Here is a 72,089-nt window from a genome sequence, read left to right as displayed (position 1 = left end):
ATACGATGCCAAGTCTAACCTAAAATAGGAAAAGTGCATTATTAGTTGTTTCTTCTTCAACCATTACTTACCTTTTCTAAATGTGGTACCACAGATTTAGTGGATAAGTTCTGCCCTCTAAGTCTTCTCAGAGGACTCAGGAAATTAAAATTTACAGCACACCCTGCATTAATGGTGCTCTAATGGTGCTCTCTGAGCTCATTTATTGCTAATGAATTCTTTCACAAATCATTCTTATACATATCCCTGATAATTATTACTAATAATGAAAGGAATACATTATTTTCAAACAGTGTTCTATTTCAGTTTGTAAATTTTTTATGTTTGCCCATTCTTTGCTATCAGCTACCTATTGTTCCCCGTTGACAGCTCTAATGCAAGTGGGAGCTCAACAAGGTGGTATTTATTCTAAATATTTTACATTGTGTCCAGAGAGACTCTGCTTCAGGTACTTAAACATTGAAAATGTTCACAGAGAAACAGACAGCCATAATGATCACTAGCTGCCACATGTAAAAAATAATGAATAAATAAGGGATATATCAATAAAATGCAGAGTTTAGCTCACAAGCAAGAATATATAGGAAATCAAAACTTAGCCTTGAGTTAAATTATGTAATGTATTATTTTGGTGAAAGTATCCCTTTAACAATGGTTTCAGTTTTTATTATATCTGCTCCATTTTAGTAAATTTCCTTGGTGTAGTGTGTTATTTTCAATCAGTGCAGGAAAACAGTAGCTGTCTGTGCTTTACTAATTAACTAATAGTATTAAAATGCCTGGTTATTCTGGATCTGAGCACACAGGCTGCACTGTACTGTTTTCCTGTCATGTAAAAACCCCAGAAAATTATACTTTATAAAGACAAAACAGATTTTGGTAGACATTTTCTTGGCCAATATAAATATTTATGTTTAAGCTGTTACTTTCAGTAACTTTGTTACATGGTTAGAATAGTGTTATAGTATATCATAGCTGTACCAAACTGAGAAGCACATGTATTGATGATAAAGATAATATTTTGCTGCTTGCAGAGGAAACACATGCCTCTAATGGGCTAAACTGAGGAGGTAATGGCCAAGTATTTATAATACATGAATATTTAAAAATTGATTATTTGAAGGGTGTATCATAATATTATTATTGAGGAATAGAGAGAAAGGCAACAGTCACCTGGGGTCTTTCCTCCTCCTAGCCATTCATAAATATTGATACTTGCATTGTACGCAATTCTCTTTGGTTATTTCCCAGCATTCTTTAGTGGTAATGGTAGTAGGAGTACCACTGGGAGTAGAAAGCAAATAAGATAATGTAAAGACAATGTAAAAGAATAACAATAACATTGACATCATGTGTACTATATGAAGTGCTTCCAAGTACTAGCAAAGTTTTGCAAAAATGATTCTGATAATCCATTTTTATTTTTCCAATTAAGCTAATGTACTGGGAATACAGGCAGCAGTTGAGCCTAGTAGCCAGAGCTGAGATCTACATAGGGTAGCATGTGTAGGGTGAACACATATTTTCAGAATTTAGACTGTTTTTGAAAGTCTGGCAATATCAGCTTTAGTTAGTCCCTGTGTCATTTTGCTTGCTTTCTGTGTAATAGGCTTCCAAATAGCTATTTAATTGTATACTAGCCACTAGTCTTGGAGACTGCATTATGCAGCAGCCATAAGGATTTTGATATGCATTTTGTTATGAGCTGCAACGGGTTTCTCTAGCCACTGCGACTCGCTGTTTTAGGCTTTCAGGCTCAGGCAACGGCCAGAACGCTCTGCTGCAAAATCGCTGTCATGAGAGGCAGCCAGGTGTGTGAGCAACATCTCTCAATTAATTAATCAGCCTCCTGAGGCGGATTTATCATGCTGTGCCTCTTGAGTTTTGATTGACCCCTTTATGTGTTTAAGGCAGGGAGGGCTTAGCCTCCCTGCTGGTTATAGTGTTCAGTTCCTTGTTGCTGACCTGCTGCTGTGTGCTGTGCTGATTTATGGATTGATTTACTATGTATGACCATTGGCTCATTTCCTAGACTGTGATTTATTGCTGGTGACCCTGACCTTTTGCTTATGACTTGGATATCCTTGTCTTCTGCTGGCCCTGACCCATGCCTGAACCTTATCTCACTGACTGCTTATGTCCTTTGACCCCGGATTGTTCCTGACCACTGTTAACTCCAGTCATTACCTCCTATTCCACGCTGCGGTGATATTTATAAGCTTACTCTACTCTGAGTTTAAGACATGGTGGCATCTGAGTACCTGTGAGCATAACAAGCTATACAGGAAAGACTACTACTATAGGTGAAGACCTCGACACCTAGTTCTGCGAGCTTATGATAATCAGCCATTAGCCATAACACATTTTAATAAAATTCAATGAGGGTCAGCACTGTGTACAAGTCATCAGTATTGGAGTCTGCATTACATACTAGCCATCAAAACAGAGATCTTTATTGCATTCTACTGACCAAATTGTGGCTCTCTATTGTTTACAACACCAGAATAAGGGTTTACATAGTATACCAGACATCGACATTGGCAAGAAATTCACACCATCAGAATGAGCTATGCATCATATACTAAACACAAGATTTGGGTAGGATTCTGGATTGTATTCTACCTATTATAACTGAGATCTGTATTAAATACAGATATGGCGTGCTTTATACACTTACCTCCAGAATAGGGTCTTCTTTATACACTTGCCTCAAGAATGAGCTCAGTGTTCTAGCCTGGTCACAATGCATGTAAACTAGACTTGGCTCTGCTTTCTATACTAGCCAAAAGAATATGCTCTACTTTTTATATTAGCCAATGGATTGCTTCTGTTTTTCAATCCTCACCACTGCTATCACTTTATATGCTGTTCTTAATTATCAGACTCTGTCCGTCTCGTTGTCTCTTTAATGTAAGCAACAGGAAATAGCTAAGACTGCCATGGGAAACTAACACTTCTGTATAAACATGATATATGTTCCACTTACTGACATTTACCATCCACTGAAATACATTAAATTTTGATATACAATATAACATTGTTTGGGGAAAATAACCATCTTTAATTTTTGCCCAGCACCTCATTCTTCATTTGTACACTAGGTCATATTTAGTGTAAAACATTTTTTTTTTCCTATATGGAACTCCTATGTGACTATAAAACCTTCTTTTTGAACTACACTGAGCCTACGTGAGGATATTTCATAGTCAGTTAGTGTGAAAAATGAACAAGCCACCAATGTATTCCAGATACTCCACAATCTATGTTTATTTTCGTTTGCTACAGACCTACCCATTTCCTTTCTCTGTAAAACACACTCCCAAACTGCAGCTTTATTGTTGGAGAGGAAGTACTGGTATCCTTGAAATGGTTGTTATTTTTTATGAAAGCAAGACATTAATTACTGTGAAAGAATGTGAAATCAGACTAAACACTGAAGCTGAACATGTAACCTATATACAGGTTACATGACATTTCTAATAATTCTTTCCAACTGGATTCTATTCTGTTAAAAATACAAGTAAAAAATTGCAATGGTTTGACATGCATTGATTAGTGATATGTTTTTTGAGGTAATTGGAAGTCTCATACTCATTGTCACTAATTACATGTGTTATATTAATGCTTTTACAATGCAAGTAAACAGGTCTAAAATTAGAACCCACTGTTTTTAATAACCCCATATCAACGGGCCTTTTTACTAGCATTTGTGTTGCATTTTTTGAACACATATTGTTCTTTAAATTGAGAAATTGGAACAGTTGGGAAGTATGGTTTATAGCTAGTAAATTAATTGGGGAAGCCAAGTGATATCCAATGACCTAAAAAAATTCTAATAAAAATACTAATAATACCGCTTTCATACTGCCACCCCTGCAGTTTCCCGGGTTCCTCAAGCAGGGTTTTTTGCCAAGTCTCCAGGCGTCCCAGGTCAGAGAACCCATTCACACTGCACTTTGGACCCGGGAATTTCTCGGATGGACTCCATTCATACTGAACACGGGTCTGCCCTGGCAATAAGTGTGAGTCATCAAAAGAGGAGTTTTCATTGGCTGAAATATACTGAGGTCATTTAAAGGGGACTAGTTGTTTTGCACACAAAGATGAGGTCAAAGTGGGTGGTGACTGTTCACAGCATTGCTTTAATAATGGCCGACGAGTCAATTTTTGTAGCCAAAAGTTCATGTTTTATTGCGTTTATTTGCTGTTTTATACAGTAAATGAGAGCTTGGTGCAGCTGCTAACACTGTGCTACCTTGCACAGTGTCATTTCAGCAGAAGAAAGGAGCAATTTCTGGCACAGAGGGAGAATAGTTGGCGCCTGTATATGCACAGGATGAGAGCTTTTCTCAGGGCCTGCATTTCCTCCATGCTGCGACCGACCAAACAATGTGTGCCAGAGAACAAAGCCAGGGAGAAGCTTTCTGGTCTAATGTGGAAGCTTTTGAGGGCCAGCAGTGGATGGCACACTTCCGTATGTCACGTGGGACATTTTAGTATGTGCTGGACCTTATCATCCCAGCACTTTCTAGACAGACTACTAACTTCAGAAAACCCATTGCACAAAGTAGGAGGTTAGCAATTGTGTTATAGCTACCCCTGGCAAATACAGCACAATCTCCTGCTTGTTTGGAGTGAGGATATCCACAGTTTGCACTCTATTGCATGAAGTCCCCAAGGCATGGCTGGAAGGCCTTTACCATCGCTTCCTCTCCTTACCTCGAGGACAACGATTGGAGGACACCATCACTGGATTCCTGCGATGTGGATATCCACAGTGTGCTGGAGCATTCAACGGAACACACATCCCTATTATTGCCCCTAATGACAGCCCTGCGGATTACTACAACTGCAAGTGTTGACATTCCTTCATTCTGCAGGTTGTAGTTGACCACAACTATTGGTAAGTATAATTTTTTATTGAAATGTGACTGTGTTATATGATGTATAATGTAATGCAAAGCTAAATATATTTTATTTTCAGTTTCACAGATGTCTTTATTGGCTGACCTGGACGTTCCCATGATGCCAGAGTTCTGGACACTTCTGATCTGTACCAGATTGCAGAGGACAGACAAGATGGTTGGTTGTTTCCTAGAGAGGTAAATATCTATATCTTTTTTACAGATGTTTTCCTCATCTAGCTAATACATTCATGTATTTGTGCTATTTGTTTACTGCCCCTGTCCATGTGTAGATGTTCTGCATTCCAAATGCAATTAAAACATATACCAGCAAGCAGGTTTATTGTGTTCTGTAACCAACATTTGGGTAGTGTGTATATGGTTTTTTTTTTAAGCTAGAGATTATAGATTGCAAGATCTATAGTAGTAGTGATTGTTGTCAAAGTTCCAATATTCTCTGTAAAGCGCTACAAAAATTGAATCTGTTGTATTTCTTTACAGAAATCCAAGTTCTTGAATGGTGTGGAGATCCGAGTACATCATTGGAGATGCAGCTTACCCTTTGCGCGATGGTTGATGTAGGCCTTCACACTGCAACATCAACTGTCTGCATAACAAATTTGTTTCACCTATACCCTCAGCTTAGCTCGGATGGTGGTAGAAAATGCCTTTGGGTGCTTGAAAGGACATTGGCCATGTTTATTGAAGCACAATGACATTGACACTAAACTTATGCCACATGTAGTTGCTGTTTGCTGTATTTTACACAATAATTGTTAAATACAGAAAGAGCTGTTTCTGCCAGATTGGAATGTACCAGACTCTGAACCATATGTGCTGTTTGTTGATTCTATGGCTTATGAGGGAATACGTACAAATGCCTCGGCAGAACTAATTCGTACCCCTATCCACGCCAATCTGTCATCCATTATTGAATAGAGCAGACAAACGTTTAGCTTAACAAAATATGTGTATTCAAATTGGTAATTTCTTTGTTAAACAGTAAATATTACCTCATATCTACCAATACAAATCTAATTTAAATCAAAAGTGCTTGATTTTTTTTTTATAAAATTTTATTGTCAAGCGTTATCCCTGCACATTCAGGTTGTGCCGGGGATGAGCGCCTTTCTCTTCAGAAAAATTGCGTCCAATGGGACGCAATTGTTCTGAAGGGAAAGGCATATAGTTTCCTGGCCGGCAGCCTCCGGCGCCTGCACAGTGATGCGTCTCCGTTGCTAGGCAACGGGACGCTTCTCTCTGGCTTCCTGTCGGCGGTCAGCTGACGCTGACTGCCGTTCTCCCTGCCACCAATGACAGTTTTTCTGCACTTATTTAAGGGATACTCTAGCGCCATTCTGGGCCAGAGTATCAAGGTCCACCTTGCCTCTAGCATCTGTATATCCTATCCCAACATCCTCACTACTTTTGGGTTGTGACCCGGATTGTTTGACCCTGCTTCTGGAATACCCTTTTGGCTTATATTGGATCTCCCGGCTTGACTCCTGCATTCCTGACTCTGAATTTGCCTGCTCCCTCGGTTCTGTATTTCTGCACTGTTGTGACCCGGATTGTCCGACCTCTCTGCATCATTTCATGGGTGGCTACCTTGGAGGGCCGCAACCTGTGTGTCTCTTCCGCAAAGCCCAAACCTCCTTGCGGGGGTCGCTGGCGAAGACCTGGGGCACATTAGACTGCGCGCCTTCTGGACTAGCTACGCCAATACATGCAGGAGAGCCTGATTCTCACGTCTAGCGTGACATGTCAACAGGGGGAACCTTCTGCTCGCAAATTGCTTATTCATCTGGCTCACAGAGTAGAAAAACATGAAAACAAACAGACTCAATTTCTTCAATGCATTCAGGGAGTCGCCGACAGATTAGAATAGCTTCAAACTGCTGTAACAGCATCTCAAGCGGTGGCCGTTACTAGTTCTGAGGTTGCCTTAGACTCTTCGATTTCCACTACAACCTCCACTACCTCATTATGTCTTTCACCTCCTGAAAAATTTGACGGGGATCCCAAGAAATGGCGGGGCTTTTTGAACCAATGCCTTATTCATTTTGAATGTAACTCTGGTTCGTTTCCTTCGGAACACATTAAAGTGGAATTTATCATTTCTCTCCTCTCTGGGCAGGCTATGGCAAGGGCCTCGCTCCTATGGGAATGCAATGATCCACTGTTACAGAGCTCCTCCTCTTTCTTTCATTGAGGCATATCGCAAGGTTTTCGAAGAACCGGGTCGGGTCAGCTTCTAGTCTTCTGAATCTATGCCAAGGTTTGCAAACCATGGGACAATATGCGGTGGAGTTCAGTACTTTAGCTACTAACGCGTCATTGTTCCACTTCAACTCGGAAGATATTTTCTGGCAAGGCCTGGTGGATCGGGTAAAGGATGAGTTGGCATCCCGCGAGCTTCCAGCAGATCTTGATTTCCTTATCTCTTTGTGTGTCAGAATTGATCTGCATTGTCGGGAACGCTCTCACAGACGATCTTCTGCCAGACGTTTCTCTCCTCGGCTTGCTTCTTGCTTTCTTAACCCCGGCTCCACTGAGAAGCCAATGCAAATTGGACGTTCCCGTCTCTCTTCTGAAGAGAGAGAGAGACACGTTTCAAGCAAAATCTGTGCCTCTATTTTGGTGAAACCTGTCATTTGTTCTCTACCTGTACCAAGATGCCGGGAAAAGCCTCCTAAGAGGGAGGCCGGTTTAGGAGTTAATCTTACTACTCCCTACATCTCTTCTAGTCCAGACTTTCTAATGACCATTTTGTTGGATACTCCTGCCGACCTCATGTAACATCCGCCTTTGTGAACTCTGGTTCCGCTGGTAATTTTATCTCCGCCACTCTTGCTTTGCAACTCCAAATCTCCTCTCGAGATCTGCCTCAGCCTTTCTTCCTCACAGCTGTAGAATAGAGATTCCAACTGTTCCATATCCTGAATTACGGTAGGGAAGCTTCCTACGGAAACCATTGAATTTCTGCTTCTTCCTCTATTAATTCCATTACTCTGGGTCTACCGTGGCTGAGACTTCCTGCACCCCAATTCGACTGGAATTTGGCTCAAGTTACCTCATGGGGGCCTCCATGTTTCAAGAGATGTCTTTCCAAAGTTAAACCCACTGACACCTCTGTTCCCTGTCGGGTCATTTCTTCCCAGCTTCTGCTTCCAGCTCCTTATACCTCATTTCAGAATGTCTTTTGCAAAATTGCTTCTGAGATTCTTCCTCCTCATCGCCCCTTGGGACTGCCCCATTGATTTGCTACCGGACAAACCCATTCCTAAAGGAAGAATTTATCCGCTGTTGCTGCCTGAAAATCGGGCAATGTCCCAGTACATTGCTGAAAATCTCAAACGGGGCTTTATCAGAAAATCTTCTTCTCCGGCAGGTGCTGGATTCTTTTTTGTTAAGAAGAAAGATGGAATCCTGCGTCCTGGCATTGATTATCGGCAGTTGAATGCTATAACGATTAAAACACGGTACGCCCTTCCTCTCATCACAGAATTGTGCGACCAGATTACCGGTTCCAAAGTTTTCTCCAAACTGGATCTCATAGGAGCTTATAATCTAATCCGCATCAGAGAAGGTGATGAATGGAAGACTGCCTTCAGTACTCGAGAGGGACAGTGTGAATATCTGGTTATGCCCTTTGGGCTTTGTAATGACCCAGCCGTCTTTCAGTCCTTCATTAACAAAATCATTCAAGATCTTTGCTGCCGCTCCGTGGTAATGTACTTGGATGACATCCTGATTTTCTTTCCGGAACTCAGATCCAATCGGGTCCATGTCAAGGAGGTTCTTACCCATCTGCGAGCTAACCATTTGTTCTGTAAACTCGAGAAATGTGTGTTCGAGGATTCCCAGATCCTCTTCCTGGGTTACATTGTCTCGGGTTGTTGCTTGCGGATGGTTCCTGAAAAATTGTCTGCGGTTGTCAATTGGCCCCTTCCCTGCCACTCAAGTGATCAATCCGCTTACTTACAGACTTCTCCTTCCCCCCTCTCTTAAAGTCCACAATATCTTTCACATCTCTCTGTTGAAATCTCTTCTGGTACTTAACAAATTTACCCACATCTCCTCTCAACCATCCCCCATTCCATCTATGGATGGCGATGAGTACGAGATTTTCACGGGCACCCTCAGTATCTGGTCCACTGGAAGGGATTTGGACCCGAGGAAAGTTCTTGGGTAAATGAGGAGGATTTTCACGCTCCTTGTCTCCTGGCTTCATTATTTAAAAGTTTTCCCTAGAAGGATTTCCCTTCCAGGAGAAATCCGTTCCTGGCACAGTGGCAGGAATGGGTACCTTTCTCTTCAGAACAATCGCGTCCCGTTGCCTTTCAAAGCACTTTACAAATGGGGACAAACACAGTAATAAAAAAGACTATGTAATATCAGATATAAAAGAGGTAAGAGGGCCCTGCTCACAAGCATAAAACCTATGGGAAAATAGATGTTTAATACACGAGGTTAAGTGCCACATATCATGATAATTTATTTATATAGCGTCAACATATTCCGTAGCGCTTTACAATTGGGGACAAACATAGTAAACTAATAAACAAACTGGGTTAAACAGACAAAGAAGTGAGAAGGCCCTGCTCGCAAGCTTACAATCTTACACATATTGCATATAGGTCCAGCCAGATTGCAAGGCTAAAAAGTGCATCTGTTTTTTTTATTTCAGTAAAAACTGAAGTTAGAAAGCTTGGGTGAAGACAAATATCTTTACAAAAGATTTAAAAATTCTAATGTAAATTGCACCTAGTGTGCACGAGACGAACCTTAGGCACTGGTGCAACCACTTATTGTGGCCTTTTCCCAAGGCTGTGCATACAATCAAAGGTGGTGACTACACAGACAAATAGAAAACTATTGGTACACACAGTCCCTCTACTTTTGTAACCCTCTCCCAGCTACCCGGATTACACCCAAATAGCTATTCACAGCAATAAGGGCATATAGGGGAAAAATACTAACAAATGATTGCAGTGCAGACATCAATATATGTGAGTGTAACAATTACACGGTCTTTGTTAAAAGACACTTTGCTTTACACTGCTGTTTCTCTTTGTGAATGCACTGGGATTCATAACATGATGAACTGCCATACAATCTGGGCCTGCTGATTGCATGCCCTCTGCCTTAGTCCTGGAATTCCTAGTGTTTTTGCATTGAACTCTGTGTTTGGCTATTAGACATGTTATGAATCCCAGTGCATTCACAAAGAGCAACAGAAGTGTAAAGCAAAGTGCCTTTATTCAGGTAAATACACAAACAAAGATAACTCATGTCCACTAATAAGAACATGTTCCTAAGGAGACTGTATAGTAAAAATGGTAGGAACAGGTATTATAAGTTTTACCCCAGTCCAGAAGGCATAAGGCTGTCCAGGAAAGCAGACAGAGTCCAGGGATCAAGCAGTGATCAGACAAACAAATCCAAATAGCCAGGCAGAGATCAAGCAAATTAGCGAGGTCCAGAAGTCTGTCCAAAAGGTCAGGGCAACAGGCAAAACAGCGTGGTCCAAGGTACAGGCAAACGATTCGGGGTCTCAGGCAAGCAGGCAAGGTCCAAGGTACAGGCACGGGTCATACACAGAAGTTCAATCCAGCAGGTATATACCAAACAGCACAGGAGCAGGTGAGCAGCAGCCAGGAACAAACGGATGAACTGCACAGAGCACAGCTAGAAACAGGTACTTAAAGCAGTGCAACAGGTGCAGTTCTAATCAGGCATAATGCAAGGAGATTAACTCCTTCAGGCAAGTAGAAGAGTTTAAGAACAGAACAGCAGCCCCTCTGGTGATATGAGGCACTGCTACTAGGTACAAACAACAGACAGAGTTGTAACACTTACTATTATTTTATTTTTAATTCCTGTCTGTGTTGTTCGTGAGTCTGATGTAAGTGTATTTTGCCTTTGTATAGTTAGTTTTATTTCTTTATTTGTTTTTCTGTGTTTATTATTTCTTTGGAGAAGGTTATGGAGAGAGAAACTAGAGGGGATGAGAAAGTGAGATAGGTAGAGCAGGAAGAGACAGAGAAGGCACAGGGGGAATTAGATGAGGCAAATGAGAACAGACAGGCACAGAAGACCAAGCCAAGACATAACATTCTCTTTTCAGATGATATAATCCCCTGCTACCACTAAATATTTTGAAGCCACATTGATAGGATCCTAATAAGCCGAAAATAGCAGTTATGGGCACAGTTCTGTGAAACAGTCAATGTGTGGGGGGCATTAAAGAGAACTGTCCACTGCAGGAAAAGGTTTATTGATATCTAGGCACATCAAAGAAAACATGGGGAGCAGCAAAAGGCTGCAGACAACCTCCTTCCTATTATAGATTATATACTGTAAGCTACAAGAAGAAGTTGAGGCAAATCCTGTGATGCCAACTAATTAAGGGCTCTAACGTGCAGGAAACTAATGGACTTGAGGCAGAGCAATCAGACTGGTGATAATATCAATGATCTTTTCTATATTTTGTTTTAATTATTATACAATAAAACATAATACATGTGTACAAAACAATGCAAACAGGCTGACACACATACTGTAAGTAATTGAATATGCTATGTGTATGACATGTTTATACTTCACAGCATAAACATAACAAACATCTGAAAATAATATATTGTCTTCTTTTACAATCAACAGGTTTATCATAAATTACACTACCATTTGAATAGATAGCAGGTTACCCCACCTTAAAAATTAGTAATTATTGTACTAACTTAATTTGTTCAAAAAAAACAAAAAATGTGTAGGCAAACAAGACAATATTACATCTATAGGGTCTCATGCTCAAACTGTGCTTTTCCATACTTGACACATGCAGTAAAATGGCGTAAGTCTCATTCTGTATGCAGAATTAGATATATCTGCATGTTGCACCTCTCTACGCTTAGAGAGGAAGAACATTGGAGGGAATGGGTAGGCTAGTGTAGCTCTAGTACAGCAATTGTATTCCCAACAAGTTATTATGAGCAAACTCTGCCCATGGTGTCAGAAACAATCTCTTGAGGGCACCCATGCAGTCGAAAAATCTCTTGAATGAAGTGTTGCGCCAGGATAGAGGAAGAAGGCAAGCCCACAAGTGGTACAAAATAAGCCATCTTTGAAAAGCGGTCCACCACGACCCAGACTGTATTATGACATCTACTGGTAGGGAGATCAGTTATGAAATCCATGCTGATGTGAGTCCATGGTTTGGAAGGTATAGAAAGGGGTAACAAAGGTCCCATAGGAGCCAGGCGAGAAGATTTGTGCTGTGCAAAAACATCACAGGAAGCAACAAAGTCCTTAACATCACCACAAATGAATGGCCACCAATAGGAGCGGCAAATTAACTCGTAGGTTTTCTGAAACTCTGCATGGCCAGAAAATATAGAAGCATGGTGTCACACCTTTCCCTAGGAATATCACTGACTGGTATTAGCACAACTAAACTGAGAGGCGCGGAGTCTAACACACCACCGGTGTTCGCCAGGGACCCCCGCAAGGAGGTTTGGGCTTTGCTGCGTGTGATGCGCAGGTCGCAGTTCTCCCAGATAGTTACCAGTGCAGTGAATGGAGAGTAGTCAAACAGGCCGAGTCAAAACCAGAGGAGCACAGTACAACGGAGAGAAGGAAAATCGTAGTCAGGAACAGTCCAAGGGTCAAAACCAGTGCGGGCAGCGAAGAACAAGGGATGATCCGGAAGAGAAGTCAAACAATAGCCAAGGAGTCAATACACAGGAGTAACACAGGAACAACCATGCTGGAGCTGGAAGAACCAATACTCTGGCACTAGACATGTGTCAGAGGCTGCCTTATACACCCTAATGTGCCTCCTGATTGGGTTAGGGAGATTTAGGCGGTTTAGACATGCTGGCTGCAGACAGGTGAGCAGAGATAGAGTTCTGCTGCTAGGCAACAGGACGTGGATTACGGAGAGAAGGTGTCCGTCTATGGCGCCTGTGGAGAGCGCGGTGACGGCACCTGACAATATCCTCCCCTTCTTTCTTACGGGTGGTGCAGGAATCCCGCAGAAATCTTGCCAACAGACGTGGAGCGTGAATATATTCATCATAGACCCAAGATCTCTCCTCTGGGCCGTAGCTCTTCCAATGGATGAGAATTTGGCGTCTTCCTCTAGAGATACGAGATTCCAGAATGCGTTCTACCAGAAATTCTTCACCACGAATGGTCTTGACAGGAGGAGGTGGAGAGGTTTTGCTAGAGAATTCGTTGAGAATGAGTGGTTTAAGCAGATATATGTATTATAAATCCAAAGAGAAGCTGGTAGATGAAGTCTGTAGGTGACAGGGTTGATCACATGAGAGATGGAAAAGGGTCCAATATAGCATGTAGCTAATTTCATAGTGGGAACCTTGAGTCTAAGGTTGCGGGTAGCTAACCAGACTTTGTCTCCTACCCGAAGTACAGTAAGATTCCTTCTATGCCGATCTGAAAAGTGTTTGTAACGGTCAGAAGCTTGTAATAATCTGGAACGTACTTGGGACCAAATTTGAGAAAAATTGTGTACCCTATTCTGCGCAACAGGTACTGAGGAATCAGAAAGATCAGAGAAGGTGGGTAGAATGGGATGTCTCCTGTAGATGGTAAAGAAGAGAGAGTTACCCGTGGACTCGTGTTGGTGGTTATTATGGGTAAACTCTGCCCAGGGTAAAAGTTCACTCCAAGACGACTGTTTATCCAAACAGTAGCACCTCAGAAATGCCTCCAGGTCCTGATTGGTCCGTTCAGTCTGCCCATTAGTTTGCGGGTGGTACCCGGAGGAGAATTTTAGGCTGATCCCAAGCTGTTTGCAAAAGGATCTCCAGAATTGGGAGACAAATTGGACTCCACGATCAGAAATGATGTCCCTCGGGTAGCCGTGAAGGCGAAAAATCTCTCGGATGAACAGGAGAGCCAGCTGGGAGGTAGAAGGTAATCCCTTGAGGGGAATAAAGTGGGCGAATTTCGAAAAGCGGTCCACCACCACCCAGATGGTGTTAAAGCCCTGACTGGCAGGAAGGTCTGTAATGAAATCTATGCTGATACTGAGCCATGGAAGGCCTGGAATGGGAAGAGGATGAAGGAGACCGGCAGGGGGTCTCCTAGGAATCTTATGTCAGGCGCAGACCTCACAAGAACGGATGTATTTCTGGACGTCCGAGGACAAAGAGGGCCACCAGTACAAATGAGATAGAAGGGCAACAGTCTTCTTAACCCCGGCATGACCAGCGAACTTGGCGTTATGAGCCAATCTCAGGAGTGTGGTGCGCCGATGTTCCTGTACAAACGAGCGACCAGGAGGAGGAGTCTTGAAAGGCGAATTGGTCAAGGTTACAAGCGTTAAAGAGTTGAGGATAGGTTTGGCTACCATGGGTAACGAGTCAAATGCTCTGGACAGTGCATCAGCACGCAGATTCTTGGTGCCATGGCGGAAGGTTAGAATCAAGTGGAATCTGTTAAAGAATAGCGACCAGCGGGCCTGGCGAGGATTCAAGCATTGAGCAGACTGCAAGTAGGTAAGATTCTTATGATCAGTAAACACTGTGATGGGAAATCGTGCCCCTTCCAACAGGTAGCGCCATTCCTCTAATGCGGTCTTGATGGCGAGGAGCTCTTTATCGCTAATCCCGTAGTTAGCCTCACTGGCCGAAAACTTTTTGGAGAGGAAACCGCAAGGAACGGGAAGACCTGCAGCATTCTTCTGAGACAACACCGCTCCTATCCCAACAGAGGATGTGTCGACTTCCAAGAAGAATGGTTTACTTTGGTCGGGTTGAGATAGGACCGGAGCAACCATAAAGGCCTCCTCAATGGCCAGGAATGCTTGAACTGCCTCTGGAGGCCAGGATTTAGATTGGCCACCCTTCCGAGTAAGCAGAGTAATGGGAGAGATTAGCGTGGAAAATCCCTTGATGAATTGGCGATAGTAATTTGTAAAGCCAATAAAACGCTGGGTAGCTTTGAGGCCAGAAGGCTGAGGCCCATTACGAATAGCCTCTAATTTGCTGGGATCCATCTGAAGGCCAGAACCCAAAACAATATACCCCAGGAAGGGTACTTGAGAGCAATTGAAGAGGCATTTCTCTAATTTGCAGTATAGCTGGTTGGAACATAAACGAGTGTCACGGGCACTAGGAGTCTTTACCCAGGGATCACCAGGTGATAAGCTTACCAGAGCAGTATAGGTGGTAATATGGTACTCTGGTAGCGGGGTGATCACGGAACAGGAGACAGCAGATGATAGAGATGCTCGGGAAAGTCTATGACTAGCAGCACTGGTAATATATATGTAGTAATACACGAGGAACTGAATGGACAAAGGACACGTGAGGGTAGTCAGCGGTCTGCGTTAGCAAGTTGTACCGCTGTCTGGGTGAAGGAATGGGATCCAGGTGAAGGTATCCGGGAAGTCAGTGGTCTGCGTTAGCAAGTTGTACCACTGCTATGTGAGAGGACACTGGAACAGGTGACACTGGAAACAGGAAGCAGTGGTCTGCCTCTAGCAAGTTGTACCACTGAATATATATGTGAGGAGGAGCACGGGGAGAGACTGCAATACAGAGGATACACAGGCACCTTGAACTTGATCCACAATGACATGCACAATATAGTAATGACTGAACAGCACTGCAATAATACAAAGTCATAGAAACTATCCGGGCAAAAGATAACACAGTCAATGATGGCAAAAGTCTCAGCTGATAGTAAGCTCCATAGGAGAACAACTCAGTCCAGCAAGATATGCAATACACCAGCACAGTCAATGAGAAGTATGCATACCGTGGTTCAGGAGCAGGCTGTCAGACAGGAGTGCAGAGATACCTGAACGGCTGGAGGCCGGCAGGATGCGAAGTCCCTGGAGGGTGAAGCGGTAATCAAGTAGGTGCAGCGCACAGGTAGGTAGACCAGCAGGGGATCAAATACTCAGGAAGCAGTAGTATGTAGAACTGGACTCCTGGAGGACCCTGAAGAGTAGCGATGGTCTAGACGAGATGAAAGCATTGAGGCGCAGATCCGATGCAGACTGGTGAGTAGAAACCAGCAGGAACACTGAGAAGCACGGAGAGCGGATCAGCTGCTGCAGACACGAGTAGAACTGAGGAGTAGCAGCCAGCAGGACTCTGCAGGTACACGGAGGTAGCGGATAGCAACCAGCAGGTGCAGCCACGATGAAACACGGGATAGTAGAGCTGAGCTGGAACTGTTGAGCACGGAGAGCAGCGGATAGGAATCAGTTGTAGCAGTCTCGAGGAAACACGGGAGAGTTGAGATGAGCTGAAGACTGTAGCACACGGAGGCAGCAGATAGGAATCAGCTAACAGTCACGATGAAACACAGGAGAGTTGAAGTGGTCTGAAGACTGTAGTGCACGGAGGCAGCAGATAGGAATCAGCTAACAGTCACGATGAAACACAGGAGAGTTGAAGTGGTCTGAAGACTGTAGTGCACGGAGGCAGTGGATAGGAATCAGCTAACAGTCACGATGAAACATAGGAGAGTTGAAGTGGTCTGAAGACTGTAGTGCACGGAGGCAGCGGATAGGAATCAGCTAACAGTCACAATGAAACACAGCAGAGTTGAAGTGGTCTGAAGACTGTAGTGCACGGAGGCAGCGGATAGGAATCAGCTAACAGTCACAATGAAACACAGGAGAGTTGAAGTGGTCTGGAAACCACAGGACTAGAAGTGGTCTGGAAACCACAGGAATCAGCAGCGCTGAATACACGAGGAAACACAGGAACACCTTCAGAGGCTCATGGGGAATGAGACTCCAAGATCAGGCAGCGAGGTATGGACAGCAGGTGCTTTAAATAGGGAGTGTTGTCTGATCAGCCAATTAAGTTAAAGGAACAGGTACTGAAGGTTTTGAAAGGGCTGCGCATGCGCAGACCCTCAGGATGGTGGACGGCCACGGTTCCTAAACACACGGGAAGAAGCACTCACAGTCTGGTGAGTGACAACGAGAAAGTACATCCTTGACATGCAGAATATGAGTAGACAGATCTTGAGAAAAAATTAGGATGTCATCCAAATAGATCACCACCGACTGATAGAGTAGATCCCTGAATATTTCATTAATAAAGTCCTGAAAGACAGCTGGGGCGTTACAGAGCCCAAAAGGCATTACCAGGTATTCATAGTGGACGTCTCTGGTATTGAACGCGGTTTTCCATTCGTCTACTTTACGAATTCTAATCAGATTGTAGGCACCTCTTAGGTCCAGTTTGGTAAAAATTTGTGCCCCTCGGATACGATCGAAGAGTTCCGAAATTAGGGAAAGAGGGTAGCGATTTTTAATCGTGATGGCGTTAAGTCTCCTGTAATCAATGCACGGTCTGAGAGAGCTGTCCTTCTTATTAATAAAAAAGAAGCCTGCCCCTGCAGGAGAAGATGACTTCCTAATGAATCCCCTCTCTGGGTTCTTGGAAACATACTCGGACATGGCTTGAGTCTCGGGTAAGGACAGAGGATATACCCTGCCTCTAGGAATGTTTTTTCCAGGGATGAGGTCGATAGGGCAATCCCAAGGCCGATGCGGAGGAAGGATTTCAGAAGCGGTTTTAGAGAAGACATCAGAAAAACCAGAATAAGCTTCAGGAAGACCCACCAAGATGTACAAAGGCAGGCCAACTTGGATTTCGAGGGAGAAACGGATCTCAGGCACCTCTTGTTACAGGAGGAACTCCAGCGGATGACTTGTGAGCTCGGAATGAAGCGCTCCTACTTCCATCTGGAGCCGGGAAGTAGAGAGAGAGATTGAGCCATTGGAGACTCTATTCCCATCAACTGCCGTGAACATCAAATGTTGGGTCAACGGTATCGTATGGAGACGGAGTTCGGTCACTAACCTGGAGGAAATAAAGTTCCCTGCGGTCCCCGAGTCCACAAAGGCCCAGGTGGGAAATGGGCCATTGGGGGAAGCCAAGGTGACAGGCATCAAAAACTCTGACTCTTTCCGAGAGTAGGGAGGAAGGGACTGGGGTACTAGGTTGTCCTCCCTATTATCACCTAGGAGGTGGCGTTTTCCTGGCCTCTTGGGACAAACGAAGAGGAGATGACCTGGTTCACCACAATATAAACAGAGGCGGTTCCTCATTCGTCTTTTACATTCCTCTGGAGAGAGACGGGAACGACCGATCTGCATGGGCTCCTCAAAGGGTCGGCGAGTGCGATCCCGTTCGAGAACCCGTTCCCTGTGGCGAATGTCCACTTTGATACAGAGGGATATGAGGTCGTCCAGGTTGGGAGGGAGGTCACGAGAGGCTAAATCATCCTTTATGCGATCATTAAGGCCTTGCCAGAAGGTAGCGATGAGAGTTTCAACGTTCCATCGAGTTCGGCTGCTAAAGTCCTAAATTGTACCGCATAATGTCCTGCCATAAGGGAGCCTTGGCGTAATCCTAGGAGACCGGAGGCAGCGGAAGAAACTCTTCCTGGTTCGTCGAATACTTTTCGGAACCTCTCAATGAAAACCATCGAATTTCGTAGCACAGGATCATCCCGTTCCTAAAGAGGAGAAGCCCAGGCTCATGCCTGCCCAGAGAGGAGGGAGATCAAATAAGCCACTTTAGCTCTTTCCGTGGAGAAATTTTCGGGAGCCAATTCAAATTGAATAGAACACTGGTTAAAGAAACCACAACACTTCAGTGGATCGCCATCATATTTCTCAGGAGGAGGGATGCGGAGGCTTCTGGCAGCTGCGGTGCTAGAAGAGATGATAGGAGCCGAGGCAGTGGAGGATGAAGTGGTCGTGGAAAGAGTAGGTAGTGAGGCTTGAAGAGAGTCCAGGCGGGACATCACTCCCAGAATACATTGCAGCGATTGTGCCTGATTGGATTCTTGCCTTTCCACTCTTTGACCCAGGTGCAGTAATAAGTCGTGGGCCGAAGGTTCGTCTGGTCCACTCATGGCCAGAGTATTCTGTCACGCCTTTCACTAGGAGTATCACTGACTGGTATTAGCACAACTAAACTGAGAGGCGCAGAGTCAAATGCACCACCGGTGTTCGCCAGGGACCCCCGCAAGGAGGTTTGGGCTTTGCTGCATGTGAGGTTCTCCCAGATAGTTACCAGTGCAGTGAATGGAGAGTAGTCAAACAGGCCGAGTCAAAACCAGAGGAGCACAGTACAACGGAGAGAAGGAAAATCGTAGTCAGGAACAGTCCAAGGGTCAAAACCAGTGCGGGCAGCGAAGAACAAGGGATGATCCGGAAGAGAAGTCAAACAATAGCCAAGGAGTCAATACACAGGAGTAACACAGGAACAACCATGCTGGAGCTGGAAGAACCAATACTCAGGCACTAGACATGTGTCAGAGGCTGCCTTATACACCCTAATGTGCCTCCTGATTGGGTTAGGGAGATTAAGGCGGTTTAGACATGCTGGCTGCAGACAGGTGAGCAGAGATAGAGTTCTGCTGCTAGGCAACAGGACGTGGATTACGGAGAGAAGGTGTCCGTCTACGGCGCCTGTGGAGAGCGCGGAGACGGCACCTGACACATGGTACCAACGTAATAATTTCTTCCATAGTGTTTTAGGAACGAAAGATTTACCAGGAGGAGGAGATTGAGACACAGTAGAAGCTAGCAAGCACTTAGGATCCAAGATGGGGTGATTAGTAGATGGATCTGAATCTGCTGAAGTATCAAAGGCTCAAGACAAAGTATCCGCTCTTTTATTCAAATGTCCAGATTTAAAAGTGACATGGAGATTAAAACGAGAGAAAAAGAGAGACCATCGAGCTTGCCGAGGATTGAGACATTGTGCCGTTTGTAGATATAGCAATTTTTTAATGTCAGTGAAAATCGTTACTACATGTTGAGCCCCTTCCAAGAGGTATCGCCACTCAGATAATGCCAACTTCATAGCTAGTAATTCTTTGTCGCCGATGGTGTAATTTTGTTCTGCTGGTAAAAACTTTCGAGAGAAAAAAGCACACGGCAACAAGCGGTTGGTAGATGACCGTTGGGAGAGGACTGCTCCAACACCAACTGCTGATGCATCCACTTCTAAGAAGAATGGTTGTGAAAGATTTGGTATTTAGAGAATGGGCGCTGAAGAAAAAGCCTTTTTGAGATAAAAGAAAGCCTCTAAGGCCTCCACTGCCCACTTCTTTGGGTTAGCTCCTTTTTTGGTGAGGGCTGTAATGGGAGCCACTATGCTGGAGTAATTTAAGATGAACTGTCGGTAGTAATTTGCAAAGTCTAGAAAGCGCTGAATGGCTTTGAGTGTAGCTGGCAGCGGCCAGTCTAGAATGGACTGAACCTTTTCTGGATCCATCTGTAGACCTGATCCGGAAATAATGAAACCTAGAAAAGACATAGAAGCTGCTTCAAACAAACATTTCTCCAACTTGCAGTACAGATGATTCCTGCGAAGCCTAGTTAGTACTTCGGCCACATGCTCCCTATGAGTATCCAGGGTCTTTGAAAAAATGAGAATATCATCTAGATAAGCAACAACGTAGGAGTAGAGAAGATCCTGAAATATCTCATTAATAAAACTTTTAAAAAACGGCTTGGGCATTACAAAGTCCAAATGGCATCACCAAATATTCGTAGTGGCCATCGCGGGTATTGAAAGCGGTTTTCCACTCATCTCCGGACCGAATACAAATTAGATTATAGGCGCCTCTGAGATCCAGCTTCATGAAGATCTTAGCTCCTTTAATTCGGTCGAATAGCTCGGTAATCAGAGGAATAGGATAGCGATTCTTGATGGTCACCAGATTAAGCCCGCGATAGTCAATGCAGGGACGAAGCGAGCCGTCTTTCTTTTTTACAAAAAAGAAGCCAGCCCAAGCCGGTGAGAGATAAGGTCTGATAAAGCCTCTTTGGAGGTTCACTTTGACATAAATGGACATAGCTTCAGTTTCAGGTTGAGAGAGAGGATAAACTCGACCTCTAGGTGGAACTTTGTCAGGTATTAATTCTATGGGGCAATCCCATGGACGATGGGGTGGCAGAGTCTCTAAACGAACTTTATCACAGACGTCAGCAAATGATTGATATTGAGGAGGTAACATAGAAGGATCTGACGGTGAAATGACCTTGGAGGAACGGAGTGGTCTCACTTTGGGTAAACATTCTGAATGGCACCGCCATGAATGGCACCGCGAACCCCAGGATAGGATCTCAGACGTATTCTAGTCTAGTTGTGGCGAGTGGAGTTGGAGCCATGGAAGGCCCAGGATGACTGTGGATGTGGTACAAGGCAATATTAGGAAGGAGATACTTTCAGAATGTAACGCTCCTACACCAAGGAGAAGAGGCATGGTCTGGGTACGAATTACCCCTTTGGAAAGCTGAGATCCGTCAATAGCTGTAATGACGACAGGAGTTTCTAAAGGAACAAAGGGAATGGACCATTGAGTAACTAGACCTTGCAAAATAAAGTTCCCAGCAACACCAGAATCGATTAAAGCTTGGGTAGAGTGTCTTTTAGAGTCACATAGTAGAGAAACATGAATGGTACAAGCAGCAGAAGAGGAGGTTTCTTCAAGCCCCAATCTGACCTCCCCAGAACAGATCAGGGTTTGGCGTTTCCCGGCCTCTTGTGACAAGAATTTAAGAAGTGACCCGAGTCACCACAATAGATATATAACTTGTCTCGGTGTCTGCGGTCACGTTCTTCAGGGGTCAGCCGGGATATTCCAATTTGCATGGGCTCATCAACCATAGAAGAATGTGAGACAGGATGTGGCACGGGCCCATTGACCAGGCGACAAGCCACCTCCTTCTCCACCGCTCTCTCTCTAATTCGCAGATCCACCTTATTACATAATGATATTATGGCATCCAGGGTAGTAGGAAGTTCATGGGCGGCTAATGCGTCTTTAATGCGGTCAGATAACCCCTGCCAGAAAGCAGCCACCAATGCTTCATCGTTCCAAGACAATTCAGAAGATAGAGTGCGGAATTCAATGACATATTGTGCCACTGAATGATTTCCTTGGCTTAAATGGAGTATAGCCATGGAGGCGGAGGAGAGTCGGCTGGGTTCATCGAAAATCTGATGGAACATCAACAAAAAGGATGCATAATTAGAAAGAAGCGGATCATCCCTTTCCCACAGTGGGGAAGCCCAGGCTAAGGCTTGGCCATTTAGTAGCGAGACCATATAGGCCACTGTAGCTCTATCAGTGGGAAAATTTTGCGGTTGAAGCTCAAACTGAATTGAACACTGATTGAGAAAGCCTCGACACAATTTAGGGTCCCCATCAAACTTGGCCGGAGTAGGTAACCTGAGCGTAGAGGAAGTCACAAGGGAGGCCTGATGTCCCGAAAGTTGCTCAGGAGGAGAAGCGTTGAAGCATGTCCAGACGCCCAGCAAGTGCCTGTAGACATTGTAGCAACCGACGCTGTGTGTTGTCCTGCTGTTCAACTCGAGCAACTAGATGCTGTATCATATCCTTCGCAGAAGGCTCCACTGGAGCATCAGACATTTAGGCCTGTTCTTACTGTCACAGCTCTGGGGGTTTTTTGCAGATCCATTGCCTCTACTATAGAGTATGGTGGAGGCAGAACACAATGATATTCTCAGGATAAGTTCACGGCTTACAAGCATCAATAATAACACAGGAGAAAGTAGTAGTGCTGCAACATAGTGTATTGAATGTTGGTACAACAGGAATGGAAGGAAATAAATATATATATATTGGCAGAGATGAATACACGGAAATTCGTTGTAATGCAGACACAAATCACATATGCTACTTCATAGTTGGTAACTTTTGGTAACAGCATGAGATGAGATGATATACAGTTCAATGCAGTGATGATAAACAAGAACACTAGGATCCAATAGAGAACCACACAGCAGATGAATGTGAATCACTGGTACAGCTCACAGTCCAAACAGAGTAGTAAATATAACTTAGCTGATCCGAGAGTAGAGATGACCCAACATAGCAGGTGGTACTGGAATCGCTGTGATTCTTAATAAGTAGAGCAGTAAGCATTAAACATCACCCAAGGACTTGGATGAACACTGACACGTGCAGTAGAATGTTGCCTAGAAGTAGCAGAGACGTGAGTAGTATCTGAACCATGCGTGGAACTACAGGTAGCAGGATTTGTTGTAACTGCAATGGTAAGTTCGCTGTAGTATGGAGCCACTGAACAGGGACACGTAACTTGAGCCCAAGTACTAGCCACCGGCACAACAAGTAGTTCACAATAACAGTCCAGTAAACAGGTAACAGCAGAGTAAGGATAACCCGTGTCAGACGTGGAACTACAGGTGACAGATAACTTGATAGTAGCTCTAACAGAGAGATGCAGCGATCTTAGCCAGCCAGATGTAAAGTTGAACCAATAGATAAGGTACAGGTTTAGTAACAACTTACGATACTCGTTCAGCGTGCAGATGAATAGCGGAGAGGAGTTCCAGCTTGCAGATGAACAGCGGTGAGGAGTTTGCAGCTTGCAAATGAACAGCAGTAAGGAGTTACAACTTGCAGGTGAACAGCGGTGAGGAGTTTGCAGCTTGCAGGTGAACAGCGGTGAGGAGTTTGCAGCTTGCAGATGAACAGCGGTAAGGAGTTACAGCTTGCAGGTGAACAGTGGTGAGGAGTTTGCAGCTTGCAGGTGAACAGCGATAAGGAGTATAGTCCAGCAAACAGGTAACAGACACACGGAAGGAAAAGGTATACAGCCAGATCCAAATGCAACCAGAGTAACACGAAGAACAGGCAATGAGCCCATAACCATGGGAGGTTAATATAGTGCTTCAGGACCAATGAGGTTCGGGAGGAGGTCCAGATCACAGTAGCCAGGAACACCTGTGAAAGTAATGACTCTGAGGCAGAAGCAAGCAGAATCATGGTTCTTAAAGGGAAAGTCACAGCACCGGCACCTAACTATCGGACCGGCGTGTGACACAGGCATACAGATTGGAACTTTCCCTGCAGCCAGGTCATATGCTCTGAATTTAAGATGTTGGAACGTCTCAGTCTATATAAGTTAATGTAATGCACCTTAATGGTCATTACATTCTCAACTCAGGGAGTACGGAAACCTCCCGTGGAGCAGAAGGGCAAAAGTTATTCAGAGTTTAACTGTTGACTGTCAAGGGTGTTTGCTTTCAGTAACCATTGGAATGCCTTCCATACACCCAGAGACCAACACCTCAGCGCCCTATAGTGTTACCAGCCCTGATGGAATTTTTTGGGGTACCACATGCTTTTTGTCCCCCTGATTTTGCAGATACCAGCCTACGCTGACTTAATTTTTTTTTTGAAGGGGGGCTTACGTTTTTTTCCCTTTTTTTTTTTTTAAGTACGCTACTGTAAGATATATTTAAAGCATATCATGTGCTTTTAGAATATTGCCTATTTTTAAGCGAATCTTACTAAAATGTATGTAATTTGAGTACTATGCAAACTTGCGTACTATGCAAAATGTGTACTTTTCGCAGACGTAATTCACGAAGACGTAATTTACGTACAATGAGCATTCTAGCTCTGGCTTCTGATTTCTGACACATACTACTCAGCGTTGTTTCCACTTGCCTACTGTCCCGGAATTTCGGGGAGTCCTCCTGGACTCCCGGCAGTGGCGCATGCAGGGGGGGTTTCTGAGTCTCTAGAAACCCCCCCTACGCTAACTAAGTGGCCACTGTCCTATACAGCAGCCGCGGCGCTGTCAAAGAAGCGTCCGCGGCGGTGCTGTATTGTATACAGCACAGCCGCAGACGCTTCTTAGACAGCGCAGTGGCTGCTGTTTAGGACAGTGCTGGCAAAACAGAGCTGCTGCGCAGCAGCTCTCGCTCGTTTTTTTTTTTATTGTTTTTTTTTGGGTCGGCGGGAAGAAACCCCCCCTCCGCCAATCCTCCGTGCGCCCCTGCCCGTTCTAGTAGGCATCCTCCCGGACACTTGTGGAGGTGGGGCTTAATGATGCAATTGCACAATTTAGCTACGCCCCCACTATTCAATGCAGTGATTTATATAGTAGAGGGTGGGGCTATGTCACCACACCCCCTCTACACTTGTCATATGACCTGTCCTCCGGGATCTCTTGAAGGACAGCTTTTAAAAGTTGGCAAGTATGGGGTTGTTTATGAAAACATCCTCCATTTGCTGCACGATACTCAATGATAGCTTTACTACAGTTTCATACTACGTTGTTCTTTCTGAGTGTTCAACGGTATGATGTCTCAGTAGTGCTGCTGTTCTTTCTGCATTTTGGGCTGGGTTACCCTCAGCCTGTCTGCATATCTGCCGGAAGTGAACACCATTTATACTAGAGACTGTTTACTATTGTGAATCACTGTTAAAAATACTTCTGTATTGTCAGTGACTGACTACTACTTGAGATTTTCTGCTACACAATGTATCTCCATATTATCCTGCATATCATTATTGCCAGGTCAGTAGTGTGACTCTGTCGTTCTGCTGAGTTTTAATAAGAGCAACACAACCTCATTGTTCTTGTCAGTATATTCCTAACAATCATGCATTAAACATGGCAGTATCTCTAGCTGATTTTTAGGGCACACAAGCCCAATTTCTGGAAACACAAACTCACTAGATGAGCGAATTAATTCAGCAGATGCAAAGGGGTTTACGATATCAGATAATTAGCAACACTAATCAAAATCGGATAACGAATACTATGGAGCTATTTGACGATTACAAATCACTGATGCTTTAAATGCTTTAAGAGGGTCTGTTAGGAAAAAACTTGTTTTATCAATGGCTAGCGAAATACAACATAAATTACTAACTCTGTTACCTGTTACCTCAACTTTGAAAGACTTAAATAAGACCAGTACACCTGCAACTTCAGTTTCCTTTGCTCCCCAAAGGTGCAGTTTTTAACACCAGGGATGGCGAAGGTAGGGTGCAGTGGGTGGGGGGGCTGGTGGAGAGGGAGAAAAGAAATGAAAAGCATTGGTGGCCAGTGGACAGCAACAAGCAGCCACTCGCTAGGCTGCCTGTTGCTTTATGGGGTCCCACAGTACCATGCGGCAGACAGGAAGTCTCACTTCACTTCCTGTCTGCCTGATCTGAGGAGCGACGCCAGCCAGAGCAGCAAAAGGTAAGTGAGCTGCCTAAACTATAGGGGGAGGGGCTGACTATACTAAACTATAGGGAGAGAAGCTGCCTATACTAAACTACAGGGACTGGGCTGCCTATACAAAACTATAGGGAGGGGGACTGGGCTAACTATAGGGAGGGGGAGGGGACTGCCTATGCTAAACTATAGGGAGGAGGAGGGAACTGCACAGAGAAAACTATAGGGTGGGGGGCTGCTATAATGTGTGAGGTAATGGGGGGCTGTCTTAATAGTACATGGGTGGAAGGTAGGTTATTGATTTAATGGTGGAGTTTAGGCGGGGGCTAATTATTTTAAGGATGCTGTTTTATTTGTGGGGTGATAGTGAGGCAATTTAATTAATTGGTGGGGTGTATTGAGTTTATAATTGCATGTGGGATTAAGTTTGGGGAGGAGAGGTATTTATTAAATGTAAATATTAACTATTTAATGCCGAGGATGGTCGTGGGAAATTATTATATTAAACGTAAATGCTATTAATTTATTGCTGTTTGGGGGAGGGTAATAGGTTTATTTATTAAATTGGAATACTATTTATTATAGTTGGGGTTGGTTGGAGGGAAAAAGATCTATTTATCAAATGTGAGCACTATTACTTTAATGCAGAGGCTGTAAAAAGGCCTAATTATTAAGTTTGGGTTCTGTTGACTTAATGCCGGTGATGGTTGTAGCTTTCTAAATTTCATGTATCCATTGTTTTACCAATAGAGCTTTCAAGGATCCAGACAAGCAGCAACTGATCTAAAGAAACCAGTAGCCACAGGTGGTGAAATTGATAAGACAGGTAGGAGAAAGCAGGACAGTCTGCCAACCATCCTGAATCTGCTGGGGCAGGCCCGGATTTATGTGACTGTATTGCTTAGTCAGGATTTTGTATGAATACAAAGACAATTGGGAGGTATGTCCCGCTTAACGCTGTATAGTCATGGCCAAAGGTTTTGAGAATGACACAAATATTATTTTTCACAAGTCTGCTGCCTCAGTTTTTATGATGGCAATTTGCATCTAATCCAGAATGTCATGAAGAGTGATTAGATGAATTGCAATTAATTTCAAAGTTCCTCTTTGCCATGACAATTAACTTTTTTCAAAAAACAACATTTCTATTGCATTTCAGCCCTGCCACAAAAGGACCAGCTGACATCAGGTCAAGGATTCTCTCATTAATATGGGTGAGAATGTTGATGAGGACAAGGCTAGAAATCACTCTGTCATGCTGATTGAGTTAGAATAACAGACTGGAAGCCTTAAAAGGAGGGTGGTGCTTGAAATCATTGTTGTTCCTCTGTTAACAATGGTTACCTGCAAGGAAACATGTGCAGTCATCATTGCTTTGCACAAAAAGGACTTCACAGGCAAGGATATTGCTGCTAGTAAGATTGTACCTAAATCGACCATTTATCGGATCATCAAGAACTTCAAGGAGAGAGGTTCAATAGTTGTGAAGAAGGCTTCAGGGCGCCCAAGAACATCCAGCAGGTGCCAGGACCGTCTCCTAAAGTTGATTCAGTTGCGGGATCGGGGCACCACCAGTGCAGAGCTTGCAGAAGGCAGGTGTGAGTGCATCTGCACGCACAGTGAGGTGAAGATTTTTGGCGGATGGCCTGGTGTCTAAAAGGCCAGCAAAGAAGCCACCTCTCTCCAGGATAAACATCTGTGACAGACTGATATTCTGCAAAAGGTACAGGGATTGGTCTGCTGAGGACTAGGGTAAAGTCATTTTATCTGATGAATCCCATTTCAGATTGTTTGGGGCATCTAGAAAACTGCTTGTCCGGAGAAGGAAAGGTGAGTGCTACCATCAGTTCTGTGTCATGCCAACAGTAAAGCATCCTGATATCATTCATGTGTTGGGTTGCTCTCAGCCAAGGGAGTGGGCTCACTCACAATTTTGCCTAAGAACACAGCCATGAATAAAGAATGGTACCAAAATATCCTCCAAGAGCTACTTCTCCCAACCATCCAAGAACAGTTTGGTGACGAACAATGCCATTTCCAGCATGATGGAGTACCTTGCTATAAGGCAAAAGTGATAACTAAGTGGCTCTGGGATCAAAACATCGAAATTTTGGGTCCATGGCCAAGAAACTCTCCAGACCTTAATCCTATTGAGAACTTGTGGTCAATCCTCAAGAGGAGGGTGGACAAACAAAAACCCACAAATTCTGACAAATTTCAAGCATTGATTAGGCAAGAATGGGTGACCATCAGTCAGTATGTGTCCCAGAAGTTGATTGACAACATGCCAGGGCGAATTGCAGGGGTCTTCAAAAAGAAGGGTCAACATTGCAAATATTGACTCTTTGCATAAACTTAATGTAATTGTCAATAAAAGCCTTTTAAACTTATGAAATGCTTGTAATTTTACTTCAGTATACCATAGCATCTGACTAAATGGTTTAAAAACACTGAAGCAGCAAACTTTGTGAAAACCAATACTTGTGTCATTCTCAAAACTTTTGATTATGACTGTACTGCTCGTGGAGTCCTAACTGCGTACACCTAATAGTAGTGAACACAGTTTTGCTTGTGTATTTGTCTAAAATTTGTCTAAAATGGTAACCCCCTGTCTTATGTGCACCAGGACCCCCAACAACCCTTTTGAAGTGGTACATGGTATTAGGTGGGTGCCAGTTATTGGTTTCCCCGGTGGGCCCTTCCTGCTTCAGTCCGACACTGGACATGCGTCAGGGGTCCCCCTGCCTTAACGATAAGCCAACCCTTGACTGTTCAGAACTAGGATGGGCTCTCTAGGGAGTGGGGTCGGCAAAGAAATTGTGCGTGCCCCCCCTTTAAGATTACCTAACCCAGTGCTGAAAGCACTAGCGCTCTTCCTATACCCCTGGAGTTGTGGGTGTAGGGTATAACCACACAAAACAGTTAAAGAGAGAAAGAAAACACCAATTTGTAGAATTACAAGTCCCAGCCAGCCTCTGCTTCCATTAACAGTCTGGGTATGTGGTGCTCATAGAACTGCAAGCATCAGCATACCCATGGCAGTCAGGGAATGCTGGCACTTGGAGGACCACAAGTGCCACCATGCCCTGGCACCCAGGGCTTGCTGTGACCTGTAGTACCACAAAGTAATATGTTAAAAAAAAAAAAACACCCTCTTTAATACCACATTATTTTAATAAAAAAAAAAACACAACAAACTCTTTCACACCATATATATTTATTAAAAATAACAAATCCCCAAATACTTACCATCAGGTGGTAAACTTATCAAGCTGCAGGTTTGGAAAAGTGGAGATGTTGCCTATAGCAACCAATCAGATTCTAGCTGTTTTTTTGTAGAATGTAATAAATAAATAATAGCTAGTATCTGATTGATTGCTATAGGCAACATCTCCACTTTTTCAACCTGTAGCTTCATAAATTTCCCCCCAGATATTTTCTTCATAATAGGATCCAATCTTCTAAGCTTTCAATCAAATAAGGCTTGTAATCATACCCAAATAAAACCATAATATTGTGAAAGAGTTTACTTGGTTTGTTCAGAAAAATATGGTTCGGGGTTCAGGCCTACAGCTTTGCAAGTGACAATAGGCTTTAGTTTTATTAACAAGTTTCAAGGACATGCAAGAACTGCAACTATGATTTGTAAGAGTTATGTCCAGTTTCACATGTATATCTTTCTTTGTTCTTTGTATTATTTGCTGATGTTGGATTCTGTGATTCAGGCTTCTGTAATGCTAAAATGTCTACCTGACTAAAACGTTATATATAGATTTGTTTTGATAAACTCAGATCATATGCTACACCCCACCTGTGCATGTATTTATTGTCTCTCCGGCTGCTATGATATATCTTATCTGATCAATGACCACTGCAGAAATATCGCTACCAATTGCCAGGGTAATGTAGCTGTCCAAAAAAATATATATTTTAGGTCCAGGAGTAGTCCTCAAAAAGTAAAGTCGCACAGCCATAGTTACAGCCCTGCATATAAAACAATCACTGTTGTGCATATATATATGCATAAAACATGATCATCCTATGTAAATAAAAAGATATTGCCAACTCCCACTGGAAATGCATAGAAAACACTCCACAGAAGTGCCTACACTTAAAAGGGCTTCATCCCACACAAATAAAAATTATAGAGCTGTTTTGCTAGAATAAATAAATGCATGTAATTTTATTTGCAATTATTACATTCTATGATGCTATTTTCTATCTATAGCTTTGTATATTAAATTGTAATGGACGTATTATGTATTTTTAAAATATGAAACATATTGTAGACATATAATATTACTTTATTTTAAATACATCTGCTGCAATGTGTGAGTTGCTTTATCTATACTGAATCCATTGGGTGAAAGAAAAAATTTAGTGCCATCTAATGACAGAAAAATTAATTGCAGGCAATCATCCCGATCATCCTTTTCTGTGATCATCCGTTTAGTACATCCCCTCTACACGAGACCCATTCTTTGGAAATGAAAAAAAGGACGTAAGTGCTGTTTTGGAGCCCAGGAGGAGTTCGAATCAGCTTCCTTTCTCTCATAGAGATTTTACACTGACAAAGGTAAGAAGAAGAATACATGTACTAAGCAGATGATAGCTCTGTGAAATAGTACTGAATATATTTGCACTCTAACATACAGGCTAGCTCACACAACTAATCTGATGTGCATAACAATATATATATATATATATATATATATATATATATAGTAACTATTCATTTCTATATTGTATGATAATGATATTAAGGCTACTGTAATACCATCTGCAACCTATTATAGATTCTCATCCTAATGAGTGTAGCATAGATACAGATTCAAGCTGGACTTCACTCTGGCAAATGTAACACAAACTGCATATTAAATGTATTAATAAAGAATAAACAATATGAAAAACTATCCAGAAGGTGTATTAATATAAATATAAATATATGTAATGCATAGCACTAACTTATAACAATGATAACAGTAACACATAAAATATTAACAACAATAGCATATACATAGAAATTACAGCATAAATATTTAATAACTGTTTGATTATAGCATCATAACACAGAGTGCTACATAAAAGTAACAGCATACACGACAGTACAGTAATGTGGATACCAGTGAAATAATCTTGCATAAAATGCATATCTTTACAGTAACATGTGTGATAATATTGTAGCATGAGTTTCTGTAGCATGGTAGCTCATGTTACAGTATACATTTATATATTTCTCACTTATAATGCATTGCTTTAAATAGAAATTATTCAGTAAAAATGGATAAATGAATAGCAAGGAGGATATTTGTTTTGTCAAGGTCAAGAACTATGTTACATGTATGTTACTATGCAATGTTATATAAGTTGTCACAAACTACAGAAAACATGCAGTTGATATGCAAAAAATACACAATTCAGCAAAGATATGACGAGGCACAGCAATTCTCTTTGTGTTGCCTCTGTGTTTGTGACGGAAATAATAACAGTCACAGTTGGGTGTATACTTTAGTGTAATTTTCCAACACCTAATGCATGTTTATAGTATGGTGTCTAGTAGCTAAACAGAGAACATATGCATTTTTTTTAACAAACAATGCAGAGTTCAGAAAGTCAAATTTTATAGAAATACAACTTGTTCTCCACTTTTGGTAGTAGACACTTTTTTTTTAAATTCAGTCTGCCTTTTATCCTAGCATTGGTAATTGCACAAACTTTACATGATTGTTTTTTTCATTTTCACGTAAATAAGCATAGCTTAATCTTTTTTTACATACATTCCCAAGTATTTGTTCAAAGGGGAGTTTGTGAATCCACAGAGCAGCCTTAGCTTCATAAAAACTTTTAGACATTAGCAAACTCTTGTGCAAACTGAGTTTTGTGGTGTAACAATCAGTTTTGCAGAGTTGCAAAATTTCAGCAACTATTTTGTTTTGACATTCCATTTAATATTATTCCTCACAGTATTGGTAAATTCACATTTCGCAGAACTGAGCTGGGATGGCAACAGTCAATTTATTCTGCAGAGTGGTTATGACTGGGAATACTTAATGCAATATTCCACCTGCGTAATACACTAGATTTTCTTGACCAAATGTGAAGTAAAGTAAATAATGTGTGGAACAGTTTTGGAAATTTTGCTCATCTTTATTATCTATTCTGGCCACTATTTCTTCCCTGTTTGTTTGCATTGTTAAGGGTACAGTACAGATATGTTCTAATTTTCCCATTACAAGGGACTGACTGGGCTGAGGGGTAGGGGTGCATCTGCGCCCTGGGCCAGACCCATAGAGGACTATATTGGGCTGGGCCACTGGGCCACCTGCATTTTTTTTCCTTTAAAATGTTTCTAATAGTCTGCAGTGTCGAGTCTTGCCCCTCGGGCTGACATTTGCCTGTCCTCCCCTGCCCATACATGTGTTTGTTTTGTATTTGGAATGATATATTTCAGATATATGGGAGTCTTTGACATCTAACAAAACAGAGGATATGGCCAACGCTGTTGTTTCGTTTTACATTAATGTGGGGTTTTAAAAAGATCTTGGCTTTTCAGCTGTTGGTGAATATAAAGCTGTTTTTCTACACATGGATCTGTAAGTGATAGGAATGAGACTATATGTGATGAAGCTACTTCATATGCTTGACAATTATGTCTGCTGTGTATTTTCTATGTATGCAAAAGTAATTATTTAACATGTATATTGTGCATGTTAAATATTTACTTTATCCTTATCATGTGTCATAGTATGTGCATCACACTTGGAGCCTGATGCAGAGTTGGTTGCAAATGGGATGTAAAATGTGCACACAAAAATAGCGCATTTCTACACATATGCAGAGCCGTAAACTCAAGATGTTTCCGACTCCGCATCTGCAGCATATGCACTTAGTCATCATCATTAGCGAGTGTAAGATATACCTCCTAATAGGCATATATATATGTGTTGCTGCAGGTCTGCAGGTATTTCTGAGCAGCACTATTGGCAGGTATTGGCAGAACCTATGGGCCGAGGTCTTGAATAGGTGTTAGCAGAATCTGAGAAGGATGATAGGCCACATGGTAGGAAACTTAACCAGGTTGATGGTTTATTTGTAGTACAGTATATGCAGGATACAGTATATGCTAAACTTGCAGGCACACAGGTATTCAGCAATCTGTAGTCTTGTATACAGCAGGCACAATTTTGCAATACAGGTAAACTGTCTTAGAGAGGCTCTAGTACTACACATCCGTATAGTACTTTTATCTATCAGGTTTGAGCAGGACAGACACTTGGAAGACACTACAGTTACCATTTTACCCCCTTAGAACACCAGGAGCGGATATGCAGAGAGAAAACAGAGATGCTGCACATGCGCAGTAGCACTTTGCAGCCAGAATCCGGCGATGTCCTACTACCGGTCCCTAGACCACCTTATTCAACACCACCCTCCCCCCTTCGCCAAATACAAGAAAAAACTCACATACATTACCTTTATTTATAAACATTCATGTAGTTCTCTTGTAATTGAAAACATGGGGTTAACAAACCAAATAATGTCAGAAAAACAAAGCATCAATTGTCATAACATTTCAGTGCACATTTTTCATGACATGTAATTAACACTAGTGAAGCAAGTCCCTTAGTGAGCATATCAGATGTACTCAGCTCACTTGCAAAGTAGCTCACACTAACTGATTTTTTTACTCAACAAGTTCTTGTATGAAGTGGTATGTAATTACAATATGCTTAGACCTGGCGTGATCCTTGGTACTTCACTCCTTAATCCAAATGGCTTCTTCGGCTGTTTCAGTCAAAGCCATATACTCCACTTCGGTGCTGGAAAAAACAACTGTAGGCTGCTTCCTACTTTCCCAGTTTACCAGTGCATCTGCTAACAGAAACAGGTAGCCAGTATCTGAGTGACAATCACCCTTGTCTGCTCCAGGGGCGGACCTAGACTTTATGTTTAGGGGGGGCGATTTTGCATAATCACGCCCCTGCTTTACTCTGATTGGCTGGCCCGCGTTAAACCCCCTCCTTTTGCCTGCAATTGGCCCCGCCCCCTCCCGGTTTGAGCGCCAGCTGGGACCACTCTGATTGGCTGGCACACATTTAGCACTGCCCCTGCTTAGCCCCGCCCCTCCCGTTTTGCTCGGTGGCTGGGACCTAGCTTTTTGCTGCTAGGGGGGCGAATACCCCGATCGCACCCCCCCTGGATCCGCCCCTGGTCTGCTCCCCAACTGCATCACAGAAAATCTCCAGATCTGTAGACTTGGATTTAGAGAACTTTAATTTTAATGAATTTGTACTTTCTAGGCATCTCAGGATTCTCTTAACATCTCTCCAGAGCTGTTTTCCAGGATTTATCGCAAATTGATTCATGTGACTCACCACATGTGTGATGTTAATACGAATTCAAACACTTGCACAAATTAAACTTTCAATTATATTCTGATAAGGTACGCCTTATATTACCTCTATTTCAGATTCACTTGTTGGTGACATATCTTTTGTCAATTCTGTACTTTTATCAATACGAGTATTTACTGGTTTAGCATCTGTCATCCTGTACTTTTTTTAGACTCAATGTAACCTTGTTGGTCTACGGTGACAGTTCCAGCATTCAAATTTTCCGAAATCCTTATCTGAACTTAATTTAATCTGAACTTTTCTCCCAATATGCTTTTTACGCTGTCCATGTGATTTTTCTGGCCTGCTAGCAACAAGTCATCCACATATATGACAATGATGAGCAACTTTCCAGCTATCATTTTGTTGTATAGACATTGGTCAATCTCTAAACATACAAAGTCTATGTCAATCAACATAATGTCAAGTTTGCTGTACCAACATGATGTGTCTTTAAGAAACATACTTTTCCGTCCGGAAACATGTCTTCGTTATAATTAGAGATGCTCACTGACTCCCGTGTTTTGGTTTTGGTTTTGGATCTGGATTACCGTCGTGTTTTGGTTTTGCCAAACCGCAATTGCGTGTTTTGGTTTTGGGTAAAGATGAGCGGGCTCGGATTTTGCTAATCCGAGCCCACCCGAACAGTGCGGATCCGACGGGATCTGAGCACTGTTCGGGTACTTCCGGCCACCAAAGCAATCCAAAATGGGGCTATGACATCCAAGTCTCGCGTCGGATCTCGCGAGACTCGGATGTCATAAATTCCCCGCTGGCGGCCGCCATCTTCATTCTCCCTGCGATCACTGAAGAGGGAGGTTGTTTGGGAGCCCCTGTCCTGGTTAGTTTTGTTCAGTAGTTATTTGGGAGATCCTGTGCTCTGTCCTGCTGATCAGTTTAGTCAAGTGGTGCTTTGTCCAGTGCTCTGTCCTGCTCAGTCCAGTAGTACTTTGTCCAGTGCTCTGTCCTGCTGAGTCCAGTGGTGCTGTGTCCTGTGCTCTGTCCTGCTGAGTCCAGTGGTGCTTTTGTCCTGTGCTTTGTTCTGCTAAGTCCATAGTAATTTTATAATTATTAAAAAATCATAAAAATGTAAAAAAAAAAATATACAAAAATAATTGTAAAAAAATATTAAAAAATAATTTAAAAAGTATAAAAAAAATTCTAGTGCAATATATTCTTGCAGTCCAGAAATATTAGTACTGCAATACCTACCTTCACTGTTCTTGCAGTCCAGAAATATTAGTACTGCTATATTTACCTACGTTCACTGTTCTTGCAGTCCTGAAATTACTTTATTGTGAGGCGTGAGGTGTTCAGAATAGACTGCAAAATTAAAATACGTTCACTGTTCTTGCAGTCCAGAAACATTAGTACTGCAATATTAACCTACGTTCACTGTTCTTGCAGTCCAGAAATATTAGTACTGCAAAATTAAAATACGTTCACTGTTCTTGCAGTCCAGAAATATTAGTACTGCTATATTTACCTACGTTCACTGTTCTTGCAGTCCAGAAATATTAGTACTGCTATATTTACCTACTTTCACTGTTCTTGCAGTCCATAAATATTAGTACTGCTATATTTACCTACGTTCACTGTTCTTGCAGTCCAGAAATATTAGTACTGCTATATTTACCTACGTTCACTGTTCTTGCAGTCCAGAAATATTAGTACTGCTATATTTACCTACGTTCACTGTTCTTGCAGTCCAGAAATATTAGTACTGCAAAATTAAAATATGTTTACTGTTCTTGCAGTCCAGAAATATTAGTATCAGATATTAAACTATGTTCACTCACTGTTCCTGCAGTGCAGAAATATTAGTATCAGATATTAAACTACGTTCACTGTTCCTGCTACATCAAAAAAGCATGAACCTGCCCTGCCATCAACTAAAACAAGAGGTAGTGACGTGCTTGAACTCCACCCTCTATATGCTGCAGAGGATGGAGGAGCAGCAAAAGGCCATTCAACAACATCAGGGTGGGTGGGAGGGCTCAAGGACAATTCCATCTTGCACCTCTAGCAAACTCTTGCAAACTGCCATCCTGTCTGCCACTGCACTGCCACTCCTAGTTGGGCCACGTGTTTGTGCCGCCCACTTGTGTCGCTTAGCTTAGACATCCAGCTACCTCGGTGCAACCTTTTGGACTAAAAACTATATTGTGAGGTGTGAGGTGTTCAGAATAGACTGGAAATTAGTGGAAATGAATGTTATTGAGGTTAATAATAGTGTAGGAGTGAAAAAAAAAAACCAAAATATGGATTTTAGCACTTTTTATGCTTTTTTTAAAAAAAAATCAGAACCCAAAACCCAAAATCAGAACCAAAACCTTTCGTGGGGTGTTTTGGCCAAACAAATCAGAAGCCAAAACCTCAAGCTAATCAGAACCCAAAACACCAAAAGTGGCCGGTGCACACCCTTAGTTTTTGGTTTGGTTTTGTAGTTTGTCTAGCTTCTGAAATTGTATAAATTCTACAACTTTTTTTTCGTGTCTGTTTGCCGTTTACAATGCTCTCATCACATATTAGAAACAGGGATGACCGCAATCTGAACACCCCCGAACAGTGCGGATGCGAGCCCGATCCGAGCACTGTTCGGGTATTCCCGCTGATGGCGAAAATGAAAACGAGGCTTTAAGTCATAATCCCGCCGTCGGATCTCGCGAGATCCGGATTCTTTATATTCCCTGCTTGCCGCCGCCATCTTCACTCGGGCATTGATCAGGGAAGAGGGAGGGTGTGTTAGGTGTCTAGGTGTCCACTGTCCTGCTCTTTCTCGTGGTGCTGTCCTGTGCTGTGTCCTGCTGAGTCCAGTGGTGCTGTGTCCTTTGCTCTGTCCTGCTGAGTTCAGTGGTGCTGTGTCCTGTGCTCTGTCCTGCTCAGTCCAGTGGTGCTGTGTCCTGTGCTCTGTCCTGCTGAGTCCAGTGGTGCTGTGTCCTGTGCTTTGTCCTGCTGAGTCCAGTGGTGCTGTGTCCTGTGTTCTGTCCTGCTGAGTCCAGTGGTGCTATGTCCTGTGCTCTGTCCTGCTGAGTCCTGTGGTGCTGTGTCCTGTGCTCTGTCCTGCTAAGTCCATTGGTACTGCAATATAACTACGTTCACTGTTCCTGCAGTATATAAGTCCATTGGTACTGCAATATAACTACGTTCACTGTTCCTGCAGTATATAAGTCCATTGGTACTGCAATATAACTACATTCACTGTTCCTGCAGTATATAAGTCCATTGGTACTGCTGTATAACTCCAGTCCAGTGATACTGTCCTGTGCCTCATATAATTTTTAAAGGCTTTGACGAGTGTGTGTGGTTTAGGGGTACGCTCTCTTGTGCTGCATATAATGGAGAACCAACATTTGGAGGATAAAGTAGGGAAAGATCAAGAACCACTTCCTACTAATGCTGAAGCTGCTGCCACTAGTCATGACATAGACGATGAAATGCCATCAACGTCGTCTGCCAAGGCCGATGCCCAATTTCATAGTAGAGGGCATGTAAAATCCAAAAAGCCAAAGGTCACTAAAATGATCCAAAAAAAGAAATTGAAATCATCTGAGGAGAAACATAAACTTGCCAATATGCCATTTACGACATGGAGTGGCAAGGAACGGCTTAGGCCCCGGCCTGTGTTCATGACTAGTGGTCCAGCTTCACCCAAGGATCTAAGCCCCCCCCCTCTAAAAAATTTAATAGATTTAAGCTGTCATCAAAAACACAGCAAACAACTCTGCCTTCTAAAGAGATGTCATCACAAATCCCCAAGGCGAGTCCAAGGGTGTTGGTGGTTGCGAAGCCTGACCTTCCCATCACTGTACGGGAAGAGGTGGCTCCTCCCACCATTTGCAGCACGCCCTCTGCATATGCTGGAGGGATCACCCACAGTGCAGTTACAGATTTGGATAATGAAGGTGTCAATGTTGTACACTGGGAGGAGGATATTGATGTAGCTGGCACTGAGGAGGAACTTGACGAGGAGGATGCTGATGTGGTTATCTTAAATGAGGCACCAGGGGGGGAAACAGTTGTTGTCCATAGGTTGAAAAAGCCCATCGTCATGCCTGGGCAGAAGACCAAAAAATCCACTTCTTCGGTCTGGAATTATTTTTATCCCAATCCGGACAACAATTGTATTGCCATATGTAGTTTATGTAAAGCTGCAATAAGCAGGGGTAAGGATCTTGGCCACCTAGGGACATCCTCCCTTCTACGTCACCTGAAGACCCTTCATAATTCAGTGTTTAGTTCAGGAACTGTGGCTAGGACCGTCAGCAGTCCAGGGACACCTAAATCCCTTGGTCCTGTTGTATCCACACCAGCACACCCTCCTTGTCAATTTCCTCCACTATCTCGATCAGAGATAGTCCTGCAGGCCATGTCACCGGCATGACTGAGTCCTCTTCAATCCGGGATTCTTCCGGAAAATCCTGCAGCGGTACGCCTACTACTGCCGCTGCTGCTGTTGCTGCTGGGAGTCGGTCATCTTCCCAGAGGGGAAGTCGTAAGACTGCTACGTCTTTCACTAAACAATTTACCGTACAACAGTCGTGCCATGAGCACGAAGTACGACAGCAGTCATCCTATAGCAAAGCGGATAACTGCATCCTTGACAGCTATGTTGGTGGTAGACGTGCGTCCGGTGTCCGCCATCATTAAAGTGGGATTTAGACGGTTGATGGAGGTATTGTGTCGCCGGTACCAAATCCCGTCTAGATTCCACTTCACTAGGCAGGCGATACCCGGGATGTACAGAGAAGTATAAAAAAGTGTCCTCAGTGCTCTAAAAAATGCGGTTGTACCTACTGTCCACTTAACCACGGACATGTGGACAAGTGGTTCAGGGCAAACTAAGGACTATATGACTGTGACAGCCCACTGGGTAGATGCATCGCCTTCTTCAGCAAGAGCAGCAGCTGCATCAGTAGCAGCATCTCCGAAATGCCTGCTCGTTCCAAGGCAGGCAACGTTGTGTATCACTGGTTTCAGTAAGAGGCACAACGCTGACAGCCTCTTAGAGAAACTAAGGGGAAATCATTTTGCAGTGGCTTACCCCACTTACATTCTCCTGGGGATTTGTGGTGTTGGACAACGCCAGTAACATTGTGCGGGCATTACATATGGGCAATTTCCAGCATGTGCCATGTTTTGCCCACACAATAAATTTGGTGGTGCAGCATTACCTGAAAAGTGACAGGGGTGTGCAGGATATGCTTGCGGTGGCCCGCAAAATTGCTGGACACTTTCGGCATTCTGCCACTGCCTACCGCAGACTCGAGCAACATCAGAAAAGCCTGAACCTGCCCTGCCATCACCTCAAACAAGAGGTTGTGACGTGCTGGAACTCCACCCTCTATATGCTGCAGAGGATGGTGGGCAGCAAAAGGCCATTCAAGCCTACACAGCCATCTACGACATAGGCAAAGGAGTGGGGATGCGCCTGAGTCAAGCGCAGTGGAGACTGATTTCCGTGTTGTGCAAGGTTCTCCAGCCGTTTGAACTTGCCACACGAGAAGTCAGTTCCGACACTGCCAGCTTGAGTCAGGTGATTCCCCTGATCAGGCTTTTGCAGAAGCAGCTGGAGAAAGTGAGGGAGGAGCTGGTAAAGCATTGCGATTCCACAAAGCATGTAGCTCTTGTGGATGAAGCCCTTCGTACGCTTTGCCAGGATCCGAGGGTGGTCAGTCTTTTAAAGTCAGAGGAATACATTCTGGCCACCGTTAAAGCGTATGTTGTGTCTCTGTTTCCGGTGGACACAAGTCTACAGCGGTGCAAAGACCTGCTGGTCAGGAGATTGTCCTCTGAAGAGGACCGTGACATGCCAACAGCTCCTCCTTCATTTTCTTCCACACCTGTGGCTGCGAGGAAACAGCTGAGATTTTATAAACGACCCGCTGGCGGGGATGCAGATAACATCTGGTCCGGACTGAAGAACCTACCAACCATTGCTGACGTGTCTACTGTCGCTGCATTGGATGCTGTCACCATTGAAAAAATGGTGGAGGATTACTTTGCTGACACCATCCAAGTAGACATGTCAGACAATCCTTACTTTTACTGGCAGGAAAAAAAGGCAGTTTGGAAGCCCCTGTACAAACTGGCTCCATTTTACCTGAGTTATCCCCCCTCCAGTGTGTACTCCGAAAGAGTTTTTAGTGCAGCGGGGAACCTGGTCAGTGAGCGGCGAAGGAGGTTGCTTCCGCAAAATGTTGAAATGATGTTCATAAAAATGAATTATCAATTCTTCAATCAAGACCAGCAATGGCCTCCAGAGACTACAGAGGGACCTGTGATTGTGGAGTCCAGCGGGGACTAATTGATAATGTGTGAGGATGAGGAAGTACACACTGAAGGGGGCGAGGAATCAGAGGATGAGGATGAGGGCGACATCTTGCCTCAGTAGAGCCAGTTTACTTTGTACAGGGAGAGATGAATTGCTTTTTTTGTGTGGGGGCCCAAACAAACCAATCATTTCAGCCACAGTTTTGTAGACCCTGTCGCTGAAATGATTGGTTTGTTAAAGACGCATGTCCTATTTCACCAACATATGGGTGGGAGGGCCGCAATCCAATGTTTGTAATGTCTTTGAAATCGATCTATGATTTGCATGGCTACTACACGGAAAATGTACTAATATTGAAGTCAAAGGGGGGAATTCAATTGGGGATCTCAGAGCTGCGAGCAATTGGGAACCTCAGAGTTGTAAGCAATTGGGGATCTTAGAGCTGCAAGCAAAATAAAGTGTTGAAATTACCATACTACACTAATAGTGCGCGGGCCGCATTATTTTCACGAGTAACGTAGCCAACTGAGTATGATTAGCCCAAAAGTACACCTTAGTAGCGACAGTGGGTATGAAGCCTAAGCAACCTGTACATTTTAATAGGCAATATATGCATGATTGAAAACAACATAAACATGTTAATATTAGGAGTTAGTTGTACACAATGATGTAGGTTGTTTTGTAAAATTACTGTAATATTTAATTGTTATGACATTTAAATAACTAACATATGCATTAGTGCTTCTGTGGGCAGCACGGTGGCTTAGTGGTTTGCACTTCTGCCTCACAGCGCTGGGGTCATGAGTTCAATTCTCGACCATGGCCTTATCTGTGTGGAGTATGTTCTCACTGTGTTTGCGTGGGTATCCTCTGGGTGCTCCGGTTTGCTCTCACACTCCAAAAACATACTAGTAGGTTAATTGGCTGCTATCAAAATTGACCCTACTCTGTCTCTTTCTGTCTGTTTGTATGTTAGGGAATTTTGACTGTAAGCTCCAATGGGGCAGGGACTGAAGGAGTTTTCTGTGCAGAGCTGCGTAATCAGTGGTGCTATATAAATAAATGGTGATGATGATCCAAACTTTTCATCCAATCCTTTATCTTTTACCATATCAGAGCCAGTGGCGGATCCAGGGGGGGTCAATCGCCCCCCCCCTAGCAGGGGCTTGCTGCTGACGGCTGCACACTGTGCAGGTCCGTTCAGCATTGACAGTGTGCTGCCCGGCTGCTCTGATTGTGTTTTAAACACAATCAGAGCAGCGGGGCAGCACACTGTCACTGCGAGCGGACCTTCACATACTGTGCAGCCGCCGGCAGCATTAGAAATTAGAAAGCCTAAATCGCCCCCCCTAAAATCGCCCCGGGTAGAGCAGTTTCCTAGATCCGCCGCTGATCAGAGCAGTAATCACCCCAAGACCATATGCTTGTCCCCATCAACCAGCCCAGTTGCAGACAATACGTTCTAGCATTATGTAGGAGTTTATACTGCAAAATTAGTCAGAAATATTTAACAAAATATATTTTTCAGTTTTGTTACAAAAGGCTTAAAATGACAATCAATTATTTTTTGGAATCATCATTACTTTGTACATATGCTTAGGTAAGCTTACACCATGAAATTAAACACATAAACAGCTTTATATTTCTATGAGTTTCACATGCTCTAGCTCTGTTCATCAACACATACAGCCAGGCCGTATTTGAAAGGTTTTTACATTACAAGCAATTTATTTTGAGCAATTTATACTAAAAAAAGGAATGGTAACAGAAAATATTGATTGTTTATTGCCCCAAAGTATAGAAAATGTGCAAATGACATTCAATCACACAAACAGGAACGCATATATTACTTAGAAAAGAAAAAGTAGAGAGAAAGTACATAAATTACATAGGAATATAAATAAATGGACCACAAAAAAAAGAAAGCATAGAGTTGATAAGAGACTACCAACAATAAAATACATCTGCAGATATTTCTGGAGAACTAACCGTTCTAAACACAGAAAGAGAAAAAAAGAATTGTGAGAGCACAGAATAGCTAGATGAAGAATACATCAAAGAACATTAAATTACAGAACACAAAGGAGGCAATAATTGCTACATATTTATATAAATATATATAGATATATATCATCATCATTATCATCTCAATTTATTTATATAGCGCCACTGATACCGCAGCTGTGTGTATATAGATATATATATATATATATATATATATATATATATATATATATATATATATATATATCTATATATATGCACACACATATATTTACACAGTGATCAAAGTGAAGATTTAGAGATATGGAAAATGTAAATGAATGGAATTTCATTTGTTTTGCAGTCAAAGCAATAGGGAAAATGGTAATATGACATACCACCATATAGTACTTTGTCCGCTATGATTTTAGATATAAATGACTGTACTATCATGCATATATTGCATAATTCTGATCTGTTATTACTTTTCTGTGTCACAGCTGAAAGCCATGATTAAAACGGTTTCTAGTGGAAGCTGCACGCTTAGTGTCCCTGCCAAGAACTCCTACCGTATGGTAGTCCTTGGTGCTTCAAAGGTGGGCAAAAGTTCTATTGTTTCACGATTCTTGAATGGACGATTTGAAGATCAGTATACTCCAACCATTGAGGATTTTCACCGCAAGCTGTATAATATCAGAGGAGATATGTACCAGCTGGACATTTTAGATACATCTGGGAATCATCCCTTTCCAGCTATGAGAAGGCTCTCCATACTGACAGGTAAGAACATGGACTAATAAATGTACCTTACTGTTCTATTCTAAAAATATAAGGTCAACAGACACATATTAATAGTGATAATATTTTATGTTTTATATATTGCACATAAGAAACCTCCCCAGCAATTCACAGCAAACAGAATGTCTCCTAATAGCAAGCAAAATATCATTGGAGAGGTAGCTCAGTAATAGATGTAGATCAGCAGGTTACAGAGCCAAGATAAAGACACAAAACAGGAGCACACTTTTGTGGCCTGCCTCTCCATGTAATTGTCATGGCCCCTCCGCAATCAAGCATTTGGAAATTCCCCCACTGGAAATCTTGCATTTGCCCCTGCAGAACTACAGTATATCTGCCAAATCCATTAAGGCTCTTTTATGTGGATGAAAACATTTACATCATTGTTTGGGAAGAGCTTAACTGAATGTGAGTGTTTCTTGCTGAATATGGATTAGGCACTTAAGGAGTTACTTTCATGCAAAAATGAGTCTTTATATTGCAGGACAAGATTATTTAAATGTTGAACAGGATGCATATCCAGGGGTGTTTCTTATTTGTTTCTCCCCACTAAAGCAATTCATTTTTCATAGACGCAAGAGATTGGGTCTCATCCTATACCTTTAACAAGACACACTTTGCACCCTTCAGTTGCACACCTGTGGAACATTTGTTTAGGCACACTTTGACCAATGTAATAAAAACCTTGAAACATACAAATTTACAAAAGTAATGACAGTCCCAATATCCACCTTATGGTTAAGGTGAATCTTTGACACAAATTATGTTAAACCAAACAGTATTTTAGAAATAAAATGTAAATGAAGGTAAAATGAATAAAGAAGATGGAACGAACTATGGAGTGATGTATATAGCACCGCCGCGGACGCTTCTTTGACAGCGCCACGGCTGCTGTATAGGACAACGCTGCCGAAACGGAGCTGCTGCGCATCCGTGGGCGCATGCGCAGCAGCTCTCTCACAGGGTTTTTTTTTTTGGGTCAGAGGGGGAAACCCCCCCCCCCCCCCCCCCCCCCCGACAATCCTGCATGCGCCCCTGCAAGGACTAGGAAGTGAGTTTGCAATTTCAAATCCACTAGGCAGACAAATAGACTCCGTTGTGCATATAAAGACGAAATGCAAGTCTGCATTTATTTGTGGTTCATAAATAAATCTTATTGTTTGTGTTTTAGACGTTTCATCTGTTTGGCCTCAGAGTGTATGTGGTGTCTATAGTCTTTATTCAGTATATAGTAATTATAATGTCTCTAAAATAAAAAATGCATTACTAAAACAGTTGCTTTAAAAAGACTTTATATGGAATGTTTTTACATCTATTCTGACCAAGTAAAATTAGATGTTGATTGCTGTATTTGTAAGCTATGGGTTGTTTTATACTAAGCAACATAGCTCATAGTTTTTCCTCCCTCTCATACCCCATCCCCTTCTGACCTCTCCATCACTGTCGACAACACCTCTATCTCCCCTGTCCCCCAACTTCGCTGCCTTGGTGTCATCCTCGACTCCTCTCTCTCCTTTGGCCCCCACATCCTCTCTCTTGCTAAATCCTGCCGCTTCCAGCTGCGCAACATCGCTCGCATCCGGCCCTTCCTCTCCCAAGATGCCACCAAATGCCTTATCCACTCTCTGATCATCTCCCGCCTGGACTACTGCAACCTCCTCCTCACTGGCCTTCCCCACTCTCATCTCGATCCCCTTCGATCCGTCCTTAACGCTGCAGCTAGGCTTATTTTCCTCTCTCGCCGCTCCTCTTTTGTCTCCCCCCTCTACCTAGCCCTTCACTGGCTCCCATTCCCCTTCAGAATCCTCTTTAAGCTCCTCACACTCACCTACAAGGCCCTCGCCAACTCCACTGCGCCCTACATCTCCACCCTCCTCTCTATTCATGCTCCATCCCGCCCTCTCCGTTCTGCCTCTGACCGTCGCCTCTCTTCCCCCCTTATAACCTCCTCCCACGCGCGTATCCAAAACTTCGCCCGCGCTGCCCCCCTCCACTGGAACAAGCTCCCTCCCTCCATCAGAACTTCCCCTAATCTGTCCAGCTTCAAACGGACCCTAAAAACCCACCTTTTTCTTAAAGCCTTTCTGTCTCCCACTTAACTTCCTACCTTATCTTCTGCCTCTGTCCCCCTACTCTCCCTCTCTCCCCTGCGTCTCTCTGTCTGTCCACCCCTCCCCTTAGATTGTACGCTCCTCTGAGCAGGGCCATCTCTCCTCCTGTTTCCACCACTTCTAACTCTGCTCTCCAGCTACTTAGCCCTCCTCCTTGAGGGTCCTCCACCCCACGTCCACTCTCGCTCCCTCCTCCCCCCTGGGGGTCTCCCTGTCTTCCGCGCCCTCCTTCTTGGGCCCCGTCGTTTGTGGATCCTCCCTCCCCCTTCCCCGCCCTCTCTAGCTGTGCATTGAGCGTACTGAGTTGCTGTGTTTACTGTACTGTGCTGTCTCCCATTGTATTGTGATTTTGTTGGTCTCTGTACGGCGCTGCGGATGCCTTGTGGCGCCTTATAAATAAATATTAATAATAATAAATAATAATAAAAAGCAACCTTTTACCACTTACTGTTATAATTTGTCCACTGTGTTCTAGTGTAAGTAGAGAACAACAATGTAACTATCATTGATATTAATAAATGTAAATGCTAATATATGAAGTTTCTGTACAATATAATCACTGTTCCCTAAGCTAAGTGTAATTTGAAGGCTTACGTTAAAGGTGAACTTCAATACTTTTTTTGTACTATGAACCATCCCACAAGTTAGCAGAAACATGGGAACCCTTCCAGGTGATCTACGCAGGTCAAAAAACACTCCCCCTCTCCAGAATCTTATGCAGCGTTTTAATCTGGAGAAGTTTGAATATAAATAGTAAACAGTGGAAGATTGTCTCAGCTACCGGCTTATTATTATTATCTTTTATTTATAAAGCGCTGACATATTACACAACGCTATACACTGAGGGGAGTGTGACACAAACAAATCACATATAAAGAAATGAAGGAGCAAGGTAAAGATGGTCCTGCCCAAACGAGCCTACAATCTAAAAGGTGTGGGGAACACTTGATATATAAGGTAGTGAAATAACAATTGTAGGAGCTGGTGAGAAAATTGTGTGTGACTATTGTATTGGTATGCATTAATATGTCAAGATGCAGTGACTGCAGGGGTTGCAAAAGTGTACATATTCTGATGATAAGTAATGGACGGAAAACGACACCCCTAGCTAAATCATTATCATTATTATTGTTTATTTGTAAGGCACCACAAAACTCTGCAGCGCCAGACAGTCAGATTCACAAATTGTACAAAATGCATAAAAACATAACAAGCACTAATAAATCTGATGAGGGAGGTACAGCAGGTGGGACAAAGGATAGAGAGGGCCTTGCTTGTGAGATTTTACAGTCAATGCAATATATGTGCAGGAATTTACCTCGTATTAGAAAATTTTGTGTTGCAGTACAATTTAATTTGGTGCTTGATAACTACATGAGCGTCACTGAATCAGCTCAGCGTGATAAGCTGATTCCCAGCTGTTTTCAAATTCCCACCTTTAGCTTTCATCTTCTTGTGCATCCATGCATCTCACCAAATAATAACAAAAATGTGGATGCCGTATAATTATTCTCTTGCTCCCACTTTCCTCCTCCCCCTCTCTTCCCCAGTTTGAGGTTGCTCTACCCCATGTTTTTCACTTTACTAGTTTTTGTCATTTTCTTTAATATTTTTTTTTGTAACTACAAAACTGATTTATATGCAAATGTTTTGTATCTCAGTGACAAATTTCTTAATAAAAATTTATTGAGTTAAAAATGAAATGTGAATGTCTCTCTCCAGTAGAACACTACCCCAGACATTGTTTCACAGGGCAGTAAAGGATATACGGTGCTTCATGACTGTGAATAGATAAGTATTCACTGAATTGAGCCAGGCAGCAGGAGATTTAAAATTAGCTGTGAAATAGTTTTTTATGTGAAGCTGTTACATACCTCCCAAAAGTGGGACAAAATAAGCCCCACACACCCGTTCCACTCCTAAGTGGACAAAATTGGATAAAACTCCACCCACTTGTATGTTAAGCCCCACCCCTTTTGTTGCCCGCGAATCGGGACAGTTGGGAGGCATGCTGTTACTATTCATAGTTTTAACTAGGATGGATGATAAATTTGCTTCAAGGGGTGGATATTGTGCATTTAAGGGGGCACCATTGGTTTTGTAGGTTGCTGCAGAGCCTCTTTACCCGCTCAAAATGATCAGCTTTTTATATATATTCTCAGATGCCAGAAATGAGGCTGGAGGAAAAATGTAACATTGAAAGGGGAAAATGATAATGTATTTGTGCACATGTAAATACTCTGTGCATCCGCCTATTTCGCCATCAGTAAATGACCATGTGAGTGTGAACAAATCACTATGTCTCATGGTGGTCCAAATGCCAAAACATTAGTTTGGTGTGATTTGATTGTGCAGAAAACTGCAGGTGCAATACCCTTGTGTAGAGCATTGTGTAAAATTACAGTTATTTTATAACATAAATATAATAATAAACCTACAGGCTAGTGTTTCATCATCTCTTTTACAAGTTAAATCAGGCTATGTTATAAAGATCTCTACTGAACAATATGGGATTCAATTGTGGGTTTTATTAATTGTAATAAGTCAGTATTTCTGATATATCTCTATATCCAGGCAAAATCAGGACAAAATTCATACCCATTTTCTAACCAACCATACCTACCTTTTGAGGAAGCCCACCCATTTATTACAAGCAGTTCTCCCCCCTGAAGTCTGGACAGATGGAGGGGTATGCCAAAGTGTCCTGAATAACAAGAAAGGGGTAGAACTGCTCATGCAGACATGCATTTCAATTAAGCTCAAACTTTCAAACACGAGGTTAAGTCTCCTGCATACCCAGCCAATAAAATCCACAGGAAGGGTCCTATTTTTCCTGATATATTTTCCCCTCAGTGGATGCTGGCTCTCTTGTTTCCTGCACTGAATAACTCCCTCCCACCCTGTTAATGTCCTGAATATATTGCATTTGATGTCATCATTATCTTGCTAAACATTTTCTTTCTCTATCAGAGGAGGCACTGTAGGCAGGAGAGCATTGCAGTCAGTTACTAATTCACACTGTGCTACGGCTGATTGGCCACAGGTCACTGCTTCTTTTGAAGCAACAAGACTCTTGGTCCTTTTGTGTGGAGGACCCCTTGACCTGCTTTGTGTGGGCACATCAATGTTAAATCCAGAAGGGGTGTGGTCACTCTGACGCCAGACAGATTTTTTACTGGCTAACCATAAAGGATTATATTCTGGGGTCGGTGGTGTAGTGGCGATCTAACCTTCCACTGTTTGGGTTTGCAATTAGTTGTTAGCTGATTCCATATATTTAATCATTTAAAAAAAAAAAACAATATGTTATTTGCTAGTCATAGATACATAATATTAACAGTGACATCTTTTCGTCTTACAGGTGATGTGTTCATACTTGTCTTCAGCATTGATAGTAGGGACTCATTTGATGAAGTGAAGAGGCTGAGAAAGCAGATCCTGGAAGTAAAGTCATGTGTTAAGAATAAGACAAAAGAAACTGGAGAATTTCCCATGATGATCTGTGGAAACAAAAGTGATTATGGGGAGAATCACCGCAAGGTCCGGGCTGAAGAAGCAGAGCGCCTTGCCTCTGGTGATGAAAATTGTGCTTACTTTGAAATCTCAGCAAAGAAGAATTTAAATGTAGATAAAATGTTCCAAATTCTTTTCAGTATGGCCAAGCTCCCCAATGAAATGAGTCCTGCTCTTCATCGTAAAATCTCTATGCAGTATGGAGATGCATTTCAACAGAAGTCTTTCAGGCTTAGAAGACTGAAAGAAATGGATGCATATGGCATGGTCTCTCCTTCTGCTAGACGTCCTAGTGTCAACAGCGATCTGAAATACATTAAGGCAAAAGTACTTGGAGAAGCACATGGGCGTGACAGAGAGAAGTGCACTATCCAGTGAGGAGTTTTATAGGCATGGGGCATCTCAAAGTGCCTTGGGCTTGAGAGGATCCAGGGGATACAGGATTCAAAGCTCATATTCTGCTCTATTTTGGGAGAACATTTATTAACATCAAATTATGTCTTTTGGAAGGTTTCATATCAAATTACTCGGGCTTGATGGCAGTGACTTTCAGGGTTCAGATCCTTTTGGCGGAATATATTTGTGATTAGAAATATATATACTGATTAATACAAAGAACACAATTATATCAATGTACATTTTCAACCACTCTAAACATAAGCATAGAGATTGCCAAATTGGAGAACTTCAGGAAAAATGGTCCATTGTGGTCTTATTATGCCATCTTTCGTTTAAATAATAATGAATGAATAATGAATATACTGGGTTTAGTGGCCATTTGTGCAACAAATACTGACGATTGTGTTACTTATATTAACATACTGATTAAACTCGGGAATATCTTCCAGTGTAAGATAACTTTCAAATCTTTGTTCCTATGGAAAAATGGTTAATAATGGACAATGTCGGGGAGCAGATTCATTATAGATTGTATTCTTTATTTGGGAAATATTGTTGACTTTTTTTGGATTAGTTGATCTTAAAATGCTTTAACATTTTCCTCTTAACTATTTACGATCAACTGCATCTTGTTAGGTAGTGAATGTGTACACATTTTATACAGTATCGTGTCAGTGTCAATATGATGGGGAAAATAGCAAAATTATTTTGATAAAAGTTTTATATAATTTATGCTTATTGAACTGCGAGCAGTTGCTTACTATTGTTCATTGTACAGTTTATTTCATGAAAACAGTTACGCAGTAAGCCGTTTTAGAGTCATTTGTAGTATATATTTGCTACATAATTGTAGGAGTACGACACAGAAATTCATAGCAGAATCCTTATCAGCAGCCCATCCTATGGTAAGTTATTATTAAGTTTTGTTTAACTTTTAAAATAATTTAACTAGATATTTTAAAACGTTTGCACATATAACAATGGATATGTAATATCCAGATTCAAAAATAGTAAATGATTTTCACATTACACACTTTTATTAAAATCTAAACATACATTGTAGTGTGCTTTGGTGGTAAAAACATTAAGGAATGTGGCATTTATTTGGTCTTCCAGCAATTGTAATAACTAGTAACATAACATTAACAAATTCTAAACTCCACAGTCCAAATTGTGCATTGGCATAGCTAAAGTCTTTTCTGCTCAGGTGAAAAATATGAGCTAAGGACTGTTTCCAGAAACATAAACAAGGTGGGGAGAGACAGATGGAAGAGGCAGAGGGGCGGGATAGTGTTAGACAGAAAATACAGCCAAATACATACATCATTTGAAGATAGGGAATTGGGACATTGAGGGTAGTATGGTCATGTCACATCTGGGTTTGTGCTATGTTCTCTGGGCCTAGCACTATTGCAGCATTAGGCTGCCTTAACCCTGCCCCTGCCATAAAAATACCCTAGTGTTGCTGTGAATGCACCACCACTAATCCCAGTGCTCAGGACGGAAGAATAATCCCCTAGAACTGGAACTACCCCCTAAACTGTGACAGTTGTAAGCTATTCAAATATGTAGACATGACAGGGAAAGACAGACAGAGCAAGGTAAGGCTGACAGAATACAGCAACTAGCGGGATGATTTGTCACTTTGAGCAGAGCAGTGGCAGTCAAACAGTGCCAGCCTCCTCCTGCAATCACTCAATTCACAGGTCAGCAATGGTATGAGTGCGTTCTGTAAATAAAAAATAAATGTGTCAGTAGAACGGCTTCACAGGCTGATCATGATTAAACCACAGGTTGTCTGTGTCCAAACAGTTAACATATTGGTTTTTACTTAGGTCTCTTGGGGACCAGAGCCTGGGCAGAAGCACAACAACTATAACCTTTATTCTTATGCTTACTGGCAATATATACTGAACTGAGTGTAAAGGAAATCCTGTTTTATTTCAAGCAGTGAGGGCTCTGGAAGTTTTGTTAAAGAACATTTAGCTGTAATAGCTCTTGGAAATACAGAATATATACAGTATATACTGCTATTAGATAAAAATGTAAAATTAATATTTTAAATATTAGATTTTAATGACTTTATGCTGCTTCTATTTTAACCCTGATTACCCTTGTACAGATCACTTGTGCATTTAATGTTATATGCTTAATTAAAATGTATTTCTTTTTGAAATATTGATTATGTCTGTTTATAAATTTTGTTCAAACAAAAACAAATCAGTTCAACTGAATTAAATGATTATAGGGATAGACTTTGCATCTCTAAAGCACATACAAATATACTAACTAGCTGCATAATATTTATTATTGAATTCAATAGAATAAAATACAGTATATTCCCTTAATGGCAAATATCAGTTCTTTGTTTAGTATATATGATGCCGCATCCTCTAACATTGCATGTTAATTGCATAAAAATCAGTGCCTCTTTATCTGGTGTCATGGTTTATAACGTATATTAACCTCAATATGCATGTGTTCTATACAAATCTCTTACCTGTTAGCCTCCATAGATAAGCCTGGATGTGTGTTTCCACTTATGTAGATGAAGAAAACAGAAAGTACTGTAGCCCATATGTGTGACAAATTAAAATTCTGTAGAGGCCTGTGTTGGAAATTTTCCACATTAGTCTCATGTATATGCTACATTCTCCCAACTAGTTTGACTAAAGAGGTAGATTGCTGGATCTTGTACCCTTCGGCCCCAAAGATCCCCCATGGTTCACTGCTTGAAGTTTGTATGTAAAAATCTGCATATGGGTGCAATCTTGTTGAATCAGTATCTATTGTGTATTTCCTAACCATTACATATATTGGGATTTATGCTTTTTGCATGCAGTCAAAATCTCTTCACTAAACCATACCAATACAGTTTAATGAACTAGCCACAACTTTATACCTCCTGGGAAAGTATAGCTAAATCATCAACCTTTTGAAATACAAGGGTTTGTGTCAGAATTAGTTTAGCCTTTCAAAATCCTAAGTGAAACACTGACTCTCATCCTCTAATCGTAATACATTTATTTAAAAAAAGTAATTTTATTTGCAAATGGCAGACTGCTACACTCAGGAGCACAGATGTCTGCGTCGTGAGTGGTATCTCTTTGTCATATTTATGTAACATTGGAACATGATGCAGGTGAGTTTGATTTTTTCAGGCTACTATACAACAAAAAAAGGTAAGGATGCTAGCGGTGGCAGTAGCATAGGAAATAAGCACATTTTTTGTACATATCTGTCCCCACCAACCGCAAATAGTAAAAATTAATTTTGGATACCCTTTAAGTGCTAAAGAATCATAAAAATGGGTAGTGATTAGACTATAGTGAAGATAACGTCTACATATTTTGCAACGAGAGCACGCCAATGCCGGTCCAACAATGCAACAGCATTAACGCAAAAAAAAAAAAAAACACCCAGAGAAATATGAAAGCAAGCAAGGGCAGGGGAAGGAGGGTAGACATGATTAAGTACATTTAAGCAAAGAATTATAATATAAAAAACAGAATATACCTGAGTGTTCACATGTACCTCTCTATAATAGAAATCAGTAAAAATAAAATGTCAACAAAAGCAACCCTGAGAACTATTATAGTCAAGAATTAAATAAAAATGAAGGAAAAGGATGAAGGGGATAAAGGAAATAAACACAGCAATACAATAAACATCTGTCTGTGCATGAAAAACTTTTTGAATGTTCTTCTATTCCTACTTAGACAACTTTGTATAGCCAGGATCTTAACATTCAATCTATCTATGGTGTCAAAACTGAAAGAAAAGTTCAAGTGCTGTTTAAATTCAAACACGATATACTGACTGTCCTCACGGTTCTGAAGATTTTAAACATTGAAACATTTCTTCTAACTAGAAACCATGTCAGAGCTGAGGCAATTAGGCTTAAACTGACTAATGTGACACTAAATTAGTTTTAAAATGTACAGATATTGCTTTTTTTTACTAGTCTTGGTATTTTCATAAATGTTGGTTGGAAAATTGTCTCAAAATAAGTGCATCGAGGGAATAATAATATTAATAATAATAATAATGATAGGGAAAAAGGGAATAAAAAAGAAAGTGAGGAAGATAATGACACTAAATTTAAAAAGGTGTTTCTTTGGGTATGAATGGGCTTATGGGGCTGACTACAAACTGCAATTTGACTATCAGCTAACTACTATTTGTCTACAAATCTGCTAGCTGATGGTCCCAGTTTGCAGATATAGCAGCAGTGGCAATGTCCTGCAGAAGGACCCATACATCATCATCATCATATTTATTTATAAAGCACCACTAATTCTGCAGCGCTGTACAGAGAACTCATTCACATCAGTCCCTGCCCCATTGGAGCTTACAGTCTAAATTCCCTAATATAGACAAGCACTCACACACAGACAGACAGAGAGAGAGGGGGATAGACAGGAAAAGACAGACAGACAGAGACTAGGGTCAATTTTGATAGCAGCCAATTAGCCTACCAGTATGTTTTTGGAGTGTGGGAGGAAACCGGAGCACCCAGAGGAAACCCACAAAAAACACAGAGAGAACATACAAACTCCACACAGATAAGGCCATGGTCGGGAATCGAACTCATGACCCCAGTGCTGTGAGGCAGAAGTGCTAACCACTCGGTCACTGTGCTGCCCACAAAGGCTTGGTTGAAAAAAAAATAGAGTTGCTTCTGTGCTAAGCCCTATTTGGATATGAGCCACTACCCTAGGGATCGGTGAATTAATATCACACTCACTTTGTCTCATCCTTCAAGACTATATGAGATTTTATATTTATATGGATAGCTATATGGAAGAACTTGCAGAGTTCATCTGACACAGTAGACCATGTTATGAGACTTGTAGGCACACAATGTTTGTGTGGGTTTTGTATGTATGATGGGTATTTTCTGGAGCTTCTTTTCTGTTCTTCTGAAGTTTACCTTGCTTTTCTATCTGACTTTTTGGTACTAACCTAACTAGAACTTAGCTTTAGTAGAGCTCCTGTTGCCTCACTCTTGTCAAGTGTCTGCCGATCTGACTGTTGCATTTACTTGGATTACAATTTGTCTAACCCCACATTTTCCAGCATAAACTGCTTTTCATGGCTTTCTTTGGAGCTGTGACATGTAAGAATCTGTGAGTGAAGCCTGTGGATTTTTATGGATTTAATATATATGTCTATCATAATACATCAGAGCTGAGAGATGATGCTTGTCAATTATGAACATAGACCTTGTTTGGTATGGCTCCTTTAAAAATGTTGAACAACTACATTAGAGATCTTGACAGATAGGACAGCATTAAGGCTGAAAAAATCTCATGGATAAGATGGTAATATTAGTATAGATATAGCTTACAGGATAGAAAGGTGGCAATATTTGACTGGTTATCCAGATTCTTATATTATGAAAATCATGATATCTTAATGTACAGTAAAACCGTATTAATATCTTTTATGTAGAATATACATAAATATATGTAAATATATTGACTGTGATACAAGGACACCCACTTGTGGGAAATATAGAGATGGCCCTGTTTACAAGAGATAAACAATCTAATATGGAACAGTTATTACAAGTGTATATTTAAACATTAGATCAGCTACATGTTTTAGTAAGGGTTTAAAACTGGCAAATACTGAGAAGTATTGAATGAAACTGCCAAACAGCTAGGTTCTGCCTAATGATAGAGATAAGTTCTCACCTGACATAGGAGGATATACAACACCACCCTTTCGTACATCTCAAATCGTATCTCAAAATCCTCTCCCTCTTGTCCTTTTCCACTTTCTCCTCACCTATGGTAACCACCTGTTACTCCTGCCTACAAGATTTTTCACAGCCACTTCCCATTTATACAATACCCTACCATGTCTGATCAGACTCTCCCACAGGCTTCAAATCTTTAAACGCTCTCTGAAAACCCATATCTTTATTAGAGCTTACCCTACTCCCACCTATACTACCCAAACAAATTCACCCTCACAGCCAGTGTCGGACTGGGTCATTAAGAGCCCACAGGGGTAATGCAATGGTAGGGGCCCACCAGAGGGGGTGTGGCCAGCCACCATAGAGGCGAGACCAGACACTAGAGGGGGAGTGGGGAGCCTACTAGAATCAGAACAGTTGGCAAGCTGTCCTGCTCTCTCCTACCTGTTCTTGCACTGTTCACTACCTGCTGCTGCTGATGTCTTAAGCTCAGTTGCTGCCTGGACCCTGTCTGTTTCCTGGAATGTTGGGGTCCTGTTTTGAAACAGGGATATGTACATTAAATATGTAGAGCCTAGCAATGAAAGAACATTCTAGTCCCCTTCCCCAACCAGTCACAATGTTAAATCGACAGAAGTGTAGACTGCCTGCTCAAAGAAGTGTGACATATCTCCTGGCAGGCAGAACAGAAGTCCTGACTTTCAGGACAGCGGGACAGTGCCCTAAAAGCACTACATATGTAGTAGAAAGGTATGTAGATGTTACAATGAAACAGACAAATATGAAAAAATAATGTTTCAAAGAAAGACAAAAATTAAAAAAACACATAAAACACATATACCAGCAGAGGGGCACCTTGTCTCAGAATAGTTAAAATTAACCTCTGAATCCACATACTATTACTACCCTTAGTGAGAATATATACTGCCACCCACAACCTTGGCTCCATGGGAATTACCTTTGTTGTAGATCAGGGGTTGGCTAAAATCAAGTCAAGCCCAGTTGTGCCACTTGTGCATTTAGATAGATTTTATATTATATATATATATATATATATATATTATTAATAATAATGGAACCAACAAATAAACGGTCATATTATGCCACACAGTAATTCCCCAGTTCAATTTATGCTACATTGTTCAATTTCTGCTGCAAATCATATTATGCCACACAATAATGTCTCCAAATCATATTATGCCACAAATTAAGCCCCCAAACAATTTTATGCCACAGAGTAGTGCCCCCAAACAATATTATGCCACAGAGTAGTGCCCCACACAGTATTATGCCACAGAGTACTGCCCCCAATTCATGTTATGCCAAGAACAGACTACCCCCAGGTAAAAAAGGGAACATTGTCAAGTTTGAAAAAAAAGCAAAATTTTTTTTTACAATAAAATAAAGTAAATATGACTTCATCTCCTCTCTGTGGTCAGCTGGGCAGGGTCCTCGCAGCTCCTTTATGCTGCCAGCATCGCAACGTCATGACGTGTGCGACTCTTAAAGGTGACTTGCGCTTTGCAAATTTTGGACTTGGGTGGGCCCCACCTACATATAAAAGGACAGGGGCAGATCGGGAACTTATAGTGGCCCTGAAAAAAGCCTGAAAGTGGCATCATATAGAAGGGCCAAATAAATGTTAGGTGGGGCCCAGTATGTGTGTGCACCTACTGCATGTATCTGAGCATGTGTGTCCGTTTCTTGTTGCTTTCCTGACCTGTGGCTGCTGGTGTCTTTCGCTTAGTTGCTGTTTGTCTGGATCCTGCATTGTTGGGAGTCCTATCTGGAAAAAAAATGGGTACATGACATTTAGAAAACTCCAACCAGCCTCAGCGTTAAATCAATAGCACACACGTTTAATAATTAGGCTTCCCTCCAGCCCCAACGTTAAAATAATAGTATTCACTTTTGAGAAATAGAGCTATTTCCCTCCAACCAGCCGCGACATTAAATTAATAGTATCCGCATTTAATAAATAAACATATTTCCCTACCTCTAAACAGGCCTAGCAATAAATAGCATTTAAGTTTAATAAATATAACCATTTCCCACAACCATCCCTGGCATTAAATAATTCACATTCACATTTAAAAAATAGCCCTCCTGCCCAAACTTAACCCCATATTCAAATATTAGCCCCAAACCACTGCAGCATTAAAGGTCCTGCCACCTCATCTTAAATTAATAGGCCCACTATTAAATTAAATTGGCCCACCATCACCCCACAAATAAAATTGCACACATTTTCCACCACCTACCTCATGTCCACATTATATTACCACAAGCCCCCCTGCCTTCATCCCCAATTCACTTATAACAAGTCCCCTTGCCCTCACCCCCATACACACACATTAATACATTTATCATACACACACTAATACATTTATCATACACACTGACACACATTCTCTCTCATACATACAGACACACAAGCTTACCTTTCCTGCTTTGCTTCCTCCATGGCAGTGTGGGTAGTGGGCGTGTCTGCTCTGATTGGCTGAGTGACTGTGTCAGCCAATCAGAGCATAGCCGAGGGGGTGATGTGAGAAAGTGCGGAGTTCCTGCCTGACAGGAAGCTCCTCTGCTTTACCAGCAGCACAGGCTGCTACTATACTTACCTCTCCGTGGGGGCCTTGTTGATCGCATTCTGGCCTTGCCCCCTAGCAAAAGGGGGTGGGGCCATCGGACAGTGGGGCCTACCAGGTATTTCCCAGGGACACCGCCAGTCTGACACTGCTCACAACTGTCCCGATCTCCACTCTGAGAGATTGAGACGGTTGACAATTGTTCCTCTTGCTTCAGCTGTGTCCTCTAGCAATTAGACTGTAAGCTCTCTCTCGAGAAGGGCCTTCCCTACCCATTGTTTTCATGTCTGTGTTACAGGTTTCAGATTAACATCTAAAAGGTCCAGTAAATGTAATAAAAAGAGAGAGAGCACATACATATATGATATCTAAGTTGTTCTGAACCAGAAGGATGTGTCTAATACCCCATTCATACTGCACCAAAAACCCGGGTTTTTGCAGAGGCACGCTGAAAAACCCGGGTCTTGGTGCAGTATGAATAGTCCAACCACAAAATTCCGGGTCTAAAATCCCGGGACTTAGACCCGGGATTTTGCGAGGGGTAATTCCCGTGTTGGACCCCGCTAGCCTGCAGTATGAATGGTGCAACTCGTGTAATTCCCGGGTCTCACCATTCATACTGTAAAAAAAAAATTGTGAAGTAAAAAAAAAGTAAAAAAAAAAGATTTTAATTAATAAAAAATACATAAGAAATGTTTACTTAACTTATTTTCAGCCAGCGGTGTCTCCGGTGCGTTGCCGGCTGTCAGGGGGACGTAATTTCTAATGGACTAGAAATGACGTCATTTTAGTACCCAGAGGTCCCCCTGACGGAGACACCGCTGGCTGAAAATAAGTTAAGTACACATTTGTTTTGTATTTTTTAGTAATTAAAATCTTTTTTTTCATTTTTTTTTTTCTAAAACCCGGGTCGGGCAGGTGCAGTATGAACCCGCCCGACCCAGGATTCTTGTTATCTTTACTACCCTGTGCCCCGGCAATATCCCGGGTTAACAACCCGGGATATTGCCGGGGCGGCAGTATGAAAGTGGTATTAGACATTCTTCTTCTCCTCCAGCACCCTTTAGCTAACACTCAACAAACAACAATTAATATTTTTAATTCTGCATTCACAAGAACAAGTGTGATATAATAAAAAATATAAGTAAGGGGTGGCTTATTACTAAAGCATTTTACATGATTTAGCTTGCTATTTTCTAGCTTCTACACTTCCCCCTCTTATTTTAGATGTCTTCAGACATTGCTACTACTCTCTCTATAGTACTCTATTAAAGCTTCAGTGTTCCAGGACAAGTTCATTAACAAATTCATACTGGTCTTGGTAAGACAAAACACATATCGCTAAAGCATTAATATCTCATCACTCCTTCTGGAATAGCATGAGGCTGGTACTGTAACATTGTGTCCATGTTCTGTACGTGGGTTGCACAAGACTTTAATAAAGATTTCTTTATATCTTACTTTGTTAGGTTGTCACTTCTCATTTCCTGAGGATGGGACAGCATCCAAGAAGTTTGAACTAGCACACTATTAGTTTCCATATTGCATGCACCTACATCAGATACTACAGCTAGTGAGGTCTCAATTTTTGATGGGCAATGTAAGTCTCTAATAGTACATAGAAAAATAAATGATTGCAACGTTTCGATGCATACTCAGAACACTGAAGAAATTATTAAAATGTCAATCTTTAGTATATAAATAAGTCAAATTATTTCAATTTGTATGTAGGTAAAAAAAGAAAAAGGTGGGTGATTTAATATCTGCACTGGTTTCAGAAGTAACCATCCAATCTGGGGTAATGAATTTTAAAGATGGTAGGTATGGCTTAATCCCTTATAATAAGTTATTTTGATATGTTTTGGGAGTGCCCATACTGGTCTTATAATGATCCAAAGGGGTCCTACACTTATTGTATGTTCTTTGATATTAATGTTGCTATTTAGAGGTTATCTCTCATGTCAGTAAGTACAGTAGGTTTAGAATATACACTATTATAGTGACTTAGAAATAACAAGGAAGACAATTCAAACATCTGCCTAATTGCTATGTCTGATATATGGCCTCTGTGATATATATATATATTAGATTGCTGCATGAATAATATATTTATATTTAATATGTTGTCCTCTGGGTATATATTTAGTACAGCTGTAAGTATTTCCATGGGTAAACAGTGTCTTGCATCCCTATAAAACAATAACAAAATGTTATTTCCACAAGTTGTTTGGTATAATTTTGTATTATGGCATGTAATATTTTATATTATAAATAGATCTATTATTATGGTTTAATAATAGAACGAAAAGTGCACTTACTATTAGACTTATTGTTCATCCGTCCCGTAAATTATAAATATGGGACTCTGGAATGCTGTCTATTTCTCTATAAATAGAGGATACATATTATTACTTAGACAAACAGCTTAATTGATCTGTATTTATAGTAATTCTCTTTCACAAATCACCTTACTTAAGTTACCAGAACCAGTGTTGATAAGAATTTCTGAGCTTAGCTTATTGCGCTAGGTCTATTTATAGTATTAGGGGATTTTCCCACAAGAGTGGGAAAATCACCTAACACTATAAATAGAAGTATTATTATTATTATTATTATCATTTATTTGTTAGGCGCCACAAGGTGACCGCAGTGCCGTACACAGTACAAACAGTAGACTATACAGGGTGAAACATTACAGAACAATGAACAAAAATACCAATACTTCAAAAACTCCACACAGGCTAATACAATAAGCATGGAGTAGAAGAACAGGTGAGGAGACAGGAGGGAAGACGGCCCTGCTCATGTGAGCTTACATCCTAAGGGAGGGTAGACAGAACAGGCACAAGGGGAGCCAGAAGAGGCAAGGGGAGAGAAGGGAGAGCGAGTGGAGGAGGTGAGGTGGTTAAGTAGATGGTTGGTAGGCGATACGAAAGAGGTGAGTTTTCAGTGCACTTTTGAAGGAGCACAAAGTAGGAGAGAGACGGATGGAACGAGGGAGGTCATTCCAGTGAAGGGGGGCTGAACGGGAAAAGTCCTGAATTCTGGAGTGGTAAGAGGTGATGAGAGTGGGGGAGAGGCGGCAATCATTGGCTGAGCGAAGGGAGTGGGCAGGAGTGTGAATGGAGAGGAGGTTAGAGATGTAGGGCACAGTAGAGTGGGAGAGAGCCTTATAAGTGGTGGTGAGGAGTTTGAAAAGGATTCTGTAGGGGAAGGGAAGCCAGTGTAAGGCGATGCAGAGAGGGGAGGCCGAGGAGAAGCGGCGTGAGAGGAAGATGAGTCTAGCGGCTGCATTGTGTATAGAGTGAAGGGGGTAGAGGTGGGAGAGGGGGAGGCCAGTGAGGAGGAGGTTGCAATAATCCAGGCGGGAGATGATGAGTGCGTGGATGATAGTTTTGGTGGCATCCTGAGAGAGAAAGGGATGGATGCGGGCGATGTTGCATACTTGGAAGCAACAGGCTTGGGCAAGGGAATGAATGTGGGGGGCAAAAGAGAGAGAGGAGTCGAGGGTGACACCCAGACAGAGGAGATGGTGGTGTTATTGACGACAATAGAGAGGTCATGGTGGGATGGGAGTCTGGGCGGAGGAAAGGCAATGAGTTATGTTTTAGAGATATTGATTTTTAGAAAGTGAGCAGACATCCAGGAGGAGATGGTGGAGAGGCAGTCAGATACCCGAGAGAGGAGGGTGGAGGAAAGATCAGGAGAAGAGATGTAGAGTTGAATGTCGTCAGCATAAAGGTGATACTGAAGACTGAAGGAGGAGATGAGAGCACCAAGGGAGAAAGTATAAAGCGAGAAGAGAAAAATAACGGGTCGAGAACAAAGCCCTGCGGGACTTCTACAGGGAGAGGGTAGGGGGAGGAGGAAGAACCAGACGTGGATACAGAGAAGGAGCGGTTGGCGAGGTATAAGGTGAACCAGGCATGGACAGATCCAGAGAGACCAAGAGAGAGAAGAGTTTGCAGCAGGAGGGGGTGGTCCACGGTGTCAAAGGCTGCGGAGAGGTCAATTTTTAGGATCCCCGAATCTTCTTGCTTGATTGAAGAAAAAGGAAAAAAAAGGAGCCGCTGCAGACAGCTCCTACCTAGTAGGAGCTCCGATACGCAATGAACTTAGTTCACTGCATTAGGTCTATTTATAGTATTAGGTGATTTTCCCACGCTTGTGGGAAAATCCCCTAATACTATAAATAGACCTAGCGCAATGAGCTAAGCTCATTGCGTATCGGAGCTCCTACTAGGTAGGAGCTGTTTGCGGCGGCTCCTCCTTTTTTTTTTTTTTTTCTTCAATCAAGCAAGAAGATTCGGGGATCTTAAAAATATTGGGCCCCCACGGCCGAAGAACAGAAGACTTCAATCAACAATGCCTCCCCCCCCGGGCAGAAGAACAGAAGACATTACAACCAAACTATTTAGGGCAACCTGGCTGGCTGGGACTTGTAGTTCCACAAAACAAAATGGTGTCTGTTTGTTTTATTTATCAATTACATAGCCGTTATTACCCTATACCCACCGCCCAGGGGTGTAGGAAGAGCCCAATGCTATCAGCACTGGGCTGGGTGTCCGGCAGCTGTATGACAGGCAGTGTAACAGTGATGGGTTTATAGGACTCGCTGCTACAGCACAGGAGAGTTAGCTAACACAGGAGTGTTTTACATCACAGCAAATCGACAGAGATGACTAGCGATTTTGAAGATCAGGGTCAAAATCGCAGCTTGATACATTTGAGAAAATTTTGACTAAAATCGCGGGTTATCACCCGCGATTTGCCGCGATTTTAACAAGCTGAAAAAAATCGGACCTTGATACATATACTCCCTGATGTGCTCTTGAAAGGTGCTACTGATTAAGGTAAAGATGATTTACTCTCAGGCAGACTTCTATGACACTGGTAAAAAGTGAATGGCTGCCTCTTAATCCCATATAAAAAGCGGGTTGATTACTGAAGCACCCTAACTGGCAGATAAGTAAATTAGGATCACATTTCTGACATGGTGTATAATTAACCAATGGCCTTGGTAACTAGTCAACATGCATTTTGCCTACATTAGCTTGTTCACAACTAACCGATGATCTACAGCAGTTCAATGTCAGTATTAGAGGGAGGACCAATCTATAGTAATAGAAATCCAAATTGTCCAATAGAGTTAGTAATCTAATGCCATAGTTAATATTATGTAATATCCAAAACATTAATGAATTAAATTTCATACGATCCATAATGCCATGATGACTATATTATGGTTAATAGCTGTTAATGTTGATATAATTTAGTTTATCTGCCGAATGGTGTGAATGTAATAATGGACATATATCCCCTTATTTAAACACGTTCCATTATAGTGCATCAGGTTATGCTAATTGTCTGGTGCTAAAGGTATGTACATGTTTATATATATTTTACAAAGTAATTGTTATAAATCTTAATTGTTCTACATCATAGTAAGCATATATAATGGAATCACAAGCTTTTAATCCTGCATTCATAAGCAAGAGTGTGATATGACAACACCAACAAAAAAATTATAAGCAAGCAGTGGCTTATTCGCTAAAGCACTTTACATTATTTACAGCTAAATATATATAATATATATAACTTGCCATATTCTCTCTGCATTTATTTTGTCAGCCTTGTATGTCCCTGTTTTATGTATGTCCTGTTTTCCCAACTGTGGTGCCTTACAAATCAATAATAATAATAATAATAATAATAATAATACAAAAATTAATACATATTATAGGGTAGAGTTTTGGGGTGCATGATGGTCATTCACTGTACCTATGGTTAAGTAGGTGCTGAAGCCAGAGAGATGTTCTGTCATATATATATATATATATATATATATATATATATATATATATATATATATATACATATATATATAAAATGTGGGTGCTAGTGATTTAACTTCAGGGCTGCTTGGAGTTTTCTAAATTTGATGAACCCATTATTTTTCCAAATAGGGCCTCCAACATTCCAGGATCCAGACAAGCAGCAACACTAGCAGCCACAGGTGGTGAAAGTGATAAGACAGGTAGGAGAGAGCAGGACAGTCTGTCAACTGTTCTGAATCTGGTGGGAAAGTCCTGAATTTGGGTGACTGTCTCACTTAGTCAGGATGTGGTTCGACTGCAAGGACAGTTGGTAGGTATATCCCACTTCACACTGTACTGCTAATGAAGGCAGAACTGCATGCAGCCAACAGTAGAGCACACGGTATTGCCTGTGTATTTGTTTAAAATAGTAACCATGTTACATCATAGGGGCACCCCTGTCTTAAGTACCCCAGGCCCTCCAGAGCCTTAATCCAGCTGTGCACACCAGGACACTGATTATATTTAAGTTTCGTTTCGGCCAATTTAGTATCAGCACAGTGGAAGCTGTGGTTTTCAAATGTAGTTAGTGAGTGAGAACTACATTTGAAAAGCACCGCAACCTCAGTACTGATACTGAAATGAGCAAAACTGAACTGCTGCGCATGCCCAGTGGCAGCAGCTCCTCCTCCCTAATCGGGCCTTTCCGAATCTGAAGAACAGAACAGATACTTGTAAGGAGCACTAAAATTCTGTGTATTCTACCTATGAGTATTGTTGTTCTTTGTGAGTATGTTTCCTCTGTTTTTAATTTCTTAAGCACATTTCATTTGTATGCCGGCATATATTCACAGACACATATTAGCTGTTAGTGGAAATTTTTTTATTCAAAAATACATTTCTAAGTTATATTTAGTTTTTCTAAGCCAGGTTTAAACAGTTCAGACTTAAAGTACCAGAATATTGATAAAGATTTGATAACAGATACTTAAAATCTAGAACAAATGTAACTGAGATCTTTAATATTACTTTAATTAAAATATTCAGTCAAAGAACACAGTATAGTCATCATAAAATGGATTTAACCAATCCTTTTGCTTATCAAGCCAGGGCAGCTTTCATACTGCAGGTCTATGTAGACTTATTTTAATGCCTTTTTTGATATCTTTTCTTGCAGTTTTAAAAAGTCCGGGGAACTTGCCAATAACCCTTTGTTAGATCAAGGGTTGTTAAATAATTGCTACCAGCAAGATTTTCCACTAATTCATCCACACGTGGCATCGGATAGGCATCAAACTGCGACATACTGTTTAGTCACCTAAAGTCATTGCAGAACCTAATTGTCCCATTGGGTTTTGTGACAAGCACAATGGGACTATTCCACTCACTAGTGGACTCTTCAATCACATCTAACTGGAGCATCTTCTCGACCTCCTTTCTCACGTCCACCCATCTGGCTTCTGGAATACGATACGGCTCCTGCTTTACAATGAATCCTGGCGCAGTGACAATGTCGTGTTCGATTAAGGTAGTGCGCCCAGGAATGGAAGAGAAGACATCCCTGTTACGGCGAATCATTTCTTCAGTCTGTTGTCTCTGCTGAATGGACAAAGCTGGCTCTATGGGCACTTCAGACTTTTCAATGGCAGTACTCACTACCTGAGGAGAGGTTTCCTCATCATGCAAAGGTTTAAGGAGGTTAACATGATATATTTGCTCCTCCCTTCTCCTACCTAACTGGCGGACTCTGTAATTGACAGGACCGACAGCCTCTAGAACTTCAAAGATCGAACAACAGCACTTTTATCATAACTTTACCTCTGTTGTTCCTGAGCCTCTTTTACATGTTGCTGCACAATGGGCCCTATCTTTCCTAGCCTCTCATACATTTGGGACACAAATTGTACCAGATTTGGCTCCCTGGGACCTTGCTGCTCCCACCCTTCTTTTAACATATCCAAGATACCCCTGGGCTGTCTCCCAAACAATAACTCAAAAGGGACTAAACCCTGTTGAAGCTTGAGGTACCTCACGGATGGCAAACATCAAATAGGGAATAAGAGTGTCCCAATCTTTTTTTCTTGAGCCACTGCTTTCCTGAGCATGTGCTTTAATGTGTGGTTAAAGCATTCCACCAAGCCATCTGTTTGTTAATGGTATGCAGAGGTGTAAAGCGCCGTAATCCCTAGCAACTGGCACATGTCCTTCATCAGTATAGACATGAATGGAGTACCCTGATCTGTGAGAACTTCTTTGGGTATTCCCAAGCGTGTAAACATCAATACAAGTTCCTTAGCTATGGTGCTGGACTTTATGTTTCGTAGGGGAATTGCCTCTGGATACCTGGTTGCATAGTCAAGCACCACTAGTATATATTGGTGCCCACGTGCAGATTTTTCCAGTGGCCCCACAAGGTCCATAGCTATCCGTTAAAAGGGAATTTGTACTATTGGTATTGGAATGAGAGGTGCCCTGTACATGGGTTTGGGACAGGTTCTCTGACAAATGGGACAGGACCGGCAATACTTTTTCACTGCCATGTATACACCGGGCCAGTAAAACCTAAGCAGAACTCGTTCCCGTGTTTTATCCTCCCCTAGGTGTCCCCCACAGACATGTGTGTGTGCTGCTTTTAACACTAGGGGTACATGGACCTGAGGAACCATTAATTGTTCTGCTTTTCCCCCCTGTACATTAGCAACACTAAACAGGAAATTATTGTTAACAATAAAATATGGTATACCATCTGCAGGCTGGGCGGCTTTCGCTACCCCATATACCTCAGTCACACTTTTAAAGGCATGTTCCAAAGTGGCATCATTAAGTTGGTCTCGAGCAAAGTCTTGAATAGGAAACAAAATTGGTATTGCAGACCAGTCCGTATCTTCACTGACAGGCGAGGTGGGCTCATCCGCGACATCCCCGACCAATGCTAGTTTTTACTGTCCATGTTTCCCCGCAGGTGGATGCTTTTGTGAAGCTCCTGCTGTGTCTCCCAGGATGGCATTCCGGTTTGACGGTTCCCAAAGATCGATGTCCAGATGTCGTGGCTTCTTAGGCGGTTCCTTTAAAACCGGGCTTCCGACCGCTGCATCAGTTGCCGGCATGTCCGGCCGGATCCACTCACCGAGGACATCATTAAACAGTGGGAAGTCTCGTCCCCAAAATGAGTGGATATGGGAGTTTAGGATCTATGGCAGCTACCACCATAACAGTTTTGTCTTTGAGTGTGACTGGTAGTATTGTTCTTTCCTACTCCTCTGTTGTGCCATGTACGCAAAGAACCTTCACCTTGGGCAACTGAGAAGTTATGGTTTCGAGTAAGGCAGAGCTGGAATCCAATGAGAGTTCACTCCCAGAGTCAACCAAGGCCAGAACAAGGTTTTGGTTGATTAGCACAGTCACCCGGAACAAAAAAGGACTTCCTGATGTGGGACTCATGGTAAAACAGTTTGGAAAAGCAGGCCCAATATGTGCCATGGAACAGTCCATGGGCTCCGATAGTTTAGGACACTCTGCCTTAAAGTGGCCTGGCTCACCACATTCAAAACACTTCAGATTAGAAAGCTTTGCACCTGGCCTTCTGTCCGTAGCAGTTTTGCCATTGGGCCCTGTAGCAAGGATTGTCAAACCTGGCTTTTGGCGCGGCAGTGGCTTTGGCACAAATGCAGGTTCTTTAGTCATTTGCTGTAGCGCACAAAACCTTTCTACCACTGTGGCAAGCTCTTCATAAGTTTCTGGGTCTGATTGCAGAACCCATCTTTGCAAATCGCGGTTCATCCCCTGGATGAAGTGATCTATCGCCAGAACTTCAATAATCCGAGAAGGCGAATTCTTCTCAGGCTGCAGCCATTTCTTTAAAATTTTAGAAAGCTCAGCCACTTGCGATCTGACCGGTTTTTCTTTATCATAGCGCCATTGGTAATAGCGCTGGGCTCGGCCTGGCCCGGAAACTCCAATGCGAGCCAATATCTCAGACTTTAGACACAGATAATCAGAGGCCCGTTCCTCATCTAGATCCATATAAGCTCGCTGAGCTTCACCAGTCAGATATGGCGCCAGCCGCTCAGCCCAATATTTAGGAGGCCATTTTGCCCTTTTTGCAAGTCTCTCAAAGGACACCAGATATGCTTCTATGTCATCACCTGGCGATATTTTCTGGAGAACAGGACCAGGTGGTTAATTTCTGTCATGCCTCACCTGGCTTAACTCTTCTCTTAAGAGCCTTGTGTTTTCCACCTGTGCCCCGGCAACTCGTAGCATCTGAGCTTGCTGCTGTTGCTGCGCAGCGGCCACATTCAGGAGGGTTCTCAGTACTTCCTCCATGTTGACGTCTGCGCGGGTTGGGTAGCGGAAACTTGCTTCCTGGAGTATCCCACTCCTGACACCACTTTTGGCAGGAGCCCGCTACTGCAGAAGCACACGCTAACAACTTCTTCCTTTTTATGGTTCTTTATTGTCAGGATGGTAAATGTTTTGACACTGTATACTTTCACAGCAATTATGGAGACGCTAAACGCTAGCTATACATAGACCAGCTCTGTCTCAAGACCAACCAGCTTCTTTCCCAGCATTGGTCTCCGTGAACAAATGGCACAAACAAGCTTTTATACATGATACTCCTCCACAAGCCTTAGCTTGATGGACAGGCGACACACCCACCTTCTCTTTAAGAGAAAACGCCCATTACTGGCTCTGTTTCAACTAACAGACACACCCTGTCTGTTTGCTGAGAAGAAGCAGCTTTTAAATCATGTAAGTTAATCAACTTTAAACTACACATAAGTCTTTACTTGGTTTAACCTGAATGTAGGTGCATAACTGCGCCAGTGTCTTACTCTGCTTGTATGTTTTCTTTGCATATTATCAGATAAATGCCTCCCTTTGTTACAATATATATATATATATATATATATATATATATATATAGATATATATACATATATATATATATATATATATATATATATATATATATATATATTGAAACAAAAGACATCAGGGCGCCTCATAATGTAGTATCAATTAGAAAGATGGGAATAAGTAATAACATGCGTACCGTGAAGTAAGCAGCCGTAGTTTTCATAGAGAAAGTGGAGTAGCTTCTGCTGTTTTCATAATCCTCCAAGTCTCCATCAATCAGCAAATAGAAAAAGCAAACATAGTGTGACACCGTACTAAAATTTTATGAGGATAATACACCATAAACCACCAGGGCTCTATAAGGTGTATGGAACCAAGATCCCAGTATCAAATATTGGATCACCATATACGTGTGAATAATAATAAATCTGCGTACCAAATCTAATAAAAAATGTCACATCTCAGAGCAATTTTGATTGTAGGTTCTCACACATGCCCAGTAATTGGCTTCTCAATCCCAATCTCACTCAGTCGGCGAAATTGAATCAGATTGAAAAAAAGAGGTATATTGGTATATATACAAGGTTTAATACAAAATGTAATAAAAAACACTCACATGAGGTAATAAGAATAGCGCTGAACTCCAGGAATACAGCTCAACGCATTTCGTCTGGCTTAACCACCAATATCTGATTGAGCTGTTCTGGCACTGGTGATGCCACAATGTGATTATAAAGAAATAAAACATGTCTCCTTCCGACCTGATTGGATTGCAAGGGGTGCAAATTAGCATTCTGTTTTGCACATAAGATAAATACTGACTGTTTTCTCATGTAGCACACAAATATCAACTTTAAATTTCAGTGTACAAATAAGCTATCAAGTATTTGAGTGCTACATGAAAAAACTGTCAGTATTTAACGTATATGCAAAACAGAATGCTAATTTGCACCCCTTGCATTGTAACATGGTTTTTTTCCAGGAGACTGAAATAAGAAATTTCTCAAGTTAAGATCCTTAATGAATCAGGCCCTAGAACTAGCCAAAATACTAAAACCAATCAGAAAGTGATTTATATATAAGACATGTGAATTAAATGGAAATAACAGTGATAGCTTGTCAAAAGAAAATGGATATCCTCTTTATTTAAGGGTGTTGGTGATAATAACCCAAGGTTTTTTCCCTTTGCTGCAGTTGTCACAAGTCACACTATATAAAGAGACATCAAACAATCATGATATCAAGAGCTATCATTTTCTGCCAAAATTAGAAAAAAATATGTTTAAGTAATTGGAAGTACAAAATCTGTGGTATTTATTTGACTCTTGTAATGACTTCTTTTCCATTACTTTATAAAAAAGATTACATTCTTCATTTCAACCTAATACTTTTTGTTTCGTACCCTGTTTTCTTCACTGATTTTATTACTGTTGTGCCTAAAAGTTACTTCAACCCTCCCAGTGGTCTCCCCAGCACCTATTTCCCGGGTGCTCCACCCGGCTGTTTTTACTTGCCACCCGGTTCTTGGAGCCCAACAGAGTCCTATTACAATAGAATAATTCATTGCTTCTCCGGGTTGAGTACCTTTTAACGATGACGGAAACCCCAACGATGGATACTCCGACATTGTGTCAGCATTAATCCAGTTTAGTCATATATATATATATATATATATATGTATATATATATATATAGTGGCAGCTGGGGCACTTTGCCACCTTCTAGTACAGGAAAAACTGGGAAACCACAGCCTAAAGGTGCTGGGAGGTTTAAATCTGTACACGCACACACACACACGCATGCGCACACACACACACGCATGCGCACACACACACACACACACACACACACACACACACACAGAGCAGGAGACCAAGTGGAGCACCTGGTCTAATAAGTTAAGGAATCAGCCAGAGCAATGCCTGACAGAAAGCTTAAAAAGTTGGGTTTGGGCAGTTTGTGGGAGACTGGTGCCAGCAAATGGCCAGTGACCAGCTAACTGTGATAGCCAGAGTTTAGGACTACGAGACTGTGTTTATTTATGTGAATATGTTTGATTTGATTGCTGAAGACACTGCCAAGACTGTTTATTCATCCTGACAAGTAAATAAACGTCAAAGTGGTTCAGCAGAAACCTGTGTGAGGAGTACACTTTTCACAAGTGGTGTCATCGTGGGATATGCAAAAAGACAGCTAGATCATTACTGTCCCCCAAGCCAACAAATCCAGGGCGGTGAGTTATGCAAAACCTCCTGACTACAATGTTTGTTTGCGCATGCAAAAAGTGTTGCAATCTCTGAACACAATGTCAAGTGCATGAAGTTGTTTTTATTTGCTGTTGTTGTTGCTTGCAAGTACTGCAAAAACCTGCTTCCTTCAAATGTTTGTTTGCAAATGTGTAAAACTCTTTACTACAAAATGTTTGCTGCAAATATGAGGAATTTATAGGTGACACAAACCTTAATCACAAAGCAAATGTGTGAAACTGTTTACTACAAATTCTTTGCTGCAAATGTGTGGAGTTTATAGGTGATTCAAACCTTAACCACAAAGCAGGGGTATGAAATTGATTGATGGGTGTTTGTTGTGAACTGGAAGTGACATATAGGGGTAAATGTATCATACTCCGGTTTCTTCAAGTCGTCGGAAATCGTCGAGTTGACAGCTAAAATTTAAATCGGCGCTGCCTTGTAAAGGGAAACTTGCCTTTACAAGGCAGCGCCGCTTTAAATTTTAGCTGTCAACTCGCTGATTTCCGACGACTTGAAGAAACCGGAGTATGATATATTTACCCACACACAAGTCTGTTTAATTTATACTTAGGGAAGCAAAGTTTCATTTTCCTTCACACCAAAATAGCAATATGGAGGAACTCTTGAGGACTCTGGTGAATGTGATCACTAGGCAGCAGGAACAACACGGGGCATTACTAACTGTAGCCGCTACAGAACAAGCTCAGCAGGCCCAAATGCTACAGGTTGCAGAGGCCCAGAGAGAATACCAAGCTCTTGCGCAAAGTGAGACAGGTGCATGATGTGTCTGAGGTGCCTTTCTTGCAGAGAATGACCGCCTCAGATGATGTGGAGGCTTATCTATTAGCCTTTGCTAGAGTCACCACTAGACAAAAATAATTGCCAGGATCCTGGGCGGAGAAGCTGGCGCCATATTTGAGAGATGAAGCTCAGCGTGCTTGGTTGATTATCTGATGAGCAGGCTGCTGTCTATCAGGAAGTAAAGGCTGAAATCTGGTCTGGATAGGTGTGACTGGAGTGGGGAGAGCTAAGTGCTACAATGACAGGCGTTATCTCCCAGGAAAATCGGTTCACTCACAGATGGCTGATCTCTCTAAAATGATAAAAGCGGATCCACAGTATTATGCACTGCAACGCTCCAGAGGAGAATCTAAGGCTCCAGAGGAGAATCCAAAGCTATTGCTTCATGTGATCTGCCTGTGACAGCCAGATCACATGATCGCAGGGGGAATGAATCCTCCACCCCTGCGATCGCATCCTGGTGCCTGGCTGTCACAGTGACAGCCAGGCTGAAGACAGAGTAGCGGAGACCACCGGGGCTCCAGGTAAGTCTGTGCTGCGCTGTTGTACCGGGCCCCCTGATGAGCCCAGGCCTGGTACAACAGTACCCCCCATACCCCCCTGATGGCGGCCCTGCCTATGGATGCTGAATACAGGTCCACGACTGCTACTCATCCCAAGTCTCACCC

The 72,089-nt window shown here is 42.1% G+C and overlaps 1 protein-coding gene and 1 long non-coding RNA gene across 3 annotated transcripts; one reads left to right on the top strand and one right to left on the bottom strand.

Annotated features, from left to right (window-relative positions):
- The first annotated feature begins 30,337 nt into the window (after positions 1-30,337).
- Positions 30,338-51,577, top strand: RASD2 (RASD family member 2). The gene is made up of 3 exons (XM_075182891.1): positions 30,338-30,502; positions 43,077-43,356; positions 48,847-51,577. Exons 2-3 carry the CDS (start codon positions 43,086-43,088, stop codon positions 49,374-49,376), a joined length of 801 nt encoding a protein of 266 aa, XP_075038992.1. The 5' UTR covers positions 30,338-30,502; positions 43,077-43,085; the 3' UTR covers positions 49,377-51,577.
- LOC142099442 (uncharacterized) lies at positions 47,134-60,076 on the bottom strand. 2 transcript variants are annotated; one of them, XR_012678548.1, is made up of 4 exons: positions 60,008-60,076; positions 51,042-51,126; positions 49,080-49,304; positions 47,134-48,985 (listed from the first exon to the last, which is right to left on the bottom strand). It is a non-coding gene; the product is annotated as an uncharacterized LOC142099442 (long non-coding RNA). The 2 variants fall into 2 exon arrangements; XR_012678547.1 differs by lacking the exon at positions 60,008-60,076 and adding an exon at positions 55,546-55,629.
- Positions 60,077-72,089: the final 12,013 nt, after the last annotated feature.

The sequence above is a fragment of the Mixophyes fleayi genome, chromosome 8 (assembly GCF_038048845.1).
Source record: "Mixophyes fleayi isolate aMixFle1 chromosome 8, aMixFle1.hap1, whole genome shotgun sequence".
Classification (NCBI taxonomy): Eukaryota; Metazoa; Chordata; class Amphibia; order Anura; family Limnodynastidae; genus Mixophyes; species Mixophyes fleayi.
The sequence above is the reverse complement of the archived record's forward strand: the minus strand, read 5'-3'. Positions and strand labels throughout refer to the sequence as shown.

Excerpts from the sequence above, each read along its gene's own strand:
- RASD2 (XM_075182891.1), top strand. The coding sequence starts at position 43,086 with ATGATTAAAACGGTTTCTAGTGGAAGCTGCACGCTTAGTGTCCCTGCC. Across the intron at positions 43,357-48,846 it reads AAGGCTCTCCATACTGACAG|GTGATGTGTTCATACTTGTC; the intron begins GTAAGAACATGG and ends TTCGTCTTACAG.